Below are 59,688 nucleotides of genomic sequence, written 5' to 3' on the forward strand. Positions count from 1 at the left end.
ACCATTGCCTTAAACAAATCTTAGTTCAGTCACCAGTTTAAGTTGAGAGTGGGGGTATCTATGGCATTTTCCAATTATGTCCCTATTTTACAAGTTAAAAAAATTAGAACCTTTCATAATGTTGCCAAACAAAGACTCAAACTTACCTGAGACTCCCTGTCTCTGCCAGTCTGTCCCTGCATATCTGTCCCCAACTCTGCTGTCTGTGTGCCATCTGTTGCCTGCTCTGCCTAATGACATCAATGTGAAACATTTCTATTAGCATTTCACTTCTTTCTTATGAACATTTTATCAACTAGTCTTTGAGATATTAGGCTACTAGGATTCTTACTATGCGTTTTGGTGTACTGAAAAATACTCTGATGTCCGTCTTTTTTCTGCCATTTTTCTACCTGGCTGGCTGGCTGGCTACACACACAGTGTGTAGGTTATTTACAGTAGGAGATGGGCTTCTATCATCTTATCTTCTATCATTCTATATGGACTTCGATCTAAAAGGTAGCTAGCAAATGTGAAACGGATTAAAATGACAAGAGTTGACAGCTGTATGAGTTCACCATTTACACAACATATGTTGCAACCTTTTGTAATTGTAATCGTTTGTTTCATATTGGCTGACTTCCAACAATAGCTGAATTTGTAAAGCTAGTGAGCACCAATTCCGTTTCAGTGGTGTTTGCTATAATCTTTGATTCCCGGGTTAAATAAAGTTGAAATAAAATAAATAAAAGTTCCCTTGCGACAATTTAGCTTTTGCAACGAGACCATTAAATATATTTAAGACCATTGTCTTAAATATATTTAATGGTCTCGTTGCAAAAGCTAAATTAGAAGAGAGTGTAGTTCTGTTCAGTTTGGATTTCAGTTTATCGCTAACCTTATCACAGGGACTTTGAAGCACTAATTTACATCATCTGCGTGCTGATCTCGGAATAAATTGACGATAGCAAAGATTCCATCTTTGACGAGGCCACATAAATGGAATAGGTACTAGCTAGCTTAATAGTTAATATTTCCGCGCTAGCTCTGCATATTCAGCTAGTGTGTGTGCGCGATTGACTGGATTAACCTCACGTCAGTTACGTGCATTGAGTGCCTTTCAGACAGTAGATACGGCCTCTCTGTTACGGAGCAAGCTAAGGAACTGGCAGTGGATCAAACCATTGTGAGGCAAAGGGTGGGGGTGTCACAATCTTTTGAAACTTAAAAACGCGCTATTAAGTGTCTATAATCAGCACAATTGCTTTCATTGAGTATTATTAATATTATTTAAATAACATAGTTATGTTTCAGTGATATATTCGGGGGGACAAATCATATATTTCCCAGGATGGGGGGGTCGTGTCCCCCCCGTCCCCCCCGGGATTTCCGCCCCTGGACCCCGTAACGGGAGGAGTAGAGACCAGAGAAGGCTCGGCCTCAGACTCCGACTCGCTGCTTAATGGGGAGAACCGGTTGAAAGTTTCTGTCGACTTTAATCGCTGCCAAAAGTGATTCTAACATGTATTGTGAATACTTATGTAAATTAGATATTTCTGTATTTCACTTACAATACATTTGAGAAAAAACATTTTCACTTTGTCATTATGGGGTATTGTCTGTAGCTGGGTGAGATGATAAAAAAAACTATAATTTAATACATTTGGAATTCAGGCTGTAAGAAAACAAAATGAGGAATAAGTTGAGGGGTATGAACACTTTCTGAAGGCACTGTATATCTGCAAGAAAGTGATAAATGAGCGACTCTTTGAAAGGGGGTCATATGAACATTGCCTTATTTAAAAACAAATTGCTATCATGCTATAATCGGCATAGTTTCTCAGACCAAATCTTCATTCTGTAAAATAAAGTAAAATACACGCTAGTAAAATACACGCTACAGGGAATGCAAAAAAAAATGGCTTCTTTAAAGCACTTATACATTGTCCAATCAACATCCACACATTGATTTCATTCTTCGGGTCTTTATTCAAACACAAACACACTTGGAATAACATGCTCTTTCAGTGTCTTGTTGTAGGTTGTGCAATGTTCAAAAGGGTGTGAGGGATTAGCATGAATGTGTGTGTATGTGTGTGGGGTCAAGTTTGGACGGTCGTACGTATGCAAATAGCCGAGATTGTATATTTCAGGACCATGGACAGCAGCGATATCGGCATAGCGATATCTGTCATCCATCACCACATGACAGTAAACAGCGGCCATCTCATGTGAAGTTGGCACTGGGGAAATTCCATGTAATGAGAAACGAGGCCTAGGAGGCAAAAAGACTGAAGGAGAAGATTCCCACAGGAACTCTATGCTAAACTGTTCTGCCACATTCATTTCAAATGTTACATCTTTCGAATTGTAAATAATAGGGAATACATCTGCAAAAAATTGAAACTGACTATTCAAACTACACTGTACAGCTTTAGTGTGACTGTGCATCAAAGGTACATCTGTAAACAATTCCGTTCTCAGATGTCTGTTTAATGTGAGAAACAAAATGAAAAACAACTGTTAGACCATTACAATGCGGACTGTCATTCCTTTTTACTATTACCAACAAGACAACGAAGTGATACGTGCCATGGAGACTTATAACGGATACTTTCCCAACACCAAAAGTTCCCACGCTGAGCGATATTGTTTACTACACTATTATGCATACAATCCAAGTCATACGTTTATTGTCATTCATACTCTTATTTGTAACTGAATATCTTTGCAAAAGTGTTCACTGTGTCAATTCAGAGCTCGGAAATATTGGAATAATGTGCTTAAGGGGACTGACACTCAAGGCGCACAACAGGATAACACAACAACCACATTTTCAATTGACAATCATTGCTTTAAATGGATGTGGTCAATAGATTTGTAAAGGCATATATAAACAATGTATTTAACTTGTAAACCAAGGTTGGATTAGTAGGTCTAAGCAACATGCACCTGGATAATCACGTCATGAATCAGGACGGGCTCCTACGTCCTCAAACACATTATGACATAATAAAGAGCTTAATCTTTCACGAAATAAAGACATAGAAGCATACCCAATTATACAGGTTCTACACATTCCATTTCTCCATGGCAATAGAATGTAAACATTCTATTTTGCGCCAAACATCGCCTGCAACTCAATTCTAAGTGCAGCATATTGGACGACTCCACAGTCATTGATCATTCGCGACTTTAAGTCATTCCTGTTATCTCTAGAGCATCCCGTATATCTATAGCGCTGCATTTCTTCCCCATCTTACCATGGATAGGGTTTGGTGCATTCCGGAGTTCACTTATGGTCCCACAAAGGTAATCTTAGGAGAAATTCATTTTAGCATAGTGTAAATGCCTGTGCATAATGTGCATAACAAAGCATCATTATTTTCATTATCTTCAAAGGAATTCTGTAGAAGCAGCCTTTATTTTCAGACTCTGCAGGCCTGCTGGGAGGAAACATATTACAATAAACAGGTAAGATTCATCCCACAAAAACATAAACAACAGAAAGAGAGTTGTATTTCAAGACAGTTTAGAGAAGTTGGTCATAAGAGTTCTTAATATAACTTGCAAATTGTCAGGCATGAGTAGTAGTGAAATGTTGCGAGAGGCCCTTCTGAAAGCACATGATATGGTATTTCGTGGCATGGTCTCACACCTTACCTCATCTTGCAGAAGAAGCTCATGGTCCATTATCTGCTGCTCCAGAGTCAAGGCCAGGTCCCGCCCCATGTCACCACGGAGCACATGAGCAACTGGCTGGTGTCTCAGAGCAAAAAATCCCTTAGGGAGAGGTGAGCACCACGTCAGCACTCACCTTCACTGCCATTCCCTGCCACCAGCAGCACTCCAGGTTTGGGTAAAATAAACAACAGAAAAATCACAAGCCAGGAAAGTTGAATTGCTCTGTGTTTTATTTGAAGGGTGTGGAAGGAAACCCTGGAGGAGGGAAACGACCTCGCTCGGCTGGTAAGAGAACGAGAGTTAGAGACATACTACAAGTTAGTGAGCTATTTACTAGCCTTTCAACAACGAGTTAGCACAGCAGGATAGATCTGTTGTGAAATTACACTAATGGGACTTCCTGTTTCATACTGCAGGCCTGGGAAGTAAACACTTGCCTAAAAATGATGGACATAGAGCACGAGGCTTTCTGCAAGCTCCGCCGCTCCATGCACTCCACCTCGCCAGCTGACATGTGAGTTCCATGTACTGCCCTGCATATGACTTGATCCATTTATCTACACATCTGGAACTACGCAGAAACAGACTAAGATAGTGTTCTCTGTGAGCACACTGCAAATCGTTTAGCTTTGTCTTCTCCTTTTTGTTGATTTCAGCGATCCTAAAGTCCACAGCATCGTGGAGAGAGCTGTGAGGAGCATTCTGGGCGAGCAGTCCAATGAGCCCCGTAGCAACCTGCTACGCCCATCTCAGGTGGTGGTGGAGGTGGTGCCCAGGCTCCTCCTGGCCCTGTGGCTTCAGCCAGAGGAAGGCCATTCAGAGCACCCAATCCTAATAAGCGGGATGGCCGTGGGCATGGTGGCGGCCGTAGTGGAGAAGCTCTCCTGCATGTTAAAGGACCTTTCACATCACATCCCTTTCTCTCAGGCCGCTGCTTTTGACTCTGTGCGGTCGATCCTCGGGAGAATCAGTCAGTCCTTCTCCACGGATGACCTCCAGAGCCCTTTTTATATGAGCTCCGTCTGTGCCTTTGTGGCAGATGAGGTGCAGAGCTGCTTCCAGCCCCCTACAGCCACCCTACCAGTCCCCCCTGTCCTCGCGGTGGCAGTCTCCACCACACGACTAGCTGACATCCAAGCAGGTGAGTAGCAATGATAGAGAGCACTCTGACAGATGCCTGTTTTGATGACATCTTGGTGCCTTGTAGTAGTAGAGCTCATCAGGATTGTTATTGTCACCCATAACACAGACCCGGCATCTTCCCACCTGGAGGTTGTGAAAGTCCCCCCTAACAAAGAGGCAGACCCGGGTTCGTCCCACCTGGAGGTTGTGGACATCACCCGAAAACAGAGGCAGACCCGGGTTGTTCCCACCTGGAGGTTGTGGACATCACCCCTAACACAGAGGCAGACCCGGGTTCGTCCCACCTGGAGGTTGTGAACATAACCCCTAACACAGACGCAGACCCGGGTTCTTCCCACCTGAATGTTGTGGACATCACCACTAATACAGAGGCAGAGCCCATCTCTTCCCTCTTGGAGGTTGTGGACGTCACACCTGAAGAAAGGACTCTCACGATGGCCGTCTTCGCCACTCTGCCAGCAGACATCCAAGCAGGTGAGTAACACTTAGAGAGCACTCTGACAGGTGCCGTTTGTCATGACATCTTAGTAGAACCTTTCAACTGGCCAGTGTTTAGAAGCTACGGTTTGCATTTGTTTACATTCTGTTCCTCTTTTATCCCTTTTCAGAGGATGTTGCTGTGGTCATCCCGGATGTCACCCCACACGTCATCAAGGACGTGACACTGGATGTTCCATGCAGAGCTAGGAAAGGGGCAGTCCGGCGATTTTTTTGCAGGCTTTGGAGGGCAGTGTGCTGCTGCGCTTGCTACAAGGAAGAGGAGGAACAATACTAATTATTCATCAGACCTTCAGAAATGGGATTGAACCATAGACCATTAAATTATTCGCATTAAATGTGGACTCAATTCTGCTTTTCTTCTGTTTACTACTTATTTCAGAACTTTTCTATAATCTTTCACTTTGCAAGTGTGGAGTAGGTTGTGTAAATAAGTGGGAAACATCCAAATTGTAATGCTTTTAATAATTTACTTAGTACATTTAAAAAATATTATTTGACAACAAAAAAACGAAGGGAAAGGAAAATGGCAGACGGAAGGGAGGGTGGTGTGGCAGGTGCCGCTTCTCATACGAATGCTGTTATTTTATCTAAAACATCAGGTGTACGCCGACCCCAGCTAAGTAACTCATGCAAAGATTTAAAGCGCAATGATGTGTTTTATCTCCAGTACATTGCCATGATTGTCAGTTATGTAGCTGCTCTACTGATAATCTCAGTGCGTCCTTGCTGGGATGACGCAATCAATCTACTGCCGGAGAATATCAACACCAAACACATTGGTTCACCGTTCCACGGGAGCGGACAGTACACAGCATACCATAATGTTCTGAATAATGGCCAAGTCTACCTCGCTCCCTATTCCACTGACCTGCTTAGGCGGAACAAACACAAGTCCAACATTTATCGGAAACTGTTCAACTACCTGTTCACTACCCTCCTGCTCTCCGGGGATGTGCAACTCAGTCCTGGGCCTAACATCACCGAGCCAGCTATACTCACTGCAGTGGATGGCCTCGTCCACTGATCGTCACCGCTGCGGAAGTGCTATGGTCTCATGGTTTCTCTCGACTCTTCAAACATACACAAGTCGCCATATGCGATCCCTGACTTTGCTGCTGGTACGCAAGCTGTTTTAATTAGTTCCCCGCATCCAGTGCAAGCGGGAGGGATTGTTAATTGCGCTACCTAACTGCCCCTATTCAAAACGGCCTAAACCCAGCCGTCAGAAAACCCAGAAAATCTAACTTTTTTCAATGTGTCAATCACACTATCTGAGCAGCTAACCGATCGCTGCAGCTGTACATAGTCCATCTGTAAATAGTCCACCCAATCTACCTACCTCATCCCCATATTGTTTTTATTTACTTTGCTGCTCTTTTGCACACCAGTATCACTACTTACACACCATCATCTGCTCATCATCATCTGCTCATCTATCACTCCAGTGTTAATCTGCTAAACTGTAATTACTTTGCTACTATGGCCTATTTATTGCCATACCTCCTCATGCCATTTGCACACACTGTACATAGACTATATTTTTTTCTATTGTGTTATTGACTGTACGCTTGTTTATTCCATGTAACTCTGTGTTGTCGTGTCTGTCGCACTGCTTTGCTTTATCTTGGCCAGGTCGCAGTTGTAAATGAGAACTTGTTCTGAACTAGCTTACCTGGTTAAATAAAGGTGAAATAATAAAAAAACTAAAAAACTCTCAAGTCATCTGGGACCCACGAGCTAAGCCCAAGGGACTACTAGGGGGGCACTTGAACATTTGTAGTGTCATTCCAAGAAGTGGTCAAATTCAACATCTTCTCACAGACTCCAACCTTGACTTCCTCTGCCTTTCAGATACATGGCTCCATAAAAACTCTCCATATGCTGCTTTGATTGTGCCTGGCTACAATGTTTTCAGGAGAGACAGGATTGAAGGAAGAGGAGGGGGTCTGATGATTTACATTAAACAACATATCCGATGTAAACAAATTGAGTGATCATGTGATAATGAACTAGAATGTATTGGCCTGAACGTTACACTGTCTCCCCAAATGTCTTTTACCCTTATTGGAATGTATAGACCACCTTCCACCAAAAGTGTGTTTTTTGATCAGTTTAATAACACGCTTAGGGAATGTGATTTTGGGAACGAGGTCATCTTAATGGGAGATTTTAATATTAATTATCAAGACAAGTCTTGTAGGAAAACCCTCAAATGGATCACTAATACCTTTGACCTTACACAACTAGTTAAAGGGCCAACCAGGGTGACTTGTTGCTCTAAAACACAGATTGATTTGGTGTTCAGTAATAAACCAGAGAGAGTGACTAAATCATTCAATATGGTTACTGGGCTGTCTGATCATAATCTGACACTTATAGCCAGAAAGCTTTCTAAGAGCAGGTTTACCCTCTCTACTGTTAGAAAGACGGATCAACTAAGAATTCCTAAGAGTGAATTCAACTATTTTGAAATCACATTTAAGGGAATTAACTGGAATGATCTCTTGTCCTATACAGATGTGGAAAGCTGATAGTCAGGTTTTTTTTATCCACAATCCAGACTACAATAAATGGTTTCCTAAAGAAAATCAAATCCAAACTTGGCCAAAAGAGCACTCTAGCTTGGCTAAATGGAGAAATCTGGAAATTGATGAAAGAACGAGATTATGCTCTAAAAACAGCCCTAAAATCCAAATTAGGGCATGACAGACGTAGGTTTACCATGTTGAGAAATAAGGTGATGAAAGAAATCAGACAGGCCAAGGCAAACTTTTTTATTAACATAATTGGTGAGGCATAGGGAAATTCTAAATTGATCTGGGAGAATCTAAAAAAGTTAACAGGGAAAGACCATAGTAACACTGCAAAAAGACTAGAAATCCTGGTGAATAACAATCTAACACAGGATGCAGTCGAAATAGCAATAGCCTTCAATTCCTACTTTATTGACTCTGTCAGGGTACTGACACAGAACCCCTCCACTGGTTTCTTGGGCTCAGTGCTAGTAAATGACGCTCAACCTGTCTTCATCATAAGGGAGGTTTCTGAGTCAAAGGTGAACAAGGTGATTAGCTCACTAAAGAACTCTAAAGCCAAAGATGTGTTTGGGCTGGACTCTACCTTTCTTAAAAACTACAAAGAGTCACTCATTGGCCCCATTACTAAGGTCACCAACACATCTATTGGTCTGGGGGTGTTTCCAAGGGTGTGGAAGTCGGCCATAATAACGGCCATCTTTAAATCGGGCGACCCTGCTGACGTGAGTAACTACAGGCTCATTAGTATACTACCTGTGGTGTCGAAGGTTGTTGAAAAGTGTGTAGCAGAACAACTGATTGCCCACCTCAACAACAGCCTCTTCACATTACACACCATGCAGTTTGGCTTCAGAGCGAAACACTCCACAGAAACGGCCGACTGCTTTCTTCTGGAAAATGTGAAGTCCAAGATGGACAAAGGGGGCGTTGTTGGGGCTGTGTTTCTGGACCTAAGGAAGGCTTTTGATACTGTTAACCATGAGATTCTCATCACAAAATTGTCCAAGTTCAACTTTTCCCCCGATGCCTTGAGATGGATGAAATTATATCTTGAAGGCAGAACTCAGTGTGTCAGAGTGAGCAGTGAGCTGTCGCCCACTCTTAGCTATGATGTGGGCGTGCCCCAAGGGTCAATACTGGGGTCCCTCCTGTTCAGCCTGTACATTAATGATCTGCCTTCTGTCTGTACTGGGTCTGAAGTTCAAATGTATGCAGATGATACAGTGATATATGTGCATGCGAAGAGCAAACAACAAGCTGCACAAGAACTCACTACTGTAATGGTCCAGGTTACAAAGTGGCTCAGTGACTCGTGTTTGCATCTCAATGTGAAAAAAACAGTCTGTAAGTTCTTCACAAAGAGGGCAACAGATGCTACTGAGCCAGATGTCTATGTGTCAGGGTGGTGAGCTCCTGAGTTGGGAAAATCTTGTGCAATACACTGACGCATGTCTTGTATTCAAGATCCTAAATGGCCTGGCTCCCCCTCCACTCCTTATTTTTGTTAAACAGAAAACCCAAACATATGGCAGCAGATCCACAAGGTGTGCCATGAAAGGTGAATGTATAGTTCCCTTAAGGAAAAGCACCTTTAGTAAATCCGCTTTCTCTGTGAGAGCTTCCCATATCTGGAATACACTGCCATCAGACACACATAACTGCAACACCTATCACACTTTCACAAAAAACATGAAGACATGGCTAAAGGTCAATCAGATTTGTGAACATAATCCTAAACTGTGTATTGCCGCTTTCCATGTTGTCTGTAGCTTGTGAGGTGTGGAAACACTGTTGCTTTAATGGATTTTGTCTCGTTGCTTTTTGTTCTATGTTGCTCTGTCTGTATGCTACGTCTTGCTTGTCCTATGTTGCTCTGCGTGTGCTCACTGCTCAATGATTGTCTATATTGTAATTGTTTTTTAATAACCTGCCCAGGGACTGCGGTTGAAAATTAGCCAACTGGCTAACTGGCTTAACTGAAACGTTGATAAATGTGCACTGTCCCTGTAACAATAAAATCAACTCAAACCAACGTTGAGTTGAGGTGCAACCAAAAACTTGAATCATCATAGAAAAGGAAAAAGCGCAGCTCTTGCTCACTATAAAAAATGCATTATTTTATTCAAGCAAGGTTAAAAGATTAACGTTTCGGCCTAGTCTATGACGATATGCAAGTTGTGTTTGCCCAGGAAAAGGGTGACCCAGACTCACCCTGATTCTTGAGGGTTGAAGACAGTGAAAAAGTATCATTAAGTAAATGGGACTTTTCAATTCTTGAATACAAATCTTTAATGAACATGAATTTAAATACAATTGACTTGAGGATCAGAGCAGGCAGGCTGACTGGCTAGCCCTGAAGGCCCTCTGCTTCTACCTCTGTGTGGTTCATCTCAACCAAGAGGTTGTGTGGGTTGTCTTTCTCTCTGTGGGTGTGAATCACTATGACCTCTCCCTCTGCCTGCCATTTGGCTGATCAGAAGCCTTCTGCTCTTTCTTGCTCACATGAACAGGATGAATGGCCTATGGGGTAACCTCCTCCTCTATCTAACACCTCTTCCACCTCCTCTTTCTGGCTGTGTTCGATTGAGGTCACTAATTCTCTCTCCCTGGGTGTTGGATAGTTCCTCCTCCTCTGTGTCTTTGTGAACGGAACGGCGTCAGACTGATAGAAACTTCACTGTGAAGGAGTGCCAGCCAGTCCTCAGAGAGAGCCCGGAGAGGACAGGGGTAAATATGGAAACAGCTGAGGGCTCAGAGACTCAATCATCTCATGATGAAGTGGACACTGATTCATTGGGGTCACCCATGACCTTGCCCCGCCGTTCAGCCCGGCAGAGGAGGCCCAGACACATTCTAACCTATAACACTTTAGGGCTGCCAAGCTCTTATCAGGATACCAACTAGAGACGTTCTGATGTGTTTATAGTTTTGAGGCCAGTGAAATGTTTGGGACAACATTTTGTTTGTTTTTGCAGGGGGGTGTTGTAAGGGGCTTAATACACTTGTATTCCAGCCACTAGGGGGTACTCTGGTGAAGCCCATGGGAAATAAAGAAATATAGTTTAAGTGAATTGGGAAGAGTAAGAATGATAAACTAAACAAAGACTGTAAATGGCTGTTACCTGTGCTGACATGATTAAAAGTGAAGTAAACCGTACTTTTCGCGTTGTAGTTTATATGATAAGCTCATTGGAAGGGTAACATATACAGGATGTACATAAATGGGCATAAACACGTGACACAGAAAATAAAAATATTGACATTTAGGAATTCAAAATGCATCTAAATATATTTTGTTATGTCTATGGAATACATAAAAAAAATATATATATATAAATATGTGTATAAAATCTACTTGTCTGTACAGTAAGTAAATGTAGGACATCCAAAATGCACAAAAATATGTTTTTCTAATGTCTAAAATAAAATATATGTGTATAATATATACGCTGCTCAAAAAAATAAATGGAACACTTAAACAACACAATGTAACTCCAAGTCAATCCCACTTCTGTGAAATCAAACTGTTCACTTAGGAAGCAACACTGATTGACAATACATTTCACATGCTGTTGTGCAAATGGAATAGACAACAGGTGGAAATTATAGGCAATTAGCAAGACACCCCCAATAAAGGAGTGGTTCTGCAGGTGGTGACCACAGACCACTTCTCAGTTCCTATGCTTCCTGGCTGATGTTTTGGTCACTTTTGAATGCTGGCGGTGCTTTCACTCTAGTGGTAGCATGAGACGGAGTCTACAACCCACACAAGTGGCTCAGGTAGTGCAGCTCATCCAGGATGGCACATCAATGCGAGCTGTGGCAAGAAGGTTTGCTGTGTCTGTCAGCGTAGTGTCCAGAGCATGGAGGCGCTACCAGGAGACAGGCCAGTACATCAGGAGACGTGGAGGAGGCCGTAGGAGGGCAACAACCCAGCAGCAGGACCGCTACCTCCGCCTTTGTGCAAGGAGGAGCAGGAGGAGCACTGCCAGAGCCCTGCAAAATGACCTCCAGCAGGCCACAAATGTGCATGTGTCTGCTCAAACGGTCAGAAACAGACTCCATGAGGGTGGTATGAGGGCCCGACGTCCACAGGTGGGGGTTGTGCTTACAGCCCAACACCGTGCAGGACGTTTGGCATTTGCCAGAGAACACCAAGATTGGCAAATTTGCCACTGGCGCCCTGTGCTCTTCACAGATGAAAGCAGGTTCACACTGAGCACGTGACAGACGTGACAGAGTCTGGAGACGCCGTGGAGAACGTTCTGCTGCCTGCAACATCCTCCAGCATGACCTGCAAGAGGATGGCATTGATGCTATGAACTGGCCCGCCAATTCCCCAGACCTGAATCCAATTGAGCACATCTGGGACATCATGTCTCACTCCATCCACCAAAGCCACGTTGCACCACAGACTGTCCAGGAGTTGGCGGATGCTTTAGTCCAGGTCTGGGAGGAGATCCCTCAGGAGACCATCCGCCACCTCATCAGGAGCATGCCTAGGCGTTGTGGGGAGGTCATACAGGCACGTGGAGGCCACACACACTACTGAGCCTCATTTTGACTTGTTTTAAGGACATTCCATCAAAGTTGGATCAGCCTGTAGTGTGGTTTTCCACTTTAATTTTGAGTGTGACTCCAAAACCAGACCTCCATGGGTTGATAAATTGGATTTCCATTGATTATTTTTGTGTGATTTTGTTGTCAGCACATTCAACTATGTAAAGAAAAAAGTATTTAATAAGATTATATAATTCATTCAGATCAAGGATGTGTTATTTTAGTGTTCCCTTTATTTTTTTGAGCAGTATACTTGTCTGTAACGTAAAGCAATGCAGAAGCAATAAGCATTGTAAATGATGATAGAACACATCAAATTAATGTGAACATGAGGACACAAAGGAGAGATTTAATTAAAAGATCATGTTTTAATACATTTTTAATGCTGAAGATTTTTAATGCTGTAAAAAGTCTATGTATGGCAAATCCACTCTGGGCAAATGGCCTGTTGGACAAAAATAAAAAATAGTTAACATCCTTGCTACTTCAGCCATTTGCTATGTTAAAGTAAAATCTCAATTAATGATGAATGGATACAATTTGGAAGGATTTTCCAGAGTCATACCTCAGTAGGGTAGAGTGTCAGGTGGCACAACCATTGGTGCCATGAGGTCAAAGTGTGAAGGAGGGAGCAAGCCAGAGAACTGTCTAGGAAGCAGTCCAGGACCATGGCTTGGAGGCTTTGAGTTGGTCCCATCATTGTCATGCATTGTAGGGTATCTGCTGCCCCATAGACCTGCTGGTAGTGGGAAAGGTGTTAGCAGGGGACCACCAGGGACATCTATGATTGGCTGACACAGTCTTGGTTAAACCACATGTATTCTAAAGCAATATTCACCTGCTTTCATAGAGTAAGGATTCACTCCTTTGGGGACACTGCCAGTGTTCCCCTGATATCCATATGTCCCCATCGGTGGAGGTGGTGGTACACACTTGTTCTGTAAAGCACATCAACACATTTTCCAAATTGTTAGTAATATTATCACAGTGCAGGGATGAGGCCTGATGCTCGGAGGATCCCCTCCTTATGTGCAGGGATGAGGCCTGATGCTCGGAGGATCCCCTCCCTATGTGCAGGGATGAGGCCTGATGCTCGGAGGATCTCCTCCCTCTCAGCAGGGACACTAGCCTTTGGGACAATCCCCTCCCTATGCGCTGGGACGCTGGCCATTGGTACGACTCCCTCCCTCTGTGCATGGACACTGGCTGTTTGGAGGATCCCCTCCCTCTGTGCAGGGATGAGGCCTGATGATCGGAGGATCTCCTCCCTCTGTGCATTGATGCTGGCTACTGAGAGAATCCCCTCCCTCTGTGCAGGGACACTGGCTGTTTGGAGGATCTCCTCCCTCTGTGCAGGGACACTGGCTGTTCGGAGAACCCCCTCCCTCTGTGCATTGATGCTGGCTGCTGAGAGATTCCCCTCCCTCTGTGCAGGGACACTGGCTGTTTGGAGGATCTCCTCCCTCTGTGCAGGGACACTGGCTATTCAGAGGATTCCCTCCCTCTGTGCAGGGACATTGGCTGTTCGGAGGATTCCCTCCCTCTGCGCAGGGACACTGGCTGTTCGGAGGGTTCCCTCCCTCTGCGCAGGGACATTGGCTGTTCGGAGGATTCCCTCCCCCTGCGCAGGGACACTGGCAGTTCGGAGGATACCCTCCCTCTGTGCAGGGACACTGGCTGTTCGGAGAATCCCCTCCCTCTGTGCAGGGTCACTGGCTGTTTGGAGGATCTCCTCCCTCTGTGCAGGGACACTGGCTGTTCGGAGGATTCCCTCCCTCTGCGCAGGGACACTGGCTGTTCGGAGGATCCCCTCCCTCTGCGCAGGGACACTGGCTGTTTGGAGGATACTCTCCCTCTGTGACGGGATGAGGCCTGATGCTCGGACGATCTCCTCCCTCTGCACAGCAACTTCGGCTGCTGTGATGATCTGCAGGTATAACATAGAGCATATAGTAATTCCCTAAAAAATCAACCACTTGGAATCTATAACATCATTGACACATACACTGAGTGTGTTAAACATTAAGAACACCTTCTCTTTCCGTGACATAGATTAATCAGGTAAAAGCTATAATCCCTTATTGATGTCAATTGTTAAATCTTTTTCTCAGTGTAGATGAAGGGGAGGAGACAGGTTAAAGAATGATTTTTAGACAATTGAGACATGGATTGTGTATGTGTGTCATTCAGAGTGTCAATAAGCAAGACAAAAGATTTAAGTCCCTTTGAACAGAGTCTGGTAGTAGGTGCCAGGCGCACCGGTTTATTTCAAGAACTGCAAGGGGGGGGGGGGGCAACTCAATAGGAAGGTGTTCTTAATGTTTTGTTCACTCAGTGTAGATCAATCCCTAGAATATACTTTCATTTGTATGTGTACTGATAATGTAAATACACAAATTATATTAACGTTATCTACAATATAATACCGTAAGCTTCCCTGCTGCAGTGGCATTTCCTCCTACAATTTTGAGCTGATTTTCTTCACTTAAGCAATATTTTGTATCTTTGTTAATTTTCACATTTATTGTGTTTGGAATGGCACTGTTACTACAGCATTTCTGGTAAGTATGTAGGACAATTACCCATAATGCTCACTGACTGAACATTCAAAATTACCATGGCAATTATTGAAAAATTCACATGTCATCGGAAACTTGGAACCTCAGATTTGAAATGAATGTAAGTTATTAGTGTAGAGCTTCCTACTGGTTGATTCTCATACTTCACAAGTGGGAAACTTGAAATCATCATTCCATAACAAGTTAGCGAGTCAGAAATGTCAGAATTTCCTAGTTCCGACTTGAAGGGCCTTCTATGATGTAGGGCAGGTCAGTAACCAAATTATTTTAGTGTGCCCAGTCGCACACAGACTTTTATGGTCACACAAGTTGCCACCGGTGGATTCAAAATGAGTAGCCTAACAATTATTTACATGGCCCCAGGTACATTTGCAACCAAATTATTTTTTTGTGAGAAATCAATAATAGTTGCACACATAGGGTAACAATCAGCAATTAACAGTCAGCAATGAGCAAGATAAGCATAGACGGGAAGTTGACAATAGCTTATTATTAGTGTAAATACATTGTATTTCTATGGTTGCAGTCCTCTAAGATTGAATTGCATTGAATTGAATTAATCAGATCCAATGATTTACCGCCTGTAGGGTGGGGTACCGCTAGTCATCATTATTATAATCACCATCTCAATCATTATCACCATACCATCATAGTCTTATTCTCCTGTATCTGAGACTCATCTGACACTACCTTAGATATGGCAGTCTGCAACTCAATACACTGCCCCTGCAAGGTGTTCAGCGTCCCCTGCATGTGGTTAATCGACTGCTTAACATCGTTCAGCGGGATCTGAATCTCAAGCCTGCAAGAAATCCGGTGGTTCAGCATACTGAGATGAAGAGAGGCTTCAGACCATGCCCATAAGACCATCTATAGGATTATTTCTCACTTAACGCCAATCTTATTAGGAATGTAACTTTGTGCAGAAGATGTTACTATAGAGTTATTTAGAAGAAAAAAAGTGTACTTTGTCAGGCGCCAAAAGGATGACGGGATGTCTCCCTGCTCCAGTGAGCTCTGCTGGCAGGTCTTGCTCCCTGTTGGAAGAACGGGAGCCAAATTAGAGGAAGAATATCTATGGTTGTTCAGCAATGAAACATTCATGGCATAATGGGGATTGTCCTTCCCTGTGAAAAGAAAAACAACAGCTGGGGTTTACTTTCTCACTTTTAGATAATGTAATACAATCTTTAAACCCATCAGAAGTGTAGTGCTTACCTCCATGAAAATATTGGCCCCTGTTATTTGGAGCTGCATTGTCCCAATGTTGACCACTAGTTCCACCTTGTGATGAGAAGGTCTTGATGAAATGATCAGGTCAACATTTCGTTAGACATTTCAGAGATAGCATTAACAATTGTACATGAGACAGTGCTTCCAGATATTGAGGTATCTTCCTTCTGAGGTATGTAAAAAAATCTGGTGTGTGAGTACTCACATGAAAGGTATCCATGATTCTAGATTAAGCCAATCATGCATGTGATTACCATCCTATGGGTCAGCAATGGAATGATTGCTACACAGCTTTCAGGCGACTTTATGTCTTGGGCCTGGATGAATCATTGAAATACAAGTAATATTGTGAAGTTGTGATGCATAATTGCCATTGTAATTTGGAATATTCCATCAAAGTTATTTGTTTTGACAGTCAAAACAACTAACTCTTACGATTAATCACTTGACTTGAGTAACTTGAGTTGACGGAAGTAGCAACTTTATATTCTGACCTAAACACTGACTTGTGCAATGCCTAATGAATAATCTATGCATGTTATTTGCTCATCATAGTATATAGCCGAGGATCTCATAGTCCCAAAACGGCATTGGCCATTGGACTGCTCAGTCAAAACAACTAACTCTTACGATTAATCACTTGACTGGAGTAACTTGAGTTCGGAACTAAAACATTAAAAGTAGGCTACAGCTTGACGCATATCCTTACCTTGGACAAGCGTATCCAAAAGGACTATCCAGTCGTGCGTGAAGATACCTTTAGGCAGATAAAAGCGCGGTACGGGTTGAGACACGCTTGGTAATGTGAATCTGTAACACTGATATAAAAGCACGTTTTCATTTATAATTTACACTGTAGAATGACCTGCAAGCCAATCAGAATCTAGTTTAAACAATACCGTGGGTTCCATGGAACGTCACAAACATATTAGGCCACTTGCGTCACAGATTACAGTCACTGAACATGGGTTTAATAGCTATATGTACAGTATATGCACATCGTATTGAATTGAGATTACACTTACTGTAATTATGTTGCCTAATCCTATGAGGATCATATGTCAAATGTTAGAATCATGGCACATGAAAACATCATTAAATTGACTGCAGATTATAACATTCACTGACACAATACCCATGTCATTTCCATTAAATTACGTTGAACCAACGTGGAATAAACATCGAATTGATGTATGTGCCCAGTGGGAAGTGATCAATTCGAAATGATTGAATACATACAGTATTACAAAGAAAGAGATACAAAAATTGGTCGGAAAAGCTCTAAAAAGTCTCATTTCCCTGGGCCACCCAAAAGTAAAATGTATGTACTTATTACTGTACATCGTCTGCTATCAAATCTGTGACTCTCACACATATTTACAATCTCGCGATGTTTATTTCTGGCGCTTTCACGTTTGCAGGATTTTGTGAAGTAAATGATGCGCAGGAGAGCTCCATGAAATCAGGGACATGGTCAAGATGGTGACATGAGAGGGTGGAACATTTCTAGCTGAGGAACAATTTTAGGGTTTTCTCACAAAGTTTATAGTTTAGACTGCAGTTGCAATTTATTTGTTTTTTCACAAAAAATGATGTCTAACCATACAATGAATAATTTTGTAATTAATCCAACCATTGACATATTTTTTCGACGATTTCCAACGAACAAGCTAGCTATCGAAAGTTTTTTTTGTTGTTCTTTTTCGATGTAAATGTAGTTTTTAATTCAATTTGGCCAAAGAATATTCAACAAAATAGCTATAAGCCTAATACAAGTGACCACAAGGCAATGACAAAACGCCTTTCACGTGCCAAGGTGATATACTTCAGCATCGGACAGCGCCCATGCACTGAAGTCTTTCAGCAATAACAATACAATACATCCAAAATGCGACAAGAAGTGCATTTATTCCATATGCATAATCAGACAACTGTGCATTGGTAATAATGTTTCGGATGAAATGGCTATCACAACGTCCAAAATTAAATTAATAATATCCAAAGTGCAGCCACAACGAGAAGTGCAATGCATTCAGCCTATGCCTGTTAACTGTGCACACACTTGTAAAACGGACTGGCTATAATCACAATCTTAGTGATTATATTTCTATTGCAAAAATACTTGTAGGCCGACTGGCCGACAATATGCATGCGTCTTCTTTTTTTAATGTATTATATATTTTTTTATTATGAACACAACAAATACAAAAAAAAAAAAAAGAAATATACAAACAAGAGTACAAAACCTAAAAGACAGGGAGGGGTATTACATATCAAGATTCATTTTCAATTTGTTTAATACTTTTATGGTGTGTATTGCTTTTTTGTTTTTACATTTACTGATCATTTCAAAATAATATTTCAATTCTATCTTAAATAATGTGAAAAGGGGTTTGTTCTCTGCCCACTTCATTTTATGGACAAAGAATCTTCCATGAAAGATAAACAAATGAACAATGAAAGTTAAATCAGGGTCCATATCATTTGGTTCAAAAAATAAAACATAATATCACAGTCTTTCAAATTAACATTACTAGTTGTTTCTTTTAAAATAAAATCTTCTAACTCACACCAAAATCTTCTGACATAAGAGCAGTCCCAAAATAAATGGTCAAGAGTCTCTGGGTCACAACCACAAAATACACATTTGTTATCAATAGCTATTTTAAATCTGTGTATAATAAAGGTCTTTACAGGGGAGATTCTATGAATGAGTTTGTATGATACTTCTTTCACCTTATTAGATATACAATATTTACCAGATAACAACAAAACTTTGTTCCAGTTCTCTTGTCCTAGGGCTGCATTCCAGTACATTTTAGCAGAGGGCATAGTAACATATTGACATAGTTTCCTTATATACATGTTATTACATTTATAGTTTAAAATGTCAATTCCTTCTAATTGTATTGAGGCTACAAAATCCTCAACAGTTGCACTTGGAGTATTGTTATATTCTCCTAAAAGAAGAATAGCACCTTTAGGGACAGCTCTAACAACAATTTGATACTCCTCAGGAGTGAATGTAACATTGTGTGTTCTAATAAATTCTGGATAATCATATAGTTGTCCATCATTATTCAGTAATTGTTTAACCCAAATAATGTTGTTGTCAAACCAGTTCTGGAAAAACAAAGACTTGTTTTTGTATTTTATGTCTTTATTATTCCAGATTGTATACCTATTAGGGGATAAATTGTGTTTGTACATGAGGTTCCAAGTTAGAAGTACTTGTTTATGAAAGTTTGCAAGCTTAATAGGGATTTTACCCACATCAAAGTTGCATTTGAGTAAGAATTCTAGACCACCAATTTGTTGGAATATTAAATTAGGGATGATATTCCAGATGCAATCCTAATTTCTTAAATAGTTTTGCATCCATTTAATTTGAAATATTATATTAGAGGTTTAAAAATCCAGAGCATTCAACCCTCCCTCACCGTGGGTGCTACATATTACTGCTTTTCTAAAATAATGTGGTTTATTCCTCTATATGAAGTTAAATAATTTCGTATCAACTATTTTAGTTACTGACAGAGGAACATCCAAGGCAAGGGAGGTATAAACTAATCTGGACAGACCTTCAGATTTTGATAAAAGTACACGTCCAGATAAAGAAAGATCTCTTAATAACCAGGAGTTAAATCTCTTTCCAATTTTCTCTACAATAGGAGAGAAATTTAAGTTGGCCCTTTCTTTCTGATCTTTGCTAACTGTAATACCAAGATATGTGATCACATCTTTTACAGGGATATTACATACTGAGTTTAAGTCACATCTTTTCAACGCAAATAATTCACATTTCCTAATATTCAGAGATAAACCTGATACATGTGTGAAGGCATTAATACACTCAATAGCTTTCTTGACTTCATTATGATCTTTCAAAAAAATGGTGGTGTCGTCAGCCAATTGTGAACATTTTATCTCTTTGTCTTGTATCTGAATACCCCTAAAACTATCCTTATTTATATGAAGTGCCATAACTTGTGTGACCAATAAAAATAAGAAAGGAGAAATTGGGCATCCTTGTTTAATTCCACGTCTAAAGTAGAATCTTTGTGAAGTTCCATGGGATAATTTAACAGAGCTGTTACTATTATTGTAAAGTGTCTTAATTACATTTAGAAAATATTGACCAAAACCCAAAAATCGAAGAGTCTCAAAAAGAAAATAATGTTCAACTGTATCAACTGCCTTGTAAAAGTCTACAAATAAAATAAAGCTATCTTCCATAATGTGCTCATTGTAGTCTATCAAGTCCAATACTAGTCGAATATTATTACATATAGGTCTGCCCTTCATAAAACCAGACTGGGTATCGTCAATGATTTGGTCAAGACCTTTTTTAAGTATTTCTGTAAAGATGGATGCAAGTATCTTTCCATCATTGTTCATTAATGTGATTGGTCTCCAATTTTCTAACATCATAGAATCTTTGTTTGTTTTGGATATTACAGAAATTAGGCCCTGTGTCATAGAAACAGACAGGACCCCTAAATCAATTGCCTCCTTAAAAACATTAAATATAAATTCAATAATATCCTCCTGAAAATATTTATAGAATTCACTGATATTGCCATCATTCCCTGGAGATTTGTTCTCTTTTAACTTGCCGATACATTTTTTTATTTCATTAATAGAAAGAATTTCATCACAAGACTTTTGGAAGTGAATTTTGCACAGTCTTTGACAGAGTCTAGAAAGGCAGATATGTCACTAGAACTGGTATAATGGTCACCATAGAATTTCAAAACATATTTTGAAATATCTTTGGGGTTTTCATTTTCTTTGCCATCTATATTGAGCTTATGAATAGGTGTAAATTCAGAATTCTATCTCCCTAAATTGTAAAAGTTATAATAAAGTGAGCAATTTCTTTACCTCTCTTCATGGCTGTTTGTCTTATTTCATACTTCATTAATTCCCAATATTTACCAAAAGACTTAAATAGTTGGGCTTTCCTCCAATTGTCTTGTATAATATCTTTGGCATCCATCTTGAAATGATCATCTTCCAACAGTCTACTATTGAGTTTCCAATAACTCCGATTCGGTTTAACTTCAGATCCATTCATATTTAAAGATAAGAATATAACTTTATGATCAGTAAGAATTGATGGTTCAATTGATACCTTGATTACAGAATTATCTAATGAATTAGAAATCAACCAGAAGTCAATTCTTGACTGTCTGGACATGTCCTTGTTACTCCAAGTGAATTCCTTTTTATCAGGATATTTAGATCTCCAAATATCGACTAATCCAAGACCAAGACATAGGTTATTAAACTCAGGATTAACTATGCAGGATCTGTTAGGAGGGGGATATCTGTCAATCATCACATTAGATACAGAATTAAAATCTCCACCTAAGATAATTTTGATATCCTGAAATACACCTATAACTCTATTAATTTCTTCTTCAAATTCTTGAAATAATATCCTGTTTGGTTTGTTGTTGGATGCATAAATATTCCCTAATAAAAACATTTCACTGTTGAAATTTACTGTTAACATTAACCAACGTCCAGAGTGGTGAGTCTTACTACTGATGACCTTCCCTTTAAATGCACCTCTTAAAACTGCTACACCTGCAGAGTGGTTGTTGCCATATGATAACCAGATATCGTTACCCCATTGATTTTTCCCAAAAGATAGATCGGAAGAACAAGCATGAGTCTCTTGTAAAAAGTAAAAGTCTGCATTAAACCGTTTGCAATACAGGAAAATAGCCTTACGCTTGAGTAAATGACGAATACCCCTGACATTAATTGAACAAAGAGATAAAGACATAAACTTCAACCAACAACCTTGTTATGCTAATATAAGCTTTTCCTAAGGATATGTAACTCAAAAGGATTTCCATCCCATTATTAACCTCTCCAATAACAACAACCCCCCCCCAAAAAAATATTGGTCATAAAATTACCAAAGTATTGTTACTCCCACAAGGGGGACACATTGTGTATACTTTACAATAAGCAGTTATTCACCTATAGTTAGTATTTAGTTTACCAGTTCTCAGGTCAGCCTTTTCTCATTCAAGTGTTTGTGTACATTTTATAATAAAAGGCTGCTTTTCACCTGGTAATCAGTTTTTTGGCCTGACAGTTCTGTCTGAGTTAGACTCTGGCTCTCACTCAAATGTTCTGATTTGGCCGCATTTCTTTCCCATCGATGATCACTCTGGCACCGATAAAAAATGCAGTTTTCCCTGCCTTTTGAGCTGCAGCCACCATCGGCCACAGTTTCTCTCTTGTCACTTTGTCTGCTGAGGTCAGATCCTCCGTGAACCTCAATTTTTGTTTGATGAGGAATTCACAATTCTTTGCTCCCCTCCAAAGAAGATCCCGCGTAGATCTCTTGGTGAACCGGATGATGGTTGTCCTCGGTCTCATGTCATGATCCTTAAGTCTTCCCAAACGATGGACGATGTCTACATTTTCCTGAAGTTTGGCTTTTGATTTGGGAATGACAGCTCCACAGATGTCAACAACTCTGCATTTGATGTCCTCACCTGCCTGCTCTGGAATTCCATGGAGCCTCAGGTTCCACCTGCGCTGGTATCTCTCCGCCTCATTCACCTTTTGCTCGAGTTCAGACACCTTCTTTTCATTTTCCTGGCAGATAACTTCCACTTTCTTCATGTCACTTTTGAGGGTTTTCACTTCTCCAAAGATAAAGTCAACAGATTTTTTAATGGCCTCAATTTTCATCGTATTCACCCTAACCATGACCTCCAAGCCATTTGCCCTTTCATCTATCGTTGCTGTCAAAAGCATTACAATATTGTTTTGCATCTCAAGAAGTGAAATACCCTCTTCGCCTCTCATCTTTTTCCCCTGGGGCTTGACTGGAGTGCCGGGGTCATAAGGTAAAGGCCTGAGCTGGGGACTGGAGGGGCGCAAGATGTGAGCATTGTTGTCCGTGCTCACCGCATTTTCATCACCCATTGCAGTATTTCCCCCCACAGTTACATTCTGAAGAGGAGGACCCAAAATCATACTATCTTTAGTGGTTAATTGTCCATCTGACTATCTCTCCATTTCTTTCCTTTTGGTTCCGGTCGTGGCAGTTTCCATGTACGTTCGACAAGCTAGTTTTTGAGCTAGCTAGCTTATCAGGCTAGTGTTGTGTTGTCGCAAACTTCGTTTTAGAGGTGAATAACTTGCAGAAAGTAATCAATTACTTTGGTAAATAAACTAAACCATATTCATAAAGGGTTTTATGACCGTAGAAATAATCCAATGGTCATAATTGGTTAAGGAAATCCAATAATTCCTTCAGCTAGCAAAACAAATGATCAGCACTGACCGCCATCTTCAGCTATGGAAAAGTTTCAGCGTGTGTAGTTAAGTTGGCCTGCTAACGTCTTCATAGCTAGTAGCATGTAATCAGGACATGACCAAACTGTTGCTGAGATAATGGATGTTGAAACTTCCAAGGAGAAAAGAGGCATTGTTGAAACTCACTCATATGCTTGCAGTGTAAAAAAGGGGGGTGAATGTGATTCATACCCGAATACCCCAACCAAGGAGCAACTTCCAAAGAAGCTGAGAAGTGAACCATCAATGAGCCAGCTACAGGACAACATCGTCCGCATCCTCACAGCTAAAATCAAAGAGAGCGCAGATGACATGATGAATTTGGTGTAAAAGAACACTATCAGTATCGTTAACCTGAACAAATCGATTGATTTCAGTGCTGAGGAAGTAAAAACTCTGAAGCAGCACAACGCAACATTGAACATTCAGGTTGCAAAGCAGGAGAAGAAACTCACTGAAATGGAGTCAAAGGTAAACGAGAATGACCGGTATAGTCGGAGATGGAATCTTAGAATTTATGGAATAGCAGAAAAATCTGACGAGAACATCAAAGCAAGAGTGAAGGACATTTGCAGGGCAATAGGAGGAGCGAAATGTTGTTGCAGGTTCTCTGGATGTAGTGCACCGCCTGGGTAGGCTGAGAGATGGGGAAAACAACCAGCCACCACGATCAGTGATCATGAGATTCATCTCCAGGACAGCGAGGGATATGACATGGAAAAGTGCAAAGCAAAATGACTATTTAAAAAAGAACAACCTGAGGTTTTATATCTAATTTGTTTTTATGGCAGGGAAATTCGCACTGACACTTAATGTTAGCTTGATGGCTATTCGTTTTTACCAATCTATGGTACAATGTTATTTGCAATTGTATAAACAAATATATTTATAATTTAGGTCAACCACTTGCGTGGTGCAAAGGACTGTTTTTATTTGCAACTAGTAAGAACTTTTCTTTTTGTGAGACCCTGATTCATGTGAACGTATACAAGTTTAATATTCTTCATATAGTCACTGTGATAGTAAATGTCAATTTCTGTTTTTTCCATTAATGCCAGGGGAAGATGTTAATACAGTATTACATGATAATCTAGATAGATGACCTCCTAAGGATAGACATTCTGTTTGTGAGATAAGGAATATATGTCTAAGGTTAGGTGTTCTAGATATTTGGAGACATAAGAACCCAGATAAGATTATGTTTACATGGAGTACTAAAGATTTATCTAGACGATCCCGTATTGATTTCTGGCTGATATCTGAAGATATGGCTGACAAAGTTGATACAGTCTCGATTGAACCATCGATTTTAACAGACCACAAAGGGATCTCAATAAAGATAAAAATGCATGGTTTGTCAACAAAAAAAGTTAGCAAAGGTTACTGGAAAATGAACAAGACTTTACTAGAGAATTAAGTATTTAAGAAGGAAGTAGCAGGAATTAATGATAAATACTGGAATTGTGCCTGTGTTATCAATACGTTTGGAAGTTACTGGGAGCTAATGAAATTTGATTAAGGCTTTTAGCTATTTCAATGGGGAAAGAAATTGCTCTGGAGCTATCATCATTGCAAATGCAGTTAGACTGTATCTACGAGGAAAAGGCCCGGAGAGCGTTTGTAAGATCAAGACGAAAATGGATGGAAGAGGGAGAGAAAAATACAAAATATTTCTTTAATTTAGAAAAAAAGGCAGGCGAAAAGACTTCCATATGTAAATTAATGATTAATAATACTCCCAATGAAAATCCAAAAGAAATCTCTCAGCATGTTGCCCAGTTTTATCAGAATCTGTATACATCAGCCCAGCCAACTTCTAATATGGATCTTTTCTTAGACAATGTAGCAAACATTGCTAAGAAGATAGATAATGATTTCAGGGATTTTTGTGATGATGCGTTATCTGAAATTGAGATAAAAGACTGTATTAAAAGCCTTAAGGACAAGATGAAGAGTCCATTTTACATTTTCAGTCTTTGAACGAAAAAGACGTCTCCCGGTCGGAATATTATCGCTATTTTACGAGAAAAATCGCATAAAATTGATTTTAAACAGCGTTTGACATGCTTCGAAGTACGGTAATGGAATATTTAGAAATGTTTTGTCACGACATGCGTCACCGTTCGGATAGTGTCTTGAACGCAAGAACAAAACAGAGGATATTTGAACGCAACTATGGATTATTTTGAACCAAAACAACATTTGTGGATGAAGTAGAAGTCCTGGGAGTGCATTCTGACGAAGAACAGCAAAGGTAATCCAATTTTTCTTATAGTAATTCTGAGTTTAGTGAACGCCACACTTGGTGGGTGTCAAATTAGCTAGCCCGTGATGGCGAGCTATCTACTCAGAATATTGCAAAATGTGCTTTTGCCTAAATGCTATTTTAAAATCTGACACCGCGATTGCATAAAGGAGTTCTGTATCTATAATTCTTAAAATAATTGTTATGTTTTTTGTGAACGTTTATCGTGAGTAATTTAGTAAATTCACCGGAAGTTTTCGGTATGTTTGCTCGTTCTGAACGTCACATGCTAATGTAAAAAGCTGGTTTTTGATATAAATATGAACTTGATTGAACAAAACATGCATATGTATTGTATAACATAATGTCCTAGGAGTGTCATCTGATGAAGATCATCAAAGGTTAGTGCTGCATTTAGCTGTGGTTTTGGTTTTTGTGACATTATATGCTAGCTTGAAAAATGGGTGTGTGATTATTTCTGGCTGGGTACTCTCCTGACATAATCTAATGTTTTGCCTTCTTTGTAAAGCCTTTTTGAAATCGGACATTGTGGTTAGATTAACGAGAGTCTTGTCTTTAAAATGGTGTAAAATAGCCATATGTTTGAGAAATTGAAGTAATAGCATTTTTAAGGTTTTTGAATATCGCGCCACTCGATTCCACTGGCTGTTGACTAGGTGGGACGATTTCGTCCCACATACCGTAGAGAGGTTTTAAAAGCCTTAAGGACAATAGGTCCCCTGGAAATTATGGTTTAATAAGAAAGTTTTATAAAGCATTCAATGATAAATTGATTCCTTTCATTCTTGCTATGTTTCAAGAATCAATAGAAAAAGGGGAGTTACCGGCTTCCTTAAAGCAAGGTGTAATTACTTTGATTCCCAAACATAATAAGGATACTCTTTATATAGACAACTGGAGACCCATTAGCCTGTTGAATAATGATGGGAAATGATTTGCCCTTGTATTTGCTAAGAGGTTGAAACGAGGCTTGCATCATATAATTGATGAACAATCTGGTTTTATGCATGCTCGACACATTAGTAATAACATCAGGTTGATCTTAGATATGATTGACTATAATGACCTCATCCTTGATGATAGTTTTCTTATGTTTGTTGATTTTTATAAAGCTTTTGACACTGTAGAAAATGAGTTTATGTTCAAAGCAATATGTTTTTTGGGGTTTGGTGACTATTTTTTGAAAGCAGTCCAAACTTTATATAGTGGTTGTACTAGCTCTGTAATATTAGCTCGCGGGAGATCCCAAAGATTTGATATTGGCCGTGGCATTAGGCAGGGCTGCCCAATTAGTCCATTTGTATTTTTATTGGTTATTCAAATTATGGCCTTTCATATCAAGAAAGGGAATTTATGGTGTTTCAGCACTTGGCAAGGAATTTAAACTATGTCAACTGGCTGATGATACCACCATATTTTTAAGAGACAGGAATGAGGTTTCTAAAGCAGTTTCCTGTATTGAAGACTTTTCCTTAGTTTCGGGTTTGAAAATTAATATCAATAAGTTAGTCTTATTTCCACTCATGGATTGTGTTTTACAGGAAGTATATGGTATCCCAATTAAAGATAAGGTTACTTATTTTGAAGTTGTTATATCCAAGGATGAAAAACAAAGGAGTGAATTGAACTTTAACTCCATTATTGAGAAAACAAAGAAGAAATTGAACCTCTGGTTGATGAGAGATATTTCGTTATACGGTTGGGTTTTATTTTCCAAAGCTGAAGGGTTATCCATATTGGTTTATGTCTCGCTATCACTTGGCTTACCCCCTTAGATAAGATTCTTTATCATTTTATTTGGAGGAACAAGCCTCACTATCTACGAAAATATATTCTCACTAATACCCAAGAACAAGGAGGTCTTGAGGTTTTAGATTTCAATACTCCAAATAATATTTTTAAATAAATTTAAAATAAATGTTTAAAAAAAATGGATTCTGAAGTATGTTAAGAACCAGAACAGTATTTGGAATGTTTTCCCTAAGTATTTATTTGACTCTGTTGGTGGTTTAGAATTTTGCTTCGATGTAATTTTGATATTGATAAAATCCCAGTAAAGTTGGCCAAATTCCATAAGCAGACAATTCTAGATTGGATGTTAGCGTATAAACACAAATACTTTTTATGGAACAAAGATATATTATTTAAAAATAAGTATTTTTTATAACTGGTTTGAGAATACAATTATTTTGGTTGGTCAGTTACTGAATAAGGATGGATATCTACTCTCACATGGGGAATTTCTTGATAAGTTTAAAATTCCAATTACCCCGAAAGAATATGCAATTGTTTTTGATGCGATTCCAAGGGGCGGGTTGTCTCTCTTAAATTCCTCTGTGGTTGATGTAACAGATTTACATGAAAATATATTCATTGGCATTGGTATTGGTAGAGCATGGTGTTTGCAACACCAGGGTTGTTGGTTCGATTCCCACGGGGGGCCAGCACAGAAAAAATAAATAAAAAATGTATGAAATGAAATGTATGCATTCACTACTGTAAGTCGCTCTGGATAAGATGACTAAAATGTAAATGTAAAATAAATGTAGTAATAAACAGATTAGGAATATTGTTTATGATACTACAATTCTCTCAGCAAGATTCTTTTGGTCAGATATCTATGGTGATATACAATGGGGGAAAGCATGGAAAATTGCTAACAAATATTGTATCAGTAACAAAGTAAAGGAAGTTTCATTTGAAATGTTACATAGAATTTATCCTGTGAAACATGTTTTGGAAAGATTCAAGCTGTCACGACCGTCGTATGAATAATTAGACCAAGGCGCAGCGTGAGTAGAGTTCCACATTTTAATAATAGTGAAACTTCCAAAAACAACAAAGCTATAACGATCGTGAAACACGTAGCGCACATAGGCACTCACACAAAACAATATCCCACATCGCAGGTGGGACAAAAAGGACACACTAAGTATGATCCCCAATGAGAGGTAACGATTATCATCTGCCTCCAATTGGGAACCATATACACACACCAACATAGAAATATAATACCTAGAAACCCCCCTAGTCACGCCCTGACCTAAAACACCATAGAGAACCCCGAGGGCTCTCTATGGTCAGGGCGTGACACAAGCTGAATATTGAATATAACTGTGATTTCTGTCGAATGGAAAAGGAGACCATTTTGCATTTGTTTTTTACCTGTATTTATAGCAGAATGTTTTGGATTGACATACAGAATTTTGTTACAAAATAAATAGGGCCGGTTGCACTATTTAATGGTTTTGATATAATGATTTATTTCAGAAATTCTGACGAAGATAAAGATGTAGCATATTTAATTCAACTGCTAATAATACTAGGTACATTTCATATTCACAAATGCAAATGGCCTAATTCAAAACCTAACCTTTTTCACTTTATAAATGAGTTTAAACAATATGGCATCACTAACTAAAATGAAAAACAAAAAGGCAATTAAAACTTGTAGTCTTAATGAATATGATTTGTTTGTTTAGGATTCCTGGCAATGTAAATAGTTTGTTAGTACGCTTGTTTGCATGTGACTATTCCTCTTTTGTTTGATGATATTTGTTAATAAAGAAAAGTAAAAAAGAGTGCCCTGTAAAAGTTGAAGTCATATTGAACAACTACCAGAGAGAACCTTCTCTACATAAGAATTGCATACCATATTTTTTCCCATACATCAAAATAATACTTTATTGTCAATCAGCAATTACTTACTTAGATAAGGCCTCAACAAGGCCCCAGTTAATGGTTGAAAATAACTTATGTCAGTGCCAATGAGTTACACTGAGTGTATAAAATATTAAGATCACCTGCTCTTTCCATGACATATGCTGACCAGGTGAATCCAGGTTAACGCTATAATCCCTTATGGATGTCACTAGTTAAATCCACTTAAATAAGTATAGATAAAGAGGAGGAGAAAGGTTTAAAAAAATATTGTAAGGCTTGAGACAATTGAGACATGGATTGTGTATGTGTGCCATTTAAAGGGTGAATGGGCAAGACAAAATATTTACATGCCTTTCAACAGGGCATGGTTGTATGTGCCAGGGGTACCAGTTTGTGTCAAGAACTGCAATGCTGCTGGGTTTTTTACGCTCAACAGTTTCCCGTGTGTATGAAGAATGGTTCACCACTCAAAAGACAATTTGACACAACTGTGGGAAGCATTGGAGTCAACATGGGCCAGCATCCCTGTGAATGTGTTGTACACTCAGTACATTAATAGTATTGGTACCGTGTTCTTGCCGTAACCTGTAAAGCTGGAGCAGCCTGCGAGGCAGGGGGAGGTGTAGGTGATGTCATTGTCTGAACACACAGGGTCCCACTCCCCAGCCAAGCAGGAGCAGTCTCTGTTACACTCTGTCAACAGGCTGCCATCGTACACCAGGGGACCTGGGGGACAGAGAAAATGGCTGGTAATAATGATGTTTAAATAATTGTGTCTGAACTATCATTGACATAGGCACAGTGACAAAATAGCCAGGAATCCTGGCTCAGTAACAACCATACTGTATATTCCCACAAGAGGGAGCCCAGGAAGAGGCCCATGTGTGTTTTGGTCTAACTCTCCCTCATATTCCACTGATCAAAACTTTTGTTTTATCAACCCACACACCCCCAACCAACCAACCAACCAATCAGATGTCATATTTACCCGTTGTAGGACACGGTCAGACCAGCCACCTTAACGTTGTCACACTTAGTGCCAGACTGCAGAAGGAGGAGGTGGTAGGCCATGAAGGAGGTGACGAAAGACAGCTGGGTTCCAGACACAACGCCAAGCTTATACCTCTTCATCAGTAGACCTCCCAGGAATATCCCCACCGCACCCACAGGCAGGTTCACCTCACCTGGAAAAGTTATACTCACACGTCTTTAGTGCTGCCAGTGTGCTGGAGTTTCATTTCCACTCATGTTCAACAAACCTACAGGGGATGGGAGAAAACAAAAAAAATAGAATTTAATGCCATTCAACATCAATACTGACAGGATGGAACATTTCAGTTGGAGCATGTCCATGTTTCTATGGCTTCGTTAAGACAGGCAGCCCAATTCAGTCGTTTATTTGAGTAATTGGTATTTTGACCAATCAGATATGCTCTGAAAAAGAGCTGATGCGAAAATATGTAATGTGATTGGTCAAAAGATCAATTAGTGGAAAAAATATCATAATTGGGCTGCCTGTCTAAACGCATCCCTTGTCTCTCTGTCTCTGACCCAAACCTCAGTCCTTGCATCGATTACAGAGGGCTGAAAAGGATTACGATCAAGAATCGTTATCCCCTACCCGATGTCCGCCACCTTGGAGTTGGCCCTAGGAGCCCAATTCTTCACCAAACTGGACCTCCGCAACGCTTAAAATCTGGTGAGAATCAGGGAGGGAGATGAGTGGAAAACTGCTTTTAACACCCCTAGTGGTCACTGAGTATTTAGTCATGACCTTCGGAATATCGAACTCACCGGCATTCTTTCAAGCATTGATCAATGACACTCTTAGGGATATGTTGAATGTGTTCGTCTTTGTTTACCTCGACGACATCCTGATCTTCTCCAAAAACCCTTCCGGAACACATTCGGCCCTGTCCCACCTCACTCAAGCAGGTTTTTGCTGGAATCTCGAGGCTGACAGGGCATTCATAGAGCTCAAGGGACGTTTCAACTCCGGACCCATCCTCGTTCATCCTGATCCTACTCGTCCCTTTGTGGTAGAGGTGGACGCCTCGGACACCGGAGCTGGTGCGGTCCTTTCACAGCGGAACGAGGAGGACAAGAAACTGCACCCATGCGCGTTTTAATTATTATTTTTTTTACTAAAAATGGCATATCAGTTTGGATACTAGGCTGCAACAACATAGCAGCACATAAAACAATGTTAGGGGTTTGACAGTAGAGTCATGGACAAACGCCAGTCAATCAATTAATAGGAACAACTAGAAAACTGGACAATATTGAGAGCAGACTCTGAACCACAAGAAAAAAGAATCATACTGTAGTCTGTATCTAGTTTTTACTACATTAATTCTAAAGCAACTCAATGTTATTGTTGATACCCATCTCAAAGCTGCAGTCTATGAGTCCGATGAGAGAGCTGGACAGGTCAAAGTGTCTCTCTGAGTGATGACACACTTCATGTAGGTCCCTGACAGAGCTTTGGTGAAGGAGGCGAACGACAGGGCCACAATGAACTGCTGACAAACACAAGAGAGAGAACATTAGTGTGTGTTTGTCCGTGTGTATGTGCATGTGTGTGCAGACAGAGTGCATGTGTAGCTGAGGTGGCCTGCAAAAGTAAAAAGAACGGACACAAGTTTACGTCTGCAAAGTTCTGGCGCTTTCTTTATTCTGAAGAATGTTTTTTTTCTCTTTTTCAATTGTCTATTTTCTTGTTAGTACTTTGAAAATATTCACATCAAACAAGTGCACACTTTAAATTACACAACATAAATGCACTTTACCTAAAGCACAACTCAAAAATGTTCCACAAATAACCCTGTCTTAGTGTATGGTTTCACATGAAAACCACAATGTATTTCACATTCATACAATAGAAACACCTATATATGAAAACATAACTGAATGTTTTTCTATATACCGCTACCTCTATAGAAAACTGACAACAATACATTCAGCTTTAAGATAGTGGCACCTCCAGAAAATCGTCTCTCTCTCACTGTATGCACTAAAAGTCCACCAGACTGAGCGTGCTCGGCCAGTTTACCAGCTAGTGAGCACAATTTTACACAAAAAAAACTATAACATGTAAAACCAACTCAGAAATCCCTAACAAATGGATTCTTTATAACAAATCTCCTAGACAAAATCCAGTACAAGTAAGCTACTCAGTAAACATAGTCTCTGTGACTCGTAAATCGTTTTTTACCTCAGCTAGCATCAAGCTAACATATACTCTCACTCAATGTAAATCACGTTCTTCTCTCACTCAGTTCGACACAAAGCCAAAACAAGACCTTTCCTAACGTGATAATACCTTGACAGAGTTGTTAAATAGCATGTTATTACATATTGTGTATATATTTGAACGTTTGGAAGTTCTGTTACATACCTGTAATAGTAAAAAGAACAGACCCAGTTTAGCTCAGTAAAGTTCTGATCCTTATTCAGCAGAATGGTGAGCGCTTGGCCAGAACTTGCTGTTTCTCCTGCTACAACAGTGCAACAGCGCCATCTATTGGCCTGATGGACTGCTAACGCTAAAGTATGTAGAAAATACAATTTAGATTAATTAAGACAAATACATAAACAAATTGGGGGGGAAATAAATAATAAAGGAGTGTCCGTTTTTAGTGACTTTGTTTTCAACCCATTACACATGCACAACCCATTACACAACCGTACATGTGCATTTTAAAGCATAATTAAGAACCTTGAGTGTGGAACTGCAGGGCGTTTGGTGGCCTGCTTGTCAGGGACACACAGTTCCTGTTGGCTGGTCAGCTTCGCACTGTCCTCTGCTGAATCACCCATCCTATCCAGTCAGATACGCAAAAACCACATCAATTTCACATGTGAACACGGGAAGTGTTCCAAAAACATGTTTTCATGTAATCTTATGTGAAGATAATGTGATAACATGTAAAGCAACATGTGATTACATTAAACTACACATGTGAAAATGTGATTTTGGCATGATTTTCACATGGTTTTCACATGATTTCACATAAAATGTCAGTTGAAATCATGTGGTTTTTCTGTAAGGGCTGGAATATAAGATGCATTTTGATGTTATGTTTGATGTTACATGATCTTGAAAATGCAATGTTCTTTGAGGATCTTCCATGTTCCTTTCCATGTATTTTCCATTTTACTTTCCCTCAGTCCTTTTCACTTTCCTTGGCAAAACAAGCTCTGTCTCCGTCAAGACTTATTCAGAGCCACCATGAATTGAAAGCAGCTTCTGACGGATTTTAAACCATTCAACAAATAGTTTTATAATGAAGAGTAGACCCTACTAAACACCCTTGATTCTTTACACACACATTGAAAGCCAAAAATCTCAAATTTGGACTCATCAGACCAAAGGATAGATTTCCACCAGTCTAAGGTCCATTGCTCGTGTTTCTTGGCCCAAGCAAGTCTCTTCTTATTATTGGTGTCCGTCCATAAGTAGTGGTTTCAATGCAGCAATTCGACCATGAAGAACTTCATGGCTACTTCAAAGAATCTCAAATATAAAATATATTTGGATTTGTTTAACACTTTTTTGCTTATTACATGATTCCAATTGTGCTATTTCATAGTTTTGATGTCTTCACTATTATTCTAAAATGTATAAAATTGTAAAAATAAAGAAAACCTTTAAATGAGTTGGTATGCCCAGACGTTTGACTGGTACTGTATATATTGTGATATTGCAAATATGGTACAATCCAGGGGTGCAAAGCTCTTGGAGACTTACCCAGAAAGACTCACAGCTTTAATCGCTGCCAAAGGTGATTCTAACATGTATTGTGAATACTTATGTAAATGAGATATTTATGTATTTCATTTTCAATACATTTGAAAAAAATTCTAAAAACATGTATTCACCTTGTCATTATGGGGTATTGTCTGTAGCTGGGTGAGATGATAAAAAAAACTATAATTTAATCCATTTGGAATTCAGGCTGTAAGAAAACAAAATGAAGAATAAGTTAAGGGGTATGAACACTTTCTGAAGGCACTGTATATCTGCAAGAAAGTGATAAATGAGCGACTCTTTGAAAGGGGGTCATATAAACAATGCCTTATTTAAAAAAAAAATTGCTATCATGCTATAATCGGCATAGTTTCTCAGACCAAATCTTCATTCTGTAAAATAAAGTAAAATACACGCTCGTACAATACATGCTACAGGGAATGCAAAAAAAATGGCTTCTGCAAAGCACATATACATTGTCTAATCAACATCCACACATTGATTTCATTCTTCGGGTCTTTATTCAAACACAAACACACTTGGAATAACATGCTCTTTCAGTGTCTTGTTGCAGGTTGTGCAATGTTCAAAAGCGTGTGAGGGATTAGCATTAATGTGTGTGGAGTCAAGTTTGGACGGTCGTACATATGCAAATAGCCGAGATTGTGTATATATATACATACATACACACTGCTCAAAAAAATAAAGGGAACACTTAAACAACACAATGTAACTCCAAGTCAATCACACTTCTGTGAAATCAAACTGTCCACTTAGGAAGCAACACTGATTGACAATACATTTCACATGCTGTTGTGCAAATGGAATAGACAACAGGTGGAAATTATAGGCAATTAGCAAGACACCCCCAATAAAGGAGTGGTTCTGCAGGTGGGGACCACAGACCACTTCTCAGTTCCTATGCTTCCTGGCTGATGTTTTGGTCACTTTTGAATGCTGGCGGTGCTTTCACTCTAGTGGTAGCATGAGACGGAGTCTACAACCCACACAAGTGGCTCAGGTAGTGCAGCTCATCCAGGATGGCACATCAATGCGAGCTGTTGCATAAGGTTTCTGTCAGCGTAGTGTCCAGAGCATGGAGGCGCTACCAGGAGACAGGCCAGTACATCAGGAGACGTGGAGGAGGCCGTAGGAGGGCAACAACCCAGCAGCAGGACCGCTACCTCCGCCTTTGTGCAAGGAGGAGCAGGAGAAGCACTGCCAGAGCCCTGCAAAATGACCTCCAGCAGGCCACAAATGTGCATGTGTCTGCTCAAACGGTCAGAAACAGACTCCATGAGGGTGGTATGAGGGCCCGACGTCCACAGGTGGGGGATGTGCTTACAGCCCAACACCGTGCAGGACGTTTGGCATTTGCCAGAGAACACCAAGATTGGCAAATTCGCCACTGGCGCCCTGTGCTCTTCACAGATGAAAGCAGGTTCACACTGAGCACATGTGACAGACGTGACAGAGTCTGGAGACGCCGTGGAGAACGTTCTGCTGCCTGCAACATCCTCCAGCATGACCGGTTTGGCGGTGGGTCAGTCATGGTGTGGGGTGGCATTTCTTTGGGGGGCCGCACAACCCTCCATGTGCTCGCCAGAGGTAGCCTGACTGCCATTAGGTACCGAGATGAGATCCTCAGACCCCTTGTGAGACCATATGCTGGTGCGGTTGGCCCTGGGTTCCTCCTAATGCAAGACAATGCTAGACCTCATGTGGCTGGAGTGTGTCAGCAGTTCCTGCAAGAGGAAGGAATTGATTAGTAGGTCCGTTCCCAGACCTGAAACATGCACCTGGATAATCACGTCATGAATCAGGACGGGCTCCTACGTCCTCATATACACATTATGACATAATAAAGAGCTTAATCTTTCACGAAATAAAGACATAGAAGCATACCCAATTATACAGGTTCTACACATTCCATTTCTCCATGGCAATAGAATGTAAACATTCTATTTTGCGCCAAACATCGCCTACAACTCAATTCTAAGTGCAGCATATTGGACGACGCCACAGTCATTGATCATTCGCGACTTTAAGTCATTCCTGTTATCTCTAGAGCATCCCGTATATCTATAGCGCTGCATTTCTTCCCCATCTTACCATGGATAGGGTTTGGTGCATTCCGGAGTTCACTTATGGTCCCACAAAGGTAATCTTAGGACAAATTCATTTTAGCATAGTGTAAATGCCTGTGCATAATGTGCATAACAAAGCATCATTATTTTCATTATCTTCAAATGAATTCTGTAGAAGCAGCCTTTATTTTCAGACTCTGCAGGCCTGCTGGGAGGAAACATATTACAATAAACAGGTAAGATTCATCCCACAAAAACATAAACAACAGAAAGAGAGTTGTATTTCAAGACAGTTTAGAGAAGTTGGTCATAAGAGTTCTTAATATCACTTGCAAATTGTCAGGCATGAGTAGTGGTGAAATGTTGCGAGAGGCCCTTCTGAAAGCACATGATATGGTATTTCGTGGCATGGTCTCACACCTTACCTCATCTTGCAGAAGAAGCTCATGGTCCATTATCTGCTGCTCCAGAGTCAAGGCCAGGTCCCGCCCCATGTCACCACGGAGCACATGAGCAACTGGCTGGTGTCTCAGGGCAAAAAATCCCTTAGGGAGAGGTGAGCACCACGTCAGCACTCACCTTCACTGCCATTCCCTGCCACCAGCAGCACTAAAGGAGGTGTGGGTAAAATAAACAACAGAAAAATCACAAGCCAGGAAAGTTGAATTGCTCTGTGTTTTATTTGAAGGGTGTGGAAGGAAACCCTGGAGGAGGGAAACGACCTCGCTCGGCTGGTAAGAGAATGAGAGTTAGAGACATACTACAAGTTAGTGAGCTCTTTACTAGCCTTTCAACAACGAGTTAGCACAGCAGGATAGATCTGTTGTGAAATTACACTAATGGGACTTACTGTTTCATTCTGCAGGCCTGGGCAGTAAACACTTGCCTAAAAATGATGGACATAGAGCACGAGGCTTTCTGCAAGCTCCGCCGCTCCATGCACTCCACCTCGCCAGCTGACATGTGAGTTCCATGTACTGCCCTGCATATGACTTGATCCATTTATCTACACATCTGGAACTACGCAGAAACAGACTAAGACAGTGTTCTCTGTGAGCACATTGCACATCGTTTAGCTTTGTCTTCTCCTTTTTGTTGATTTCAGCGATCCTAAAGTCCACAGCATCGTGGAGAGAGCTGTGAGGAGCATTCTGGGCGAACAGTCCAATGAGGCCCGTAGCAACCTGCTCAGCCCATCTCAGGTGGTGGTGGAGGTGGTGCCCAGGCTCCTCCTGGCCCTGTGGCTTCAGCCAGAGGAAGGCCATTCAGAGCACCCAATCCTAATAAGCGGGATGGCCGTGGGCATGGTGGCGGCCGTAGTGGAGAAGCTCTCCTGCATGTTAAAGGACCCTTCACATCACATCCCTTTCTCCCGGGCTGCTGCTTTTGAATCTGTGCGATCGATCCTCGGGAGAATCAGTCAGTCCTTCTCCACGGATGACCTGCAGAGCCCTTTTTATATGAGCTCTGTCTGTGCCTTTGTGGCGGACGAGGTGCAGAGCTGCTTCCAGCCCCCTGCAGCCACCCTACCAGTCCACCCTGTCCTCCCGGTGGCCGTCTCCACCACACGACCAGCTGACATCCAAGCAGGTGAGTAGCAATGATAGAGAGCACTCTGACAGATGCCTGTTCTGATGACATCTTGGTGCCTTGTAGTAGTAGAGATCATCAGGATTGTTATTGTCACCCATAGCACAGACCCGGCATCTTCCCACCTGGAGGTTGTGAACATCACCCCTAACACAGAGGCAGACCCGGCTTCTTCCCACCTGAATGATGTGGACATCACCCCTAATACAGAGGCAGAGCCCATCTCTTCCCTCTTGGAGGTTGTGGACGTCACCCTTAACACAGAGGCAGACCCGGCATCTTCCCACCTGGAGGTTCAAGACATCACCCAAAAAACAGAGGCAGACCCGGCTTGTTCCCACCTGAATGTTGTGGACATCACCACTAATACAGAGGCAGACCCGGCTTGTTCCCACATGAATGTTGTGGACATCACCACTAATACAGAGGAAGATCCGGCTTCTTCCCAACTGAATGTTGTGGACATCCCCACTAATACAGAGGCAGAGCCCATCTCTTCCTCTTGGAGGTTGTGGACGTCACACCTGAAGAAAGGACTCTCACGATGGCCGTCTTCGCCACTCTGCCAGCTGACATCCAAGCAGGTGAGTAACACTTAGAGAGCACTCTGACAGGTGCCGTTTGTCATGACATCTTAGTAGAACCTTTCAACTGGCCAGTGTTTAGAAGCTACGGTTTGCATTTGTTTACATTATGTTCCTCCTTTTCCCCTTTTCAGAGGATGTTGCTGTGGTCATCCCGGATGTCACCAAGACACTGGATGTTCCATGCAGAGCTAGGAAAGGGGCAGTCAGGCGATTTTTTTTGCAGGCTTTGGAGGGCAGTGCGCTGCTGCGCCTGCCGGAAGGAAGAGGAGGAACAATATTAATTATTCATCAGACCTTCAGAAATGGGATTGAACCATAGACCATTAAATTATTCGCATTATAATTGGACTCAATTCTGCTTTTCTTCTGTTTACTACTTAATTTCAGAACTTTTCTATAATCTTTCACTTTGCAAGTGTGAAGTAGGTTGTGTAAATAAGTGGGAAACATCCACATTTTAATGCTTTTAATAATTTACTTAGTACATTTAAAAAAGATTATTTGACAACAAAAAAACGAAGGGAAATGAAAATGGCAGACGGAAAGGAGGGTGGTGTGGCAGGTGCCGCTTCTCATACGAATGCTGTTATTTTAAGTAAAACATCAGGTGTACGCCGACCCCAGCTAAGTAACTCATGCAAAGATTTAAAGCGCAATGATGTGTTTTATCTCCAGTACATTGCCATGATTGTCAGTTATGTAGCTGCTCTACTGATAATCTCAGTGCGTCCTTGCTGGGATGACGCAATCAATCTACTGCCGGAGAATATCAACACCAAACACATTGGTTCACCGTTCCACGGGAGCGGACAGTACACAGCATACCATAATGTTCTGAATAATGGCCAAGTCTACCTCGCTCCCTATTCCACTGACCTGCTTAGGCGGAACAAACACAAGTCCAACATTTATCGGAAACTGTTCAACTACCTGTTCACTACCCTCCTGCTCTCCGGGCATGTGCAACTCAATCCTGGGCCTAACATCACCGAGCCAGCGATACTCACTGCAGTGGATGGCCTCGTCCACTGATCGTCGCCGCTGCGGAAGTGGGGGAGTGCTATGGTCTCATGGTTTCTCTCGACTCTTCAAACATCCACAAGTCGCCATATGCGATCCCTGACTTTGCTTCTGGTACGCAAGCTGTTTTAATTAGTTCCCCGCATCCAGTGCAAGCGGGAGGGATTGTTAATTGCGCTACCGAACTGCCCCTATTCAAAACGAAACAAAACGGCCTAAACCCAGCCGTCAGAAAACACAGAAAATCTAACTTTTTTCAATGTGTCAATCACACTATCTGAGCAGCTAACCGATCGCTGCAGCTGTACATAGTCCATCTGTAAATAGTCCACCCAATCTACCTACCTCTTCCCCATATTGTTTTTATTTACTTTGCTGCTCTTTTGCACACCAGTATCACTACTTACACACCATCATCTGCTCATCATCATCTGCTCATCTATCACTCCAGTGTTAATCTGCTAAACTGTAATTACTTTGCTACTATGGCCTATTTATTGCCATACCTTCTCATGCCATTTGCACACACTGTACATAGACTTTATTTTTTTCTATTTTGTTATTGACTGTACGCTTGTTTATTCCATGTAACTCTGTGTTGTTGGTTCTGTCACACTGCTTTGCACTATCTTGGCCAGGTCGCAGTTGTAAATGAGAACTTGTTCTGAACTAGCTTACCTGGTTAAATAAAGGTGAAATAATAAAAAACTAAAAACTCTCAAGTCATCTGGGAGCCATGAGCTAAGCCCAAGGGACTACCAGGGGGGCACTTGAACATTCGTAGTGTCGTTCCAAAAAGTGATCAAATTCAACATTTTCTCACAGACTCCAACCTTGACTTACTTCCTCTGCCTTTCAGATACATGGCTCCATAAAAACTCTCCATATGCTGCTTTGATTGTGCCTGGCTACAATGTTTTCAGGAGAGACAGGATTGAAGGAAGAGGAGGGGGTCTGATGATTTACATTAAAGAACATATCCGATGTAAACAAATTGAGTGGTCATGTGATAATGAACTAGAATGTATTGGCCTGAACGTTACACTGTCTCCCCAAATGTCTTTTACCCTTATTGGAATGTATAGACCACCTTCCACCAAAAGTGTGTGTTTTGATCAGTTTAATAACATGCTTAGGGAATGTGATTTTTGGATCGAGGTCATCTTAATGGGAGATTTTAATATTAATTATGAAGACAAGTCTTGTAGGAAAACCCTCAAATGGATCACTAATACCTTTGACCTTACACAACTAGTTAAAGGGCCAACCAGGGTGACTTGTTGCTCTAAAACACAGATTGATTTGGTGTTCAGTAATACACCAGAGAGAGTGACGAAATCATTCAATATGGTTACTGGGCTGTCTGATCATAAGCTGACACTTATAGCCAGAAAGCTTTCTAAGAGCAGGTTTACCCTCTCTACTGTTAGAAAGACGGACCAACTAAGAATTCCTAAGAGTGAATTAAACTATTTTGAAATCACAATTAAGGGAATTAACTGGAATGATCTCTTGTCCTATACAGATGTGGAAGCTGATAGTCAGGTTTTTCTATCCACAATCCAGACTACAATAAATGGTTTCCTAAAGAAAATCAAATCCAAACCTGGCCAAAAGAGCACTCTAGCTTGGCTAAATGGAGAAATCTGGAAATTGATGAAAGAACGAGATTATGCTCTAAAAACAGCCCTAAAATCCAAATTAGAGCATGACAGACGTAGGTTTACCATGTTGAGAAATAAGGTGATGAAAGAAATCAGACAGGCCAAGGCAAACTTTTTATTAACATAATTGGTGAAGCAAAGGGAAATTCTAAATTGATCTGGGAGAATCTAAAAAAGTTAACAGGGAAAGACCATAGTAACACTGCAAAAAGACTAGAAATCCTGGTGAATAACAATCTAACACAGGATGCAGTCGAAATAGCAATAGCCTTCAATTCCTACTTTATTGACTCTGTCAGGGTACTGACACAGAACCCCTCCACTGGTTTCTTGGGCTCAGTGCTAGTAAATGATGCTCAACCTGTCTTCATCATAAGGGAGGTTTCTGAGTCAAAGGTGAACAAGGTGATTAGCTCACTAAAGAACTCTAAAGCCAAAGATGTGTTTGGGCTGGACTCTACCATTCTTAAAAACTACAAAGAGTCACTCATTGGCCCCATTACTAAGGTCACCAACACATCTATTGGTCTGGGGGTGTTTCCAAGGGTATGGAAGTCGGCCATAATAACGGCTATCTTTAAATCGGGCGACCCTGCTGACGTGAGTAACTACAGGCTCATTAGTATACTACCTGTGGTGTCGAAGGTTGTTGAAAAGTGTGTAGCAGAACAACTGATTGCCCACCTCAACAACAGCCTCTTCACATTACACTCCATGCAGTTTGGCTTCAGAGCGAAACACTCCACAGAAACGGCCGACTGCTTTCTTCTGGAAAATGTGAAGTCCAAGATGGACAAAGGGGGCGTTATTGGGGCTGTGTTTCTGGACCTAAGGAAGGCTTTTGATACTGTTAACCATGAGATTCTCGCCACAAAATTGTCCAAGTTCAACTTTTCCCCCCGATGCCTTGAGATGGATGAAATTATACTTTGAAGGCAGAACTCAGTGTGTCAGAGTGAGCAGTGAGCTGTCGCCCACTCTTAGCTATGATGTGGGTGTGCCCCAAGGGTCAATACTGGGGTCCCTCCTGTTCAGCCTGTAAATTAATGATCTGCCTTCTGTCTGTACTGGGTCTGAAGTTCAAATGTATGCAGACGATACAGTGATATATGTGCATGCAAAGAGCAAACAACAAGCTGCACAAGAACTCACAACTGTAATGGTCCAAGTTACAAAGTGGCTCAGTGACTCGTGTTTGCATCTCAATGTGAAAAAAACTGTCTGCATGTTCTTCACAAAGAGGGCAACAGATGCTACTGAGCCAGATGTCTATGTGTCAGGGGAGAAGCTCCAGGTGGTGAGCTCCTGAGTTGGGAAAATCTTGTGCAATACACTGACGCATGTCTTGTATTCAAGATCCTAAATGGCCTGGCTCCCCCTCCACTCCTTATTTTTGTTAAACAGAAAACCCAAACATATGGCAGCAGATCCACAAGGTCTGCCATGAGAGGTGAATGTATAGTTCCCTTAAGGAAAAGCACCTTTAGTAAATCCGCTTTCTCTGTGAGAGCTTCCCATACCTGGAATACACTGCCATCAGACACACATAACTGCAACACCTATCACACTTTCACAAAAAACATGAAGACATGGCTAAAGGTCAATCATATTTGTGAACATAATCCCTAGCTGTGTATTGCCGCTTTCCATGTTGTCTGTAGCTTGTGAGGTGTGGAAACACTGTTGCTTTAATGGATTTTGTCTTGTTGCTTTTTGTTCTATGTTGCTCTGTCTGTATGCTACGTCTTGCTTGTCCTATGTTGCTCTGCGTGTGCTCACTGCTCAATGATTGTCTATATTGTAATTGTTTTTTAATAACCTGCCCAGGGACTGCGGTTGAAAATTAGCCGGCTGGCTAACTGGCTTAACTGAAACGTTGATAAATGTGCACTGTCCCTGTAAAAATAAAATAAACTCAAACCAACGTTGAGTTGAGGTGCAACCAAAAACTTGAATGATCATAGAAAAGGAAAAAGCGCAACTCTTGCTCACTATAAAAAATGCATTGTTTTATTCAAGCAAGGTTAAAAGATTAACGTTTCGGCCTAGTCTATGACGATATGCAAGTTGTGTTTGCCCAGGAAAAAGGGAGACCCAGACTCACCCTGGTTCTTGAGGGTTGAAGACAGTGAAAAAGTATCATTAAGTAAATGGGACTTTTCAATTCTTGAATACAAATCTTTAATGAACATGAATTTAAATACAATTGACTTGAGGATCAGAGCAGGCAGGCTGACTGGCTAGCCCTGAAGGCCCTCTGCCTCTACCTCTGTGTGGTTCATCTCAACCAAGAGGTTGTGTGGGTTGTCTTTCTCTCTGTGGGTGTGAATCACTATGACCTCTCCCTCTGCCTGCCATTTGGCTGATCAGAAGCCTTCTGCTCTTTCTTGCTCACATGAACAGGAGGAATGGCCTCTGGGGTAACCTCCTCCTCTATCTAACGCCTCTTCCACCTCCTCTTTCTGGCTGTGTTCGACTGAGGTCACTTGTTCTCTCTCCCTGGGTGTTGGATAGTTCCTCCTCCTCTGTGTCTTTGTGAGTTTGGAGGGAGTTATCCTGTTCCGGCTCCCTCTAAGGCTGTGCATGTTAATCTCTTGCCGTGTGTTGAGGGGTTCAGTGGTTTTGGAGGGAGTCTGAAGTTCGATCTCTAGCGATGAGTGTGGGGTCTGTCCCGTGGTGGTGTCCCCCTCCCTCCTACAGAGGAGCCACTGAGACATGTGCTGAGGCCAAGGAAGATCACTCTGCAAGGACGGGATAGGACACATCACAACACTGCTGCTCATTCATATTCAAACACACCTCAGAGTACGCACACAAATGTGGACGCCCCCCCCCCACACACACACACACAATGAGATTACCTGTACATATCAGAATCATATATTCGACAGCCACCTCTTCCCCCACATGTATTGGGGCCAGGGTCCGAAAGTCCAGGGCGAACTCCTGGGCGCTCCTCGTCCCCTGCCTCAAGTGGAAGAGACGTTCACCCGCCGCTCTACCCTCGGGCGGGTGGTCGAAGACTGCTCGGAAGCGGCGGGTGAACTCCTCGAAGTGGTCCAGCGCTGCATCTCCTTCTACCCACATGGCGTTAGCCCACTCCAGGGCTTTCCCCGAGAGGCACGAGACGAGGGCGGACACCCTCTCACGTCCCGAAGGAGGCCGGTACAGGTCCAGCTGCAGCAGGAAACCCTGGCAGCATGCCGCCGTCCCATCATACTCCCCGGGAACAGCGAGACGAATCCCACTGGGACCAGGTACAGGAGGGGCGAGTAGTGGCGACCCCTGTTGTGCTGGTGGAGGCGCTGGAGGGACTCCCTGTCTCTCCCAGCGGTCCATCGTCTGAACGACGCGGTCCATAACGGCGCCGAGATGGTGGAGCATCGCCGTGTGCTCTCGGACGCGCTCCTCGACCCCTACAACAGGGGTACCTGCTCCTGCTGACTCCATAAGGCAGGGTGTGGTATTCTGTCAGAGTGTGCGCAACTGGTCGAAGGAAGTCAGGTGCAGGAGAGCAGAGATGAGTGAACAGGCACGCTTTATTAGGCAGAGGAAAACAGCCGGACGCAACTGCGTAACAACACTCCGGCCCAAGGAAAAAGCGAGCGCACAAATACACAAAATAGTGCAAAATACAAAAACCACGGGTTAACATAATACCCGGCGCAAAACTAGCCTGTAGCGTCACACACAAAACGAACTAACAATACCACACACAGACACGAGGGGACCTCAGGATAATATACACATAGAGTAATGAGGGGATGTAAACCAGGTGTGTGGAAAAACAAGACAAAACAAATGGGAAATGAAAGGTGGAGCGGTGATGGCTTGAAGACCGGTGACGTCGACCACCGAACGCCGCCCGAACAAGAGGAACCGACTTCGGCAGGAGTCGTGACACCATGGGAAATAAAGAAATATAGTTTAAGTGAATTGGAAAGAGTAAGAATGAAAAACTAAAGAAAAGCTGTAAACGGCTGTTACCTGTGCTGACATGATTAAAAGTGAAGTAAACCTTACTTTTCGCGTTGTAGTTTATATGATAAGCTCATTGGAAGGGTAACAAATTTGGAGGCACCGCTGAGATTTATTTTCATATGAGCACCAGCCCATATTCCTAGAACGGACAACGAGTGAGAGACATTGGGAGAGCAGCTAGCTAGCTAACGTTAGCAGGCTAACCACCTAACGGAGTGTAGCTATCTTGCCATTGCCTGCATTGTCGTTGTTGCCACGTGAGCAGGACAATATGAGTCGAGAGAGGGAAATGTTGTTGGATGAAATCGAACAGAGTTTATGGACTTTAACTGAGGACAATTTACGGCACTTGTGTGTACGTTGTGGAATAGGAGGTGTAGATGACTGAAGTAAAAGGAAAGAGCCATCGCGCTTTGCGACGCAAATTGATGGAAGATTACTGTGAGAAGGAGGATTTAATGGAATCAGAGGATGAGGGAATGTCTTGGCTGCTTCAACTGAAAGGCGAAATCAAAGGAATGTTGGACTCTGAGGATACTATGAAAGTCTGCCTACAAGTCCCAGCCAGTCGGCGACAGCGAACCCAGCGGAGAGACGGGAGCTGCGGCAGAATGAAAAGAAAAGGGAGGGGCTCCTCAGCCCAGCAGAGAAGTGGTCTCAGCTCCAGAAAGGCACCCACCACAGAGAGAGAATGGATTGAGTATGTCCAGTTAGAAAGACTTTAAAATGCATGGACAGATCGGAGATCAAAATCAAAAAGATAAGCTCAGCTTCAGCAGCCTAGAACATCATATTGAAAATGGACGGAGAAAAGGGTACCATGAATTAGAAATCATAGAAGGAGTAATCAGAGCTGTGAGCCCAGGGCTTAAGATGAGGAGTTATCTGGGGGACACATATCTTGAGGACACATTATGCAGAGAGGGATGCTACTGAACTGTATCACAAGTTGACTAAAGCAACACTGCCTTGGACTTCCTAGTCCGAGTCTTTAACCTGAGACAGAAAGTGTTATCAGCCTCAGCTTGTGCCCAATCAGGACTGAAAAATGGCAGTTAGACAAGAGTCAATGCCTGCAGGCCATTGTTACAGGATTAACAAATGATAATGTCAGGGCAGAGATGAGAGTGCATCTCCAGAATATTAACACCAGTGATGAACTGTTGCTTGAGAAAATGCAAATTGCCCAGGGCAATGAAAGTGAACGCATGCAAAAGGTCAGGATTTCCCGTAAGTTCACACTCACACGAGTGAACAACAAAGTATAGAGTGAGGATAACCAGGATAGAGGAAAGGAATGTGAACAGGCAGAGCCCTCACAGACCACAGTCCGAAAACAAAATAAATATAATCCTCTCCTGAGTAAAATTGATGCGAGCAATGAAGTGTCATGACGTTGCCCTCTCTCTGGGAATAGGGAGCACAGTTGACCCCCTCCCCCTTGCACCATCCCCATTCCTACCTCTCTCTTCCCAGACCCTGTGAAGGCGGTCGTAAAATTCTAAAGAAGAATGTCCTGCCGCATGGCCCAGTTGAGACAGAGAGGGGTTTCATAGAGAGACAAAGGAAATTCTTCCAACTCACAGAATTGGGGAACCGAACGACATTTATGTTCTGGAGAAGGTATAAAAGATCGGTGAAGAATCCAGCTACGAACTGGTCCGCTTGGTACAATTTTGTGATACCCATTGGAGACAATAGTACCATATTACCATACTAAGGTTTATATAATAGCCTCAGCTATGGGACTTGCATCTAAATGGTTGTATACAATGATTTAATAAGATTAAAGCTATTTGGAATATGTTGAGAGGCTATGTACTGATGTTAATGTGATAGAATTGTATTTCTGTTCAAAGCTTAACTCAGTCATCGGCACGCCCCCAGGGACACAGACAAGACCTGGCATCATGAGACAGCCTTTTTCTGTCATTCCGAATAAAACCCCCACCCAGGGTTACTTTCTTCAGACCAGGCCTCCACTCCATTACGAGTTGGCCAATAGGTTTGACCATGTATTCCTCTACTGAACTTTAACCATACCTTGTGGTTAAACTATCGATACAGAATAAGAACAAGTCTTTGATATTAAGTACAAGTCTGCAGCTAGAATTCGGTATCATTGAATGCGAAGACCGACGAAACATCCATTCTATAACGACGCTAATGAATGTCGCTTTGAAAGATCCATTCTAACCGAGAGAGAGAACGCGGACAAAAACTCTCCAACAGGATAAAAACTCTCCAACAAGGATCCCGGCGACACACTGAGCGTAAATATATATATATTGATTGCAATTGTTCCCGAATGAGTGAGCGTTCATGTGCAAAGGATTAGCATATCAATTGTTAATATTTATCAACTCTGTAGGGTCTTCTCAGCTGCCCTTTATGACCCTTTGTTTTAACAAGACACCAGCCATGCCGGTTTAGCCCACTAGGGCACATTTCTCTACCAATTCTTCGTGACGATAATTACAGTTTGTATGCTTTCTGTGAATTACTTAGTTTAGTAAATAAATGATTTTAAGACAATTGATGTATGGATGACTTTTAGTTAAGTCTGGGTTCGTGCAGATACAACAATTTACGACGTTTGGAATGAGACGGGCGCGAGGTAAAATACACCATTTAAACCAGAAGATAATCGGCCTATACTATAATATAATATATGTTATAATATAGGAAAGTTATATTGGGAAAATTATAACTTTGTAATCCGAATATTTTCCTTGGTGCCCCGATCTCCTAGTTAATTACAGTTAAACGATTAATCAGTTTAATCGCGTAATAATAACAGGGAGATATTTTGATAAACATGTCTTCAGTTAATGGTGCCCAAAGACACGACAGAAGCAATCAAACAACTGACCTGTCAGGTTGCCTCATTAGTACAGTCAGTGCAGGGCCAGGGTGACAGTTCAGTTAGGAATCGCTCCAACAGAAAACCAAGTCCAACCAACAGGGAGAAAAGAAAATGCAAAAGTTGTTATGAGACTGGTCAACAGACTTGCCATCATTGCTACAAATGTGGCAGTGATAGCCATTGGGCAGTAGGATGTAGGATCAGGGGCAACGCACATCCATCGGGAAACGCCTGGGGGTCACAACCATGGAACGGGGAGTGACCTCAGATACATCTAGTTTCATTCAGTGTTGCAGTGGCTGCAGTGCAAAGGTAGAGAGAATCTCAGAGTTGAAGTTGTGTTCATTGTGTCATAAAGCTGCCTATTGTTCCAAAGTGTGCTAACAGGATCATTGGAAACAGCACCAACATACATGTAAGACTGCTCGCAAGACTGACCACAACTCCCCTTGTCCCATGACACAGAGAGAGTGGGGGCCAACTACCCCAGCTACCACAGGACATTGTAATATAGCACAGCTCATTGGTAAAAAATGTCAAGTGTGGTGTTATATGGAGGGTGTAAAGACACAGGGGCTCAGGTATCCATCATAACTGAGGAATGGTGAAAATGTTGAACATTACATGGAAGAATGCACTGAGAAACACTCACTTGAAATGGTAAAAGCAACACTCAATATTGTTCAGAGAGCAGAATGACTGTGTAATGTGGATATCCACGGTCACACTAAGGCCATCAGTGCAAGATGAGCTGTCATGGTGGGGGGGAATAGTTACAGGCCGACTGTCTCCACACGATATCATGCAGGCTCAGTTAAAGGATGCGGCTGTATCGAGAATCTTGGAACTGAAAAGTCAAAGGACTAAGTCTAAACCAACAGAATGTCAACAAGAGTCATACAAAGTCAAACAGTTACTGCAAGAGTGGAACAGGCTCCATGTCTCACCAGATGGATTATTACAAAGGAAAACAGCGAAAACGACACAAGTTGTGGTACCAAGTCAGTATAGAACACTGATTTACAAGAACTTACACACTGAAATCGCCCATCTAGGAACAGAAAGAGTGTTGAACTTAGCACGAGAATGCTTTTATTGGCCGCGCATACAACATGACATTGAACACTTTATCACCAAAGTGTGTAATTGTATCAAACAAAAAAAACACAGTGTAATATCTAGGTGCATAAAACCAGATTATTCATCAATTATATGATGCAAGCCTCGTTTCAACCTCTTAGCAAATCCAAGGGCAAATAATTTCCCATCATTATTCAACAGGCTAATGGGTCGCCAGTTGTCTGTATAAAGAGTATCCTTATTAGGTTTGGGAATCAAAGTAATTACACCTTGCTTTAAGGAAGCCGGTAACTCCCCTTTTTCTATTGATTCTTGAAACATAGCAAGAATGAAAGGAATCAATTTATCATTGAATGCTTTATAAAACTTGCTTATAAACCATCATTTCCAGGGGACCTATTGTCCTTAAGGCTTTTAATACAGTCTTTTATCTCAATTTCAGATAACGCATCATCACAAAAATCCCTGAAATCATTATCTATCTTCTTAGCAATGTTTGCTACATTGTCTAAGAAAAGATCCATATTGGAAGTTGGCTGGGCTGATGTATACAGATTCTGATAAAACTGGGCAACATGCTGAGAGATTTCTTTTGGATTTTCATTGGGAGCATTATTAATCATTAATTTACATATGGAAGTCTTTTCGCCTGCCTTTTTTTCTAAATTAAAGAAATATTTTGTATTTTTCTCTCCCTTTTCCATCCATTTTCGTCTTGACCTTACAAACGTTCCCCGGGCCTTTTCCTCTTAGATACAGTCTAACTGCATTTGCAATGATGATAGCTCCAGTAATTCCTGATTAGTTAGTTAACTTTTTTTAGTATAATCCATTATTCCCTTTATGATGTCATATTCTTTCTCTCTTGGCACGAGCAATTTCTTTCCCCATTGAAATAGCCAAAAGCCTTAATCAAATTTCATTAGCTCCCAGTAACTTCCAAACGTATTCATAACACAGGCACAATTCCAGTATTTATCATTAATTCCTGCTACTTCCTTCTCTAGTAAAGTCTTGTTCATTTTCCAGTAACCTTTGCTAACTTTTTTGTTGACAAACCATTCATATTTATCTTTATTGAGATCCCTTTGTGGTCTGTTAAAATCGATGGTTCAATGGAGTCTGTATCAACCTTGTCAGCCATATTTTCAGATATCAGCCAGAAATCAATACGGGATTGTATAGATAAATCTTTAGTACTCCATGTAAACATAATCTTATCTGGGTTCTTATGTCTCCAAATATCTAGAACACCTAACCTTAGACAAATATTCCTTATCTCACAAACAGAATTGCTATCCTTAGGAGGTCATCTATCTAGATTATCATGTAATACTGTATTAAAATCTCCACCCCATATTACTTTGGCCAATGGAAATGTAGACATAATTTTACTTATTTTCCTCTCAATGTCTCTAAATAAAATACAGTTACTTGACTTGTTATTGGCAGCATAAGTATTTGCAACAATGAATTGAACATGGTTGACATCTACCAAGAGTATAATCCATCTACCTGTATTATCTGCTTCATGACTCAATATATGACCCTTAAAGTTGCCTTTTAAAATAGCTTCACCTGCTGACCGATTAGTACCAAATGAAAACCAAATATCATTCCCCCATTGACACTCCCAAAACGCAGTATCTGTGGAACAGGCATGAGTTTCTTGAATGAAATAAAAGTCGGCACTCTTACCCTTACAACACAAAAAAATAAATATTTCCTTTTCAAAATATTACGGATTCCCCTGGCATTAATAGAAAAAACAGAAATGGACATTTACTATCAGTGACTATATGAAGAATATTAAACTTGTATACGTTCACACGAATCAGGGTCTCACAAAAAGAAAAGTTCTTACTAGTTGCAAATAAAAACAGTCCTTTGCACCACGCAAGTGGTTGACCTAAATTATATATATACATATTTTTATACAATTGCAAATAACATTGTACCATTGATTGGTAAAAACGAATAGCCATCAAGCTAGCTTTAAGTGTCAGTGTGAATTTCCCTGCCATACATTTTTTTTTAGATATTAAATAAGTTTGGCTCACACAAACAATGCTCTTTCCTCAAGAAATATAAAGTTTTATCAGATGCAAATAAAACTCAGTCCTGCACAACTCACTTGATAAATCCAGCAGTCAACAAACTAGGCGTCAGCGTGAATTTCCCTTCCATTACCAAAAGCCTTAGCTCCGGCAACATATGCACTTTTCCCTTCCTTCCTTGCTCTCTCAATCATCGGCCACAGACGATTCCGAGCTTCTTGATCCTCAGGTTGCAGCCACTGGTTGCAGCCACTGCTAGCTAGCCAACTCTACCAGCTAGCAGTACTGTATCATTTTTAGTCAATAAGATTTTTGCAACGTAAGCTTAACTTTCTGAACTTTCGAGTTGTGTAGTCCACTTGTGTAGCTAGCAGGACTGACTTTGTGTTAGCTAGCCAACGTTTAATTACTTCTGCGTTATGAAAGGAACTAGACACGGACATGAATGATCCATTGGTAGTTTGTTGTAACCAAGTATTGGTGCTAACCGTGTGTTATTGGATGCTAGTTAGCTACGGCGTCATAGGATACGGTGCACTCGGTGGGTTTCACGGAAGAATACTGTACCAAGTTATCTAGCTGAATAAACTAAGTTTGAGCCTATTCCTGGAAACATTGAACCACTGTAGTTTACATCAATTATAATTTCTAAAGTGGAAGTTGGAATAGTTATATTTGAGTGTTTCAGTGAATGGTTAGTGAGGGAGGCCCTGCTCTCTCGTTTCCCCAGTGTTTAGTTAATTTTCATTCCAATCTCCTTTGCATTAGCGTAGCCTCTCCTGTAGCCCGTCAACTATGTGTCTGTCTATCCCTGTTCTCTCCTCTCTGCACAGGCCAAACAAACGCTTCACACCGCATGGCCGCTGCCACTCTAACCTGGTGGTCCCAGCGCGCACGACCCACGTTGAGTTCCAGGTCTCCGGCAGCCTCTGGAACTGTCGGTCTGCGGCCAACAAGGCAGAGTTCATCTCAGCCTATGCTACCCTCCAGTCCCTCGAGTTCTTGGCGCTGACGGAAACATGGATTACCACAGAAAACACTGCTACTCCTACTGCTCTCTCCTCGTCTGACCACGTGTTCTCGCATACCCTGAGAGCATCTGGTCAGCGGGGTGGTGGCACTGGAATCCTCATCTCTCCCAAGTGGACATTCTCTCTTTCTTCCCTGACCCATCTGTCTATCTCCTCCTTTGAATTCCATGCTGTCACAGTCACTAGCCCATTCAAGCTTAACATCCTTATCATTTATCGCCCTCCAGGTTCCCTTGGAGAGTTCATCAATGAGCTTGACGCCTTGATAAGTTCCTTTCATGAGGATGGCTCACCCCTCACAATTCTGGGTGACTTTAACCTCCCTACGTCTACCTTTGACTCATTTCTCTCTGCCTCCTTCTTTCCACTCCTCTCCTCTTTTGACCTCACCCTCTCACCGTCCCCCCCCTACTCCCAAGGCAGGCAATACGCTTGACCTCATCTTTACTAGATGCTGTTCTTCTACTAATCTCACTGCAACTCCCCTCAAAGTCTCCGACCACTACCTTGTATTCTTTTCCCTCTCGCTCTCCTCCAACACTACTCACTCTGCCCCTACTTAGATGGTATTGCGCCGTCGCAACCTTTCTCTCCTATTGTAGAGAAAATTGGAAAGAGATTTAACTCCTGGTTATTAAGAGATCTTTCTTTATCTGGACGTGTACTTTTATCAAAATCTGAAGGTCTGTCCAGATTAGTTTATACCTCCCTTGCCTTGGATGTTCCTCTGTCAGTAACTAAAATGGTTGATACGAAATGATTTAACTTCATATAGAGGAATAAACCACATTATTTTAGAAAAGCAGTAATATGTAGCACCCACGGTGAGGGAGGGTTGAATGCTCTGGATTTTTAAACCTCATAATATTTAAAATTAAATGGATGCAAAACTATTTAAGAAATAAGGATTGCATCTGGAATATCATCCCTAATTTAATATTCCAACAAATTGGTGGTCTAGAATTCTTACTCAAATGCAACTTTGATGTGGGTAAAATCCCTATTAAGCTTGCAAACTTTCATAAACAAGTACTTCTAACTTGGAACCTCATGTACAAACACAATTTATCCCCTAATAGGTATACAATCTGGAATAATAAAGACATCAAATACAAAAACAAGTCTTTGTTTTTCCAGAACTGGTTTGACAACAACATTATTTGGGTTAAACAATTACTGAACAATGATGGACAACTATATGATTATCCAGAATTTATTAGAACACACAATGTTACATTCACTCCTGAGGAGTATCAAATTGTTGTTAGAGCTGTCCCTAAAGGTGCTATTCTTCTTTTAGGAGAATATAACAATACTCCAAAGTGCAACTGTTGAGGATTTTGAAGCCTCAATACAATTAGAAGGAATTGACATTGTAAACTATAAATGTAATAACATGTATATAAGGAAACTATGTCAATATGTTACTATTCCCTCTGTTAAAATGTACTGGAATGCAGCCCGAGGACAAGTGAACTGGAACAAAGTTTCGTTGTTATCTGGTAAATATTGTATATCTAATAAGGTGAAAGAAGTATCATACAAACTCATTCATAGAATCTACTCTGTAAAGACCTTTATTATACACATTTAAAATAGCTATTGATAACAAATGTGTATTTTGTGATTGTGACCCAGAGACTCTTGACCATTTATTTTGGGACTGCTCTTATGTCAGAAGATTTTGGTGTGAGTTAGAAGATTTTAGTGTAAAAGAAACAACTATTAATGTAAATTTGAAAGACTATATTATGTTTTATTTTGAACCAAATGATATGGACCCTGATTTAACTTTCATTGTTAATTTGTTTATCTTTCATGGAAGATTCTTTGTCCATAAAATGAAGTGGGCAGAGAACAAACCTCTTTTCACATTATTTAAGATAGAATTGAAATATTATTTTGAAATGATCAGTAAACATCAAAAAAGCAATACGCACCATAAAAGTATTTAACAAATTGAAAATGAATCTTGATATCAGGGGCGAAAATCTGATATCAACTTTGGAGGGGACAATTACATGACATTTTCTCAAGAGCAATTCCTGAGGGGGACACCAAAAGTAGTGCTGTAACACATAGCCTACATTGTAATATGGTAAATGTATATTGAGGAACCAAAGAAATAAGGTGTTTGCCCGTACTCCTAACTACCGGTACCCAAAACTACACAACTAATCACAACAGCAATACCATTGCCTTTAACAAATCTTAGTTCAGTCACCAGTTTAAGTTGAGAGTGGGGGTATCCATGGCATTTTCCAATTATGTTCCTATTTTACAAGTCAAAAAAATTGAGAACCTTTCATAATGTTGCCAAACAAAGACTCAACAAACTTACCTGAGACTCCCTGTCTCTGCCAGTCTGTCCCTGCATAGCTGTCCCCAACTCTGCTGTCTGTGTGCCATCTGTTGACTGCTCTGCCTAATGACATCATTGTGAAACATTTCCATTAGAATTTCATTTCTTTCTTATGAACATTTTATCAACTAGTCTGAGATATTAGGCTACTAGGGTTCTTACTTTGCGTTTTGGTGTACTGAAAAATACTCTGATGTCCGTCTTTTATTTTTCTGCCATTTTTCTACCTGACTGGCTGGCTGGCTACACACACACACAGTGTGTAGGTTATTTACAGTAGGAGATGGGCTTCTATCATCTTCTATCATTCTATTTGGGCTTCGATCTAAAAGGTAGCTAGCAAATGTGAAACGGATTAAAATGACAAGAGTTGACAGCTGTATGAGTTCACCATTTACACAACATATGCTGCAACCTTTTGTAATTTTAATAGTTTGTTTCATATTGGCTGGCTTCCAAGAATAGCTGAATTTGCAAAGCTAGCGAGCACCAATTCAGTTTCAGTGGTGTTTGCTATAATCTTTGCTACCCGGGTTAAATAAAGGTGAAATAAAATAAATAAATAAAAGTTCCCTTGCGACAATTTAGGTTTTGCAACGAGACCATTAAATATATTTAAGACAATGGTAGAAGAGAGTGTAGTTCTGTTCAGTTTGGACTTCAGTTTATCGCTAACCTTATCACAGGGACTTTGAAGCACTAACTTACATCATCTGCATGCTGATCTTGGAATAAATTGACGATAGCAAAGATTCCATCTTTGACGACGCCACATAAATGGAATAGGTACTAGCTAGCTTAATAGTTAATATTTGCGCGCTAGCTCTGCATATTCAGCTAGTGTGTGTGCGCGATTGACTGGATTAACCTTACGTCAGTTACGTTCATTGAGTGCCTTTCAGACAGTAGACACGACCCCTCTGTTACCTTGCCAACTAAGGAACTGGCAGTGGATCAAACCATTGTGAGGCAAATGGTGGGGGGGTCGCAATCTTTTGAAACTTAAAAACGCGCTATTAAGTGTCTATAATCAGCACAATTGCTTTCATTGCGTATTATTAATATTATTTAAATTACATAGTTATGTTTCAGTGATATATTGGGGGGGACAAATCATATTTTTCCCAGGATGGGAGGGGTCGTGTCCCCCCCGTCCCCCGCGGGATTTCCGCCCCTGCTTGATATGTAATACACCTGTCTTTTAGGTTTTGTACTCTTGTTTGTATATTTCTGTTATTTTTTGTATTTGTTGTGTTCATAATAAAAAAATATGTAATACATTTAAAAAAGAAGACGCATGCATATTGTCGGCCAGTCGGCCTACAAGTATTTTTGCAATAGAAATATAATCACTAAGATTGTGATTATAGCCAGTTCGTTTTACAAGTGTGTGCACAGTTAACAGGCATAGGCTGAATGCATTGCACTTCTCGTTGTGGCTGCACTTTGGATATTATTAATTTAATTTTGGACGTTGTGATAGCCATTTCATCCGAAACATTATTACCAATGCACAGTTGTCTGATTATGCATATGGAATAAATGCACTTCTTGTTGTTGTCGCATTTTGGATGTATTGTATTGTTATTGCAGAAAGACTTCAGTGCATGGGCGCTGTCCGATGCTGAAGTATATCACCTTGGCACGTGAAAGGCATTTTGTCATTGCCTTGTGGTCACTTGTATTAGGCTTATAGCTATTTTGTTGAATATTCTTTGGCCAAATTCAATTAAAAACTACATTTACATCGAAAAAGAACAACAACAAAAAAAACGTTATACTTTGTGAGAAAACCCTAAAATTGTTCCTCAGCTAGAAATGTTCCACCCTCTCATGTCGCCATCTTGACCATGTCCCTGATTTCATGGAGCTCTCCTGCGCATCATTTACTTCACAAAATCCCGCAAACGTGAAAACGCCAGAAATAAACATCGCGAGATTGTAAATATGTGTGAGAGTCAGAGATTTGAAAGCAGACGCTTTCATCCCAAACGATGTACAGTAATGCGTACATACATTTTACTTCTGGGTGGCCCAGGGAAATTAGACTTTTTCGAGCTTTTCGGAGCAATTTTTGAATCTCTTTCTTTGTAATACTGTATGTATTCAATCATTTCGAATTGATCACTTCCCACTGGGCACATACATCAATTAAATGTTTATTCCACGTTGGTTCAACGTAATTTAATGGGAATTACATGGATATTGTGTCACAGTGAATTTTATAATCTGCAGTCAATTTAATGATGTTTTCATGTGCCATGATTCTGACATTTGACATATGATCCTCATAGGATTAGGCTACATAGTTACAGTAAATGTAATCTCAATTCAATACGATGTGCATATACTGTACATATAGCCAATATAGCTATTAAACCCATGTTCAGTGACTGTAATCTGTGACGCAAGTGGCCTAATATGTTTGTGACGTTCCATGGAACCCACGGTATTGTTTAAACTAGATTCTGATTGGCTTGCAGGTCATTCTACAGTGTAAATTATAAATGAAAACGTGCTTTTATATCAGTGTTACAGATTCACATTACCGAGCGTGTCTCAACCCGTACCGCGCTTTTATCTGCCTAAAGGTATCTTCACGCACGACTGGATAGGCATTTTGGATACGCTTGTCCAAGGTAAGGATATGCGTCAAGCTGTAGCCTACTTTTAATGTTTTAGTTCCGAACTCAAGTTACTCCAGTCAAGTGATTAATCGTAAGAGTTAGTTGTTTTGACTGTCAAAACAAATAACTTTGATGGAATATTCCAAATTACAATGGCAATAATGCATCACAACTTCACAATATTACTTGTATTTCAATGATTCATCCAGGCCCAAGACATAAAGTCGCCTGAAAGCTGTGTAGCAATCATTCCATTGCTGACCCATAGGATGGTAATCACATACATGATTGGCTTAATCTAGAATCATGGATACCTTTCATGTGAGTACTCACACACCAGATTTTTTTACATACCTCAGAAGGAAGATACCTCAATATCTGGAAGCACTGTCTCATGTACAATTGTTAATGCTATCTCTGAAATGTCTAACAAAATGATGACCTGATCATTTCATCAAGACCTTCTCATCACAAGTTGGAACTAGTGGTCAACATTGGGGCAATGCAGCCCAAAATAACAGGGGCCAATATTTTCATGGAGGTAAGCACTACACTTCTGATGGGTTTAAAGATTGTATTACATTATCTAAAAGTGAGAAAGTAAACCCCAGCTGTAGTTATTCTTTTCACAGGGAAGGACAATCCCCATTATGACATGAACGTTTCATTGCTGAACAACCATAGATATTTTTCTTCTAATTTGGCTCCCGTTCCTCCAACAGGGAGCAAGACCTGCCAGCAGAGCTCACTGGAGCAGGGAGACATCCCGTCATCCTTTTGGCGCCTGACAAAGTACACTTTTTTTCTTCTAAATAACTCTATAGTAACATCTTCTGCACAAAGTTACATTCCTAATAAGATTGGTGTTAAGTGAGAAAGAATCCTATAGATGGTCCTATGGGCATGGTCTGAAGCCTCTCTTCATCGCAGTATGCTGAACCACCTGATTTCTTGCAGGCTTGAGATTCAGATCCTGCTGAACGATGTTAAGCAGTCGATTAACCACATGCAGGGGACGCTGAACACCTTGCAGGGGCAGTGTATTGAGTTGCAGACTGCCATATCTAAGGTAGTGTCAGATGAGTCTCAGATACAGAAGAATAAGTCTATGATGTTATGGTGATAATGATTGAGATGGTGATTATAATAATGATGACTAACGGTACCCCACCCTACGGGCGGTAAATCATTGGATCTGATTAATTCAATTCAATGCAATTCAATCTTAGAGTACTGCAACCATAGAAATACAATGTATTTACACTAATAATAAGCTATTGTCAACTTCCCGTCTATGGTTATCTTGCTCATTGCTCACTGTCAATTGCTGATTGTTACCCTATGTGTGCAACTATTATTGATTTCTCACAGAAAAATTATTTGGTTGCAAATGTACCTGGGGCCATGTAAATAATTGTTAGGCTACTCATTTTGAATCCACCGGTGGCAACTTGTGTGACCATAAAAGTCTGTGTGCGACTGGGACAGTAAAATAATTTGGTTACTGACCTGCCCTACATCATAGAAGGCCCTTCAAGTCGGAACTAGGAAATTCTGACATTTCTGACTCGCTAACTCGTTATGGAATGATAATTTCAAGTTTCCCACTTGTGAAGTATGAGAATCAACCAGTAGGAAGCTCTACACTAATAACTTACATTCATTTCAAATCTGAGGTTCCAAGTTTCCGATGGCATGTGAATTTTTCAATAGTTGCCAATTTTGAATGTTCAGTCAGTGAGCATTATGGGTAATTGTCCTACATACTTACATGAAATGCTGTAGTAACAGTGCCATTCCAAACACAATAAATGTGAAAATTAACAAAGATACAAAATATTGCTTAAGTGAAGAAAATCAGCTCAAAATTGTAGGAGGAAATGCCCCTGCAGCAGGGAAGCTTACGGTATTATAATATATTGTAGATAACGTTAATATAATTTGTGTATTTACATTATCAGTACACATACAAATGAAAGTATATGCTAGGGATTGATCTACACTGAGTGAACAAAACATTAAGAACACCTATTGAGTTGCCCCCCCCTTGCAGTTCTTGACACAAACCGGTGCGCCTGGCCTACTACCAGGCGCACCGGTTTGCTTATTCACACTCTGAATGACACACATACACAATCCATGTCTCAATTGTCTAAAAATCATTCTTTAACCTGTCTCCTCCCCTTCATCTACACTAAGAAGATTTAACAATTGACATCAATAACTGATGATAGCTTTCACCTGATTAATCTATGTCACGGAAAGAGAAGGTGTTCTTAATGTTTAACACACTCAGTGTATGTGTCAATGATGTTATAGATTCCAAGTGGTTGATTTTTTAGGGAATTACTATATGCTCTATGTTATACCTGCAGATCATCACAGCAGCCGAAGTTGCTGCACAGAGGGAGGAGATCCTCCAAACAGCCAGTGTCCCTGCGCAGTGTGAGGGAATCCTCCGAACAGCCAGTGTCCCTGCACAGAGGGAGGAGATCCTCCAAACAGCCAGTGTCCC

The 59,688-nt window shown here is 40.9% G+C and overlaps 3 protein-coding genes and 4 long non-coding RNA genes across 21 annotated transcripts; 3 read left to right on the plus strand and 4 right to left on the minus strand.

Moving 5' to 3' along the window:
* The first annotated feature begins 2,982 nt into the window (after positions 1–2,982).
* Positions 2,983–3,474, plus strand: LOC115156533 (uncharacterized). The gene is made up of 2 exons (XR_003868254.1): positions 2,983–3,291; positions 3,382–3,474. It is a non-coding gene; the product is annotated as an uncharacterized LOC115156533 (long non-coding RNA).
* Positions 3,475–3,570: 96 nt separating this feature from the next.
* Positions 3,571–6,331, plus strand: LOC115157701 (uncharacterized). Its single transcript, XM_029706156.1, has 8 exons — positions 3,571–3,773; positions 3,903–3,948; positions 4,080–4,177; positions 4,320–4,804; positions 4,913–4,972; positions 5,014–5,280; positions 5,415–5,464; positions 5,975–6,331. Exons 1-8 carry the CDS (start codon positions 3,664–3,666, stop codon positions 6,329–6,331), a joined length of 1,473 nt encoding a protein of 490 aa, XP_029562016.1. The 5' UTR covers positions 3,571–3,663.
* Positions 6,332–12,639: 6,308 nt separating this feature from the next.
* LOC115156536 (uncharacterized) lies at positions 12,640–13,340 on the minus strand. Its single transcript, XR_003868255.1, has 3 exons — positions 13,243–13,340; positions 12,970–13,143; positions 12,640–12,849 (listed from the first exon to the last, which is right to left on the minus strand). It is a non-coding gene; the product is annotated as an uncharacterized LOC115156536 (long non-coding RNA).
* A 60-nt stretch (positions 13,341–13,400) lies between these two features.
* On the minus strand, positions 13,401–17,007 carry LOC115156534 (involucrin-like). Of its 3 annotated transcripts, XM_029703983.1 has the most exons (6): positions 16,926–17,007; positions 16,422–16,533; positions 16,202–16,283; positions 15,951–16,020; positions 15,674–15,785; positions 13,401–14,331 (listed from the first exon to the last, which is right to left on the minus strand). In XM_029703983.1, exons 2-6 carry the CDS (start codon positions 16,434–16,436, stop codon positions 13,891–13,893), a joined length of 720 nt encoding a protein of 239 aa, XP_029559843.1. In that variant the 5' UTR covers positions 16,437–16,533; positions 16,926–17,007; the 3' UTR covers positions 13,401–13,890. The 3 variants fall into 3 exon arrangements, with proteins under 3 accessions (XP_029559843.1, XP_029559844.1, XP_029559845.1); XM_029703984.1 differs by having other exon boundaries at positions 15,951–16,267; positions 16,422–17,007; XM_029703985.1 differs by lacking the exon at positions 15,674–15,785 and having other exon boundaries at positions 16,422–17,007.
* Positions 17,008–29,748: 12,741 nt separating this feature from the next.
* Positions 29,749–33,099, minus strand: LOC115156537 (solute carrier organic anion transporter family member 1C1-like). Of its 13 annotated transcripts, none has more exons than XR_003868262.1 (5): positions 32,869–33,091; positions 31,266–31,993; positions 31,093–31,167; positions 30,460–30,730; positions 29,749–30,197 (listed from the first exon to the last, which is right to left on the minus strand). XR_003868262.1 is itself a non-coding variant. In XM_029703987.1 (4 exons), exons 2-4 carry the CDS (start codon positions 31,857–31,859, stop codon positions 30,016–30,018), a joined length of 390 nt encoding a protein of 129 aa, XP_029559847.1. In that variant the 5' UTR covers positions 31,860–31,990; positions 32,869–33,099; the 3' UTR covers positions 29,749–30,015. The 13 variants fall into 13 exon arrangements, 3 of the variants coding, with proteins under 3 accessions (XP_029559847.1, XP_029559846.1, XP_029559848.1); XR_003868263.1 differs by having other exon boundaries at positions 31,334–31,993; positions 32,869–33,090; XR_003868259.1 differs by having other exon boundaries at positions 30,460–31,167; positions 32,869–33,094.
* A 5,303-nt stretch (positions 33,100–38,402) lies between these two features.
* On the plus strand, positions 38,403–39,001 carry LOC115156540 (uncharacterized). The gene is made up of 2 exons (XR_003868268.1): positions 38,403–38,482; positions 38,617–39,001. It is a non-coding gene; the product is annotated as an uncharacterized LOC115156540 (long non-coding RNA).
* On the minus strand, positions 38,697–39,829 carry LOC115156539 (uncharacterized). The gene is made up of 2 exons (XR_003868267.1): positions 39,416–39,829; positions 38,697–38,735 (listed from the first exon to the last, which is right to left on the minus strand). It is a non-coding gene; the product is annotated as an uncharacterized LOC115156539 (long non-coding RNA).
* Positions 39,830–59,688: the final 19,859 nt, after the last annotated feature.

The sequence above is a fragment of the Salmo trutta genome, chromosome 21 (genome assembly GCF_901001165.1).
Source record: "Salmo trutta chromosome 21, fSalTru1.1, whole genome shotgun sequence".
NCBI lineage: Eukaryota > Metazoa > Chordata > Actinopteri > Salmoniformes > Salmonidae > Salmo > Salmo trutta.

Bases quoted from the DNA above. Each gene is read 5' to 3' on its own strand.
- LOC115157701 (XM_029706156.1), top strand. From the start codon at position 3,664: ATGGTCCATTATCTGCTGCTCCAGAGTCAAGGCCAGGTCCCGCCCCAT. The intron at 4,178-4,319 runs GTGAGTTCCATG...TGTTGATTTCAG, and splicing joins TCCACCTCGCCAGCTGACAT to CGATCCTAAAGTCCACAGCA. The intron at 5,465-5,974 runs GTGACACTGGAT...TTTTATCTCCAG, and splicing joins CCCCACACGTCATCAAGGAC to TACATTGCCATGATTGTCAG.
- LOC115156534 (XM_029703983.1), bottom strand. The intron at 16,021-16,201 runs GTAAGCACTACA...TTCTTCCAACAG, and splicing joins GGGCCAATATTTTCATGGAG to GGAGCAAGACCTGCCAGCAG. The intron at 15,786-15,950 runs GTACACTTTTTT...GATTTCTTGCAG, and splicing joins TCCTTTTGGCGCCTGACAAA to GCTTGAGATTCAGATCCCGC.
- LOC115156537 (XM_029703987.1), bottom strand. The intron at 30,206-30,459 runs GTAAATATGACA...CCATTTTCTCTG, and splicing joins CTGACCGTGTCCTACAACGG to TCCCCCAGGTCCCCTGGTGT.